The 72,089-nt window shown below is 40.1% G+C and overlaps 1 protein-coding gene across 3 annotated transcripts; it reads right to left on the bottom strand.

Annotated features, from left to right (window-relative positions):
* Positions 1 to 20,613: 20,613 nt before the first annotated feature.
* On the bottom strand, positions 20,614 to 45,134 carry LOC121589255 (neural-cadherin-like). 3 transcript variants are annotated; one of them, XM_041908015.1, is made up of 9 exons: positions 45,030 to 45,134; positions 44,716 to 44,880; positions 30,046 to 30,183; positions 25,638 to 29,248; positions 25,393 to 25,563; positions 25,057 to 25,298; positions 24,749 to 24,958; positions 24,318 to 24,491; positions 20,614 to 24,207 (listed from the first exon to the last, which is right to left on the bottom strand). In XM_041908015.1, exons 1-9 carry the CDS (start codon positions 45,054 to 45,056, stop codon positions 24,089 to 24,091), a joined length of 4,857 nt encoding a protein of 1,618 aa, XP_041763949.1. In that variant the 5' UTR covers positions 45,057 to 45,134; the 3' UTR covers positions 20,614 to 24,088. The 3 variants fall into 3 exon arrangements, with proteins under 3 accessions (XP_041763949.1, XP_041763950.1, XP_041763951.1); XM_041908017.1 differs by having other exon boundaries at positions 24,117 to 24,207; positions 24,753 to 24,958; XM_041908016.1 differs by having other exon boundaries at positions 24,112 to 24,491.
* Between the last annotated feature and the right edge of the window lie 26,955 nt (positions 45,135 to 72,089).

Below are 72,089 nucleotides of genomic sequence, written 5' to 3'. Positions count from 1 at the left end.
TAAATGTTGAAAGCCTATTTATGTAGATATGACCAGGCAGGTCATTACGCAAAATAGAAAGATGCCATAGGTAAAGTAGCTTAATCACAATGTTTGAAAGCTAACATTCACTTGCTGGCACTTATCGCCTTACCGAAGGTTAATTTTTGGAGAAGCGAAAATGATTCGAGAGATTTTGCAGGCAATTTGAGTTTGGTTGAAGTATTTCAATTTCAAATAAAATCAATTTTACTAAACTAAACACATCTCTCTGTGTGAAATTTCAGTTTTGGTTAATAAGATCGTAGTTGTTAATTGGAATGTACATCCTTATGATCCTTGCTCATGTTTGGAAATGTTAGAATGTATCTAAAAATGTATCTAAATGAAAATATTGCCAAAAATCCTTTGATAACGTAAACCATCATACTTCTAACTTGTATCATTCAGTTATATCCAATAAATCTCAACTAACTTTTTTTTCAGATATTCTTCCAAATAATTCAATGTAATTAGTGGCTTATGTCCTTCGTTAGTGTTAAATTTAAATAATTATTGTTCGAGCGTTATAATCAAGCATCTTATGCCTTACTGAACAGTTCTCAGTTTAAACAGAATACTTGTCTTTTTTGTTGCTGTTTTCCCAAGCCCTATCACCATGTAATCAGTTGCAGTTGTGGTCATCTCTCCGCGGCAAGCTGAACACGACAACCCAAATAATCCACACTTGCATAATTTATTATTATTTATTATTATTATTTATTCCGAAAGTTATCCAGCTGGCATAAGCTTACATAACATACTTATTTCTATAGTTAATGCTAAAGAACAGTGCTAACAAAAACGCATCAAAAAACATAACAAGTTTAACTGTCAATCAACCAAATAAAAATAAAAAACAACATAAACTGTGGAAGCGTCATATTAAGCTATGTAAAAAGGTCCGTAAATTGTTTAAGTTTGAGTTCAAGTCGACATTGTTTCCTAGCGAGTTATAGGCACCTATCATTTTTAATAAAGGATCGTTAGATCCAAAATTAATCGATCTGAATTCTGTGTTAAATAATGTCCTGGTTCTTAACATTCTACTGGGGGCCTGAAAGTTCAATTTACTCAGAATTGACGGGGCGTCTAAAGATCCGCTAACAAGTTTGTGTATAAATAAGCACTGTGCCGTCTTTCTTCTATGTTGCAGAGGTTCTAGTCCAAATAACAGGCACCTTGTACGGTAAGAGGGACAAACAGAATTACGAGACCACGGGAGACGGTAAAACAATGAACGAGTGAGCTTGCGTTGAACCAATTCTAGCCTATCTATTAAATATTGCTGTGTCGGAGTCCAAATAATACTAGCGAATTCTAAGGTAGGACGGACAATTGCACAATACAGAGCTTTAATACTGAATGGATCTTTGAAGTCTTTCGCAACACGTAAAATGAATCCTAACAAACGGAAGGCTTTTGAAAGTATTGCTTCATAGTGGTTCTGTAACGTTAGTCTGCTATCTAAATGAACGCCCAAATCGCGAATCACATTTTTACGCGGCACTGATCTATCATCAATTTTATAATCGTAAACAATTGGGGTTCTTTTTCTAGTATAGGATATAACAGAGCATTTAGATATGTTGAGACGCATACAATTTGAATTACACCATGAGTTAAATCGAGTTAAGCAGTTTTGAAGAGTAAAACAATCGGTTTGATCTGATATCGGTAGAAACATTATCAAATCATCTGCATAAAACAATTTTTCGCAATCTGGTATAACATAAATAACATCGTTTATGAAAATGTTAAAAAGAATAGGTCCGAGAATACTGCCTTGTGGAACCCCGGACGTGTTGGTGAATGGTGCAGATATAGAGGAGGAAATATTCACTGTTATATGCCTATCACTTAAATAACACGAGAGCCAATGGACTAACGCCCCATTTACTCCGTAGCTTGATAGTTTTGAAATTAGCATTGAGTGATTTACGGAGTCAAAGGCAGCACTGAAGTCGGTGTAGATTACGTCTACCTGTTTACCATTGTCCATTGCAGGATAGCAGGTGCTCAATAAAGAGAGAAGGTTTGTTTCAATTGAGCGGTTGGGTAGAAAGCCGTGCTGATCATTGGAGATTATATTTTTAAAACCACTTGATAGGTGTTTCGAAATGGTGATCTCAAAAATTTTGCTGACTGCACATAACATATAAATACCACGGTAATTACATATGTCATTTCTATTTCCATTTTTGTAAACCGGGAACATGAATGAAGATTTCCATGCTTGAGGGAAGCGTTTCTGCTGCAAAGACTTGTTGAACAATGTGGTCAAGACAGGAGTTAAAGCATCTCTGCAGCGTTTGAAAATAGCACTGGGTATAGCGTCAGGCCCAGTAGCGTATGAAAGCTTCAACTCGTTGATAGCCGAGGCAATGTCAGCTTCAGACAGAACAGGAAGAGGAATGTCGGCAGCATCAGGTATATGGTTGGACGTAACAGCATTAGTGACTGGTGGCGAGTTACTCACGTATGTTGATGAAAAGTAATCAGCAAATGCTTGACTGATTTCAACATTACCGGTGTACGATCTTCCGTTCAGAAGCATCATTGATGGGAGTCTGTTACTATCACGTTTTTGTCGAGCAAAACTAAAAAACGTTCTTGGATCCCTTTTAATTTAGCAGCTCTTGATGGCGAGCTTTGTGCCATAATTCATTTCAAACAAGCAGCTGTAATTGCTCTGGGCACGGCACTCAAGACAAAGTGCACAAAACCGTTGCAATAGGCCACGAGGGACACAAGTATCAAGCAGGGGAAGCATCAAATTGAAACGCGGATGCAAAACTGTTGTTTAATAAACTTTTCATCCACGAAAAAGCTAGCATGTTTCGCTGGATGCAAGCACAACGCATCACCCGCCAATCAGTCAGTGGTGTATCATTTAGTACCGGATGTACCCTAAAATCGGCTACCGAAATTATCTGTAATTTCCAGGCGTGGTGTGAAGAGCGAACTTTTGCACTGTTTTAGTTTGGAGGTGTTGCATCTGAAAAACAAATTCCTCATACCCCAACCCACCAAATATTTTCCTGTGGAAGGAAGAGCATGATGACCGTTATTTAAAGACTGCTGAGCCTACTTGAAATGGTGGCCGGTACTGCTAACGCCTTGAAGGAGTTAAAAGTTCATATTCCCTATGTTTGTCTTGGGCTATTATTTACACGGGCTGCGTTTGCAGATACAACGTGAATAGCAACAGTAAACCATCGCTAGCTTATGGCAAACCCCAAGAAGAAAACATACAACACACAAAAAAGAAAATAAAAACGCACATCCACTAGAATTCCATCCACAAAACCGCCAGGCAACGAGGTGTAATTGGTATTCCTACCGTAATTGCTCTACTTTATGAATGCTTTTTTACTTCACACTATGAACCATGAAAAGAGGAATCTGCCCTCGCAAATGGACGTCATTTGCTAGAAGCAAGAAGTAACACAGGGTAGAGGCATAGGTATCCTTGAAGCACCTACATTTCTACTCCGCTTTGAGTGTAAAGAGTCTTCCAATGCTTGCTAAGCGACGTACGCTCTTGGTAGTCATAGCAGACTTGAGCAGTTCATAATTTATTCATAAGCTTCACTGAATTAGTCTTCCACGGACAGAAGAATATGGCAACACCACGCCCGTCCCTTCCAACCGGATGTTCACCTAGTGTGTGCACTTTTCTGTCTCCGTCTTTGCTGCACTGTTTATTTTTCTCACTATCCCTCGCCAAGGTAAAAGTGAGATGCAATAGTGGACGCGAACTGTTACCTTTTGATCGCGAGTCACCAAACTATGCATCTACACAATTTAGCGAGGGAACTTGGGCCAAGACTTCAAGATCCAAAGAATTTAAACAGATCGCTTGAAAAAAGTCGCTCTTGTTTTCGACTCTTTACTCTAGGCAGGTAAATAGGTTCGTCATAGGTTCAAGCCCCGAATAGACCGTGCCCCCATACGTAGGACTGACTATCCTGCTATGGTAACAATAAGTCACTGAAAGCCTAGCTCACTTCACCAGTGGGGCAGGCAGGCCTTGACCGACAACGGTTGTTGTGCCAATGAAGAAGAAGAAGACTCTAGGCTGGAACACAGTCAAGTAGATGAAATTAAATTATTTTCCATTTTGGTTTGTTGATGTTTATATATTTATCTTTTTTTTCTTTGTGCATAAATGAGAACATCTTAACAACCTTTTACTCCACAATGCCTTCATCCGTGGTCGTACACTCTCACAAGGATAGAATTTTTTCATCATGAGCGTGCCCTACGATCGATGTTCCGACAGGGAGCTACAACCTTGCTCAGACCCTAGTATCAAAGCAACGTAGCGGTATCTCCTGGAAAACACTGTATTCCACCCTCGTGGGATATAAATTATACACTTTAAGTACAAGAAACAATAAATTTCTACCCCTGCAATTACACCCACTCTGACCAATTTACTGGCGCATTTCTTTTGCTATATCTGCTTTTACCCAGCGTTAACAGCGACTTTCTGTTTAAGTCATGAACAGATAAAAAACACTTTCTTTTGCAGATAAAACACTGTATAAGGTAGTGAAAACTATAGCCATTTCGGTTGGGGAACGAAATCGAAATCAACAATAAATATCAATTGTCACATGAGCGTTCAGCTCTACAATGAATGAATGCTTTAATTCAGTTCCACAAAATGAGGGATAGTTTGAGGGTTCATCGAGGGTACATGTATACGTGCGTTGGATTTCCAATCGAGACTCATAAATTACTTTCACCATTGACGAAATAAGAATAAATGGAGTGGAATTAATTTGAATCACACCTAAGAATAAAATGAATGTACGCGCTCTGTTTAAGCCTAGAGCGAAAGTAAATTTTAAATGTGACTTGAACATTTACTGCATAGTATAGCCCGCTCGGCATATTTTGTGCAACGCAAGGCAACTGCTCATCTACATTGAACAATTCTTAAAATATAGTGAAAGACAGAATAAGCGCTAAAATACTAAGGCAACTGAGCGATCTTCAACCGACTGTCAACTGTTTTAGTTTTTAGATGTATTTTAGACTTTTTTTTTCTAAAGTTCAACCTATTCTAAAAAGAGGGTGTAATTGACATGTAAAGATCGTAAAATAGCTTCTACGAAGACAAAATATGATAACAGGTTGGCTGATAAGTCCCCGGACTAACAAAGACAAACACATTTTTTTGTCAAAATTCGTTTTTATTATTCAACATAGTTCCCTTCAAGAGCGATACAATGATTATAACGACCATCAAATTTTTTGATACCATTTTAGTAGTACTCCTTCGGTTTTGCCTCAAAATAGAACTCAGTTTCGAACCCACCTCTTCATTGTAGGCAATTTTTTCCCTGCGAGCATCCTTTTGAGGTCTGAGAACAAGAAAAAGTCGCTGGGGGCCAGATCTGGAGAAAACGGTGGGTGGGGAAGCAATTCGAGGCCCAATTCATGAATTTTTGCCATCGTTCTCAATGACTTGTGGCTCGGTGCGTTGTCTTGATGGAACAACAAAATAACAAAAGTTGCTTGACAAAAGACGCTCTGTCTCACAAACTAATTGACATACAGACGTCAAATTTTGACACGAATCATTTGAAGGTTGGTACTATATAAAAAAAATGCATTTAATACTAGCGGCGCCATCAATGTGTCAGACCGGGAACTTATCAGTCAACCTGTTATATCATGCGATTTTTTAGAGAACAGTCTAAAAACAAAATTCGGCGGATGTACCAAACACGTCGAGAAATTATGCATTTCTTGGCATTCTTTCTGATTATTTTGAATTTCCGATATTTTGAAAATCAGAACAGTGCATAAACAGCAATTTTAAGAAATAATCCTTTTAAACATTTCCTTAATATTGCTCTAAGTCGAGACGGCAAAAACTTATCATTTATAATTTTTCAATATTTTCTTGAACATGTTCTCTCTAGTGGATAAAACGGAAATAAAACCTTCGCTATACTCAAAATACGATCAGTATTTAATTGTTTAATTTTCAAGACACAAGTGTATTCAGGCAGGAAACATGATCAGCCGGATTAAGTTATACATTGAACGAGATAATAACAACTGTAGCATATCTCCTTAACAGTGCTTCTTGTAATACACACTATCAGCTATAGACATATTGTAACCATCGCAGGTCAGATTCGTGAGTACTGTCAGGATAGGACGTTATACTTCCTATAAACCTCGTCTAAGACTTTTCATTTCATGAGCTTGGAAATGCTCGCCTACCTAAAATAAGGCGTCTAAGCTCCATCGTTTCCAGTAAGAGAAACCCGTTCCGGGTTTCTATGATCGCCACTACGATCAACTGTTAGGTTCAATCAGTTCGCTTTGAACAGTTCGTTCCACCTCGGCTTATGACAGTACAAACTGGTCTGAAACCTTGAAATCCTCGCAAATATTTAAAGTTGTGACAGCTTACAACGATATCACGGTGATTAAGGCTGTCGCTACTGTAACCTATTATCATTCGCTGTGCATAAGCGTCAAAAGGGCTGTCTTGTTTATCCCTCTGCTGTCTCAGCACCAACTCACGATATTATGTTGTTTTATTTAGTGTCCTTGAGAGAGGACTTTCGTTTTACATTTTCTACACCTTTCTGACTCTCGTCGCGTTTGACAACTAGCATTTCAATGTAGGGGGTGTCTCTCTACATCCAAGCGTACACCCTTCGTCCTAAGGCTGAAGGCAAAGTTTTGCCTCAATGATGCTTAAATCCCAGCTATTACTTTGTGCTGCAGAGTACACCAAAGACGAAGAGGCATTCCCCCTTTGCGATCATACTTACTGTTGAGTGCTTTACAAAGACGACCCTAAAGTAGATCTCGCGCTTCTTAAATATGAATACAATACGCATAAAGGTACAACTGTGCTGTTAACTTCGATATTGCAACAACTTGTAGTTTTGGCAGGAGCACACTTACTCTTGAACCACTCTTGAACCGCATCTGTGAGCAGGAAAACTTGTACATAAAATCGGCGTCTTGAATTTCGGAGTTTGTTATGAACACGTAAAAAACATTAGCCAAATCAGACTGGGAGAGATAGTATATCTTATAGTCGGGGTGTTTTTAGAACGACGACATACTTTAGAAAACTTACTATTTTGTTACATTTTAAGCTATTAGGAGGGAATTGTTTTTCGTTTCTGAACACCGGTAGTCATACAGGTTTATTGAACATCTGAAAAGTGTCCCTAGCTGGTATAAAAAAACGGCGATAGCAAGAAGTCCAAGGACACAATAAGCGTCGATGGAATCTATGCAAAATTTCACCTCCTAAATTATTTTGGAATCAAAAACAGCACATTACTACTGCGTACACGTAGTTCGAGTGCACACTTGTAATTAGTCTGCAAAAGTATACTCCTCAGCGAAACAGCAGCAGAGTGTAATGTAAAAGCTCTTCATTTATGGAATGCAGTAAATTTATGGAGCAATAGAAACAGAGCGATCTTAAAACCTTTACAAACAGAGCGATTGTAGCAAATCTGCTAAACATAACTTATTATAAACCACACTATCAGCTATAGACACATTTTAACACACCTCAGAAAGCCAAACCACACTATTGCAACACATTCATTCTAACACACTCAGCAAATCAGATCATAACATAACAAAGCAACCGGAAGAATTCAGGCCCTACCGTTCATATAAAAACAATTGTGACACACTTCTTGAAAACACTTGCAAGACGCATATTAAGCAAATCAGGCGTTACTGCAGGCAAACTAGGTGAACCGAGAACGCAAAGCAACTTATTGCTAAAAGCGCAGTGTAGGCAAATATCGACGAACGCACCCGTTCTTTAGCTAGAAACGTTTATACTATCCAGAACCTTTGTAAAAACACTAAAAGCGCAGCATAGGCACAAATTGACAGACACCTCACTCCGATACAATGTATACATTCTACCTCATATCAATAACCTTTAATTAGGACAAAAATACATTCCAAACCCAAATTTTCGAAAACCCCGAGTATAAATAAAACCAATTCCGACCATGGCAAGTCAGATTCGTTCGGACTGTCAGGATAGTACTATTCCTATCCAACATCTATCGACTTCTCATTTAAAGAGTTTAATTATGTCCCCCTACCTAAGGTAAGGTTTCCAAACTCCAATGTTTCCAATGTTACAGTAAGGAAAACCTCCTAAAGGTTTCTATGATTGCCTTGACGATCAAGTGTCGAAAAGTACGATCGAACAAAGTGTTATTCTACCTCGATACATGTCAGCGAAACCGACCTACCGCAATGGTATGCGTTGATCAGTTGTACCGTATGTACGCTCATCAGATTATATGGCGACCGCACCTAAAACCGAACATACTACATGGCGACCGTAGCTACCTTCCTAACCTATTACATGGCCACCGTAACTATCTCCAAACATGGCCTATTACGCCTATTAACCTTCTACATAAGACATTCATGATTTTGAATAAGCTTAAAGCTAAAACGTTGTTTCTGTTAAGAATTGTACATCAAATATTTGTTGCCAACGAATTAATCAGAAAGGGCATAAAATCATTTTCATTGTTTTTTTTTATTATTTTACTAAAATTGTGCCGAAGAGAAAGCTCAGTTTCATTAAAATAACTATGTTTGATTTTCTTTCTAAGACTACAAAAGTTTTGGCCTTCTTCTATGAACCACCATCACCATCGTCCAACCCTTGTGATGGTCGCTGGTATGGGAACATACTCTCTTGCTTGGACAATGAAACAGGAAGAACAAGTTTAAGGTGAATATAATAGAATTGAAAAACTAAAACCACTACAAAAAATGGAACAAACCTATCTTAAAAGCTCTTCCTAAAAGTATCCAACAATAAAAGCGCCTGGTAGGAGCTAATCGTGTGCAAAGGAGAGTCGGGTTTGTATGTGTGTGGTTTTTTTTTCGTCCGCTCCTTGCAGCTGTTACCTATTGAATGGGAAAGGATTTTGTGGCAGTGTTTTGTATGCACTATTGTTGCAAGATCTGCCACAGAGACCATTCTGCTTTGGAAGGGGCGAGGGGAGCTTAGTGCAGAGGATTGCAAATCTGGGGCGTAAAAGTTACGACCAGAATTTTTGCTTTTCACAGGCAAAGTTAGACGGCGCCGCTAAAGAGAAAACGAGAATGTGGGCAATTCCTCGTGGTCGTTTTGATCGTTGCTCATTTGCACTGTTATTGAGGGACGCGAAAAAGCAAAAACTAACAAATGGGCAAACGTGCACTGTTAGCAAACATGGACCTCAACCAGCCGTCCTGCCTTCATTGGTAGCAAGTTTGGTGACAAATGTTGTCAAATAAAACCAACAATCAGCCGGTGCGAATAAAATTAGCGTGCGACTTTTGAAAAAGTTAAATTAGCTCACCGTTCATTATATGCGATTGCGGATCGTTTTGATAATTGAAGTTTGCGACAATGGTTTGGCCGCCATACGGTAGAAAAACTATTTTACCGTGTGGTGTATACCAGTAGAACGCACGTAGAGACACTGACGCTACCGTAGCACTAATTCATACTATAAAAAGGAGGACACAGGCACTGACTTAAGTTTCTTCGTAACAGGGACACATTTTCTTGAAGATTGCAGTTTCAGTGCACATTCTTACATGCCTACATACAAACACACATATACAAACAACACCTGTCTTGCGATGTGCTGCATTGTTCAGGGAGAACATACCATTTGCAGCCGGGACAGAGCATACAGTGCAGTCCTCCTTATGCTGTTTACGTTTTCGGTAAAGGAAATTAAATGCATTGGTGCACAGCATAAACTATTACACCGCTTTTCACACATGATAAGCAACCGTACGTAGACGTAAAATAAATTGCTAGGGTTGACTAAAAAGTGTGTGATGCATTCAAATTATGTGAAAAGTCCTTTAACTCACACGGAACTAAAAACTCAATAGTTAAAAAGGGTTGCAATGAGTTAAACGATTATTGTTAAATTATTTCATTAAAAAAATATACTTACTTACTTATCAGGGGCTACCACCGCTTTGCGGTCTTGCCAGTGCGTTGTTCTGGCCTTAATGGCGGACGCCTCCACGCCATCTTGCCACCTCCATTTGGGCCTACCACGCCTCCTCTGTCCTTGTCGACGGCCTAAAAAGACTTTACGGGCTGGGTCGTCCGTTTCCATGTGTACAACATGGCCAGCCTACCGGAGCCTGGCGAGCTTGATACGCTGCACGACAATGAGGTCGCCGTACATCTCGTTTAGCTCGTCATTATAGCGGCTTCTCCATTGTCCTTCCACACGTACGGAGTCAAGTATCCTTGTGAGCATCTTCCTCTCGAACGCAGATAAGAGGGTTTCGTTAGATTTGGACAGTGTCCATGTCTCAGAGGCGTATGTGAGTACCGGTACTATGAAGATACTATATAGTCCCAGCTTCGTCCGTCGTGACAGGTTCTTTGAGGTGAACTGAGTTTTCAGATTGTAGAATGACCGGTTCGTAGCCAGCATCCTTGCGCGCAACTCAGCTTCCATGCTATTGTCGTTGCTGACATTTGACCCCATATAGGTGAATTCTGGAACGACTTGTGCGTTCACCTATCTGCATTGCGTAGGGTCGGTATCGTTGGTTTTGTTTCGACTAGTTAATTTGGCCCGGTTACAGGGTTTCGCAACAGAATCTAAGACGTGTATTTAAATGTCATAACGTGCAGTGCACATTTAAATGTTTTCATGCAAACATGTAGATAAGCATTTTTTACGAAAATATATTTTTTTACTAGTTTATTTGGCCCGGTTGCAGGGTTTCGCAACAGAACCTAAGATGTGTGTAGTGACTGCAGGGCATATTTTAATGTTTTCATGCAAACATGTAGTTCAGCAACCCTTCTCTCTTTTGATGTCTTTTTACTGATACTTTTTATGACCGTTTTGCTATATTGGTACAGGTTTCCATTCAATTCTTATCCCAGTTTATAGCCCTTCCATATTTTTGCCTTATTTACAAATGTTAGTGTTTCCATTACATTAGCAATCTTGGCCCACTTTCTTTTTAAGTATGTTTGACTATCAGCTGGACTCGTGGTACAGTCGTGCATTGTGGGTTCACACAAGATGACTGACTATTATCCAATACGCATTGTGGGTTCAAGTTCAAGATGACTGACTATTATCCTGCTATGGGTTATCAAAAAGTCACTAAAAACCAAGCCCCGATGTGGCGCACGCTGGCCTTGGCCAACAACGGTTGTTTTGGCAAAGAAGAAGATGTTTGACTATTCCGCTATCATTGACCATTTTCAGAACCATATAGGACATACGAAAATTGAATTTAGTCATTCTGAACTTATGGAAAGCTACTATTAAATGACATGTTCATATGACATATGGGTCCGAGTCTTCCATCCACAGGGCTCACTGTCACGGCTTATTATTGACCCGTGCCCCATTTTCTTCAGGACTATTTGTGTACCAAGCAACCATGGATATTCAAAAGTGCTAAATGCTAATAAAAACAATTAAACTAACTTCATTTAACTTCGTAGCTTCATCATGTGCTCATATAAAAAAGAACCCCTGACCCAGGAATGTCCTTATTCCGTGTATATTATTATCCCATTACTTTTCCCAATAGGATTTGGTGTTCATTTCAGTTTTACAGTGCAGTTCAATTGTAATTCCACTGCTGAACCATACAATTGTTTTTCCCGCAAGATATACTTTCGATGCATGAATAAATATTAAAATTCATTTATTCAATTTTTGTTTTTTTTTTAATGCTTAACACAACTCGTACTGAGCCTTATCCTACAATCTCCGTATGGAGACCCGATCCATGGGAAATATAAACCCGTTATATGCATTGAAAAATGATGAATGATGCATGATGAATGCATGAAACATTGTAATTGTTCAACGTTCATAGCGTACGATTTGGCAATCCTTTCAAGCAAGCATTTGACTGCATTTGGATGATGGTACAGGAAGCAAGTACATGATAGTTCGAAGCAAGTCTTTTTATTGAAACGTTTTGAACTACACAAAAAACACTACTACGCATGATAAAATGGATGGAGCGAGGTAGAATCTCCACCACAGAATTATTTAGAATCAATGGGAATATTTTGATAATTATTGATACATTTTCAACACGTGTGTAGAAGAAAACAATGATGTCTTTTGATCTGAATATATCAATGATTCAGTCACTCTACCATTGCTTGTTGCCTCGGAGAATGGAAACACCGCAAAGAAATAAAAATCATCCAAGCACCCATAGTTGGTTAGCAAAACCGTTCTATAGTGAGTAACTTTTTCGTACAGGAAGATCCTATAGTGAGCAATCGTTTCACCTATGAGCGTGACGTGAGCGTAACGTGAGCGTCACCTCTTACTTCGTTTTGTATAGGGAGATATATTTATATATTTATATATATTTTTTATATATTTTATATATTTTTATAATATATAAGTCTTTTTACTGATTCTTTTTATGACCGTGTTGCTATCTTGGTACAGGTTTCCATCCAATTCTTATCCCAGTTACATGTAGATAAGCAATCCTGTTCTCTTTTGATTTCTTTTTACTAATACTCTTTAAGTCTGTGTTGCTATCTTGGTACAGGTTTCTATCCAATTCTTATCCCAGTTATTCATAGCCCATCCATATTTTGTCGTATCTACAATATGTGGTAAATGTTACTATTTCCATTACATTAGCAATCGTGGTCCACTTTCTTTCTCAGTATGTTGACTATCGGTTGACCTCACTGTGGTACAGGCAGACCTTGACCGACAATGGTTGTTGTTGCTAAGAAGAAAATGTTTGACTATTCCGCTATCATTTACCATTTTTACAACCACATACTACATACAAAAATTTAATTTAGTCGTTCTTTTTTTATAGAGACTTTGAGCCGATTGGCCACATTCGCCTCTTTTAATAATGTTATCTATACCTAAAATTTAACAATCTGCTTTGCAAGCCATTTGTGGCTTGCAAATTATCTTATACCGGGTAGTCTCAGTTTACTTAAAACTATCTGTTGATTTTATTGTCTGTAACAATTTTGGTTTTGGTTAAAGTTGTTTATAAAAGTTAGTATTATGAAGGAATTTTAAAAGGCGAATAAAGGAATGAAATATGAAGGATTTTTTTTAATATTGGCAATCGCTGTCTGGTGAGAGAATGTTTTCGATGCTGTGGTCCAATTGGCAGGTGATGCGTTCTGCTGTATAACCATGGCATTCGGTTAAGATGTGACGGATGGTAATGCCGACGCCACAGAAAATTTAGTCGTTCTAAACTTATGGAATAGCTACTATAAAATGTCATGACATGTTCATATGATATATGGATCCGAGTCTCCCATCCACAGGGGTCACTGTCACGGCTTATTATTGACCCGTGCCCCACCTTCTTTAAGAATATTTGAGCACCAAGCAACCATGTATGTGCCAAATGCTAATAAAAACAATAGCACTAACTTCGTTCAACTTTGTTACTTTATCATTTTCCCATATATAAAAGAAACCCTGACCTAGGAATGTCCTTATTCCGTGTATATTATTGTCCCATTACTTTTTCCTATAAGAGTTGCTGTTCATTTCAGGTTTTCAGTTCAGTTTAGTTGTAATGCCACTGCTGAACCATAAGATAATTTTTCCCGCAAGATATACTTTCAATGGATTATTCAAATTCAATTATTTATAATTTGCTTTTTTCAACTGTTTAACACAACTCGTACAAAGCCTTATCCACGCATCTACGTATGAAGGCCCGATCCATGGGAAATATAAACCCGTTATATGCATGTTTTTAAGATCTTCATTTGGACCTTATTTTTCAGCTCCAATGTGTTCACTATATTGCATTGTACCCGAATTGTTGGATTAATATTTAATGAAAAATTGTATTTGTTCAACGTTCATAGTGTACGATTTTGCATTCCTTTCTAGCGAGCATTTGATTTCACTTGGATGGTAGTTCGAAGCAAGTATTTATTTGTATTACTTTTTGTTCAAATGTTTTGTACCACACAACACTACTACGCATGATAAAATGGATGGAACGGGGTAGAATCTCTACCACAGAATTATTTAGAATCACTGGAAATAATTTGATGATTGTTGATACACTTACAACACGTTGGTTGAAGAAAACAATGATATCTTTCGATTTGAATACCTCAATGATTCAATCAATCTACCATTGCTTGTTGCCTCAAAGAAAGGCATCCCCTTTATGAAATAAAAATCATCCAAGTACCCATAGTTGGTTAGCAACACTGTTCTATAGTGAGTAACTTTTTGGTACACAGAGTTTCTATAGTGAGCAAGCGTCACCTATGAGCGTGACGTGAGCGTAACGTGAGCGTCACCTCTTACTTCGTTTTGTATAGGGAGATGATTCATTTGGATTTCCGTATTCTGGTATAACATGAGACTGGGTGACTGGCTCCGCGCCCTCGTGACCGTTCTGCTTAGCGTCGGGTTCCCCCCCCCCCCCCCCCCGACGTTTAGGCACCCAGTTTCCCGGGATACTCACCCCCTCTTGGTTCGCCATATGCCACCATCCGCCCAAGGGGTTGGGCCAAGCCCGTGTACCCATGCTTGGATAAGTGATGGCACACGTTGCCACTCTTCACTACGAGGACGTGTCGGAATAGGAGTTGGATGAGAGAGCCTGTATTATCCCTCGAGGGGCTTCGGATCGCAGCCCATTACAGAGCATAACTAATTGAGAGCATAAAAAGTGATAATTTATTTTAAATCTAGATCTTGATGAATGATCTAAGATTTAATCAAGGTACATATTTTTGGGATTCTAAATAAAATTTTAATAAACATGAATAGATTCAAGAATATCAGGAAAATCCAATGCGCATGACATGACAGAAACATACTACAATTAACACAGTAAAAACTTAAATAAAACACCAAAATCTGCCCTTTAAAATGTTTTACAGAACTTTAAGAAGAATTATGATAGCTTTCGTTCAAAGTGTGACACACTGAATTAGGAACGTAGCTGAGGAATATAACTATTAAAATACAGTATAAAATGAACACGTTTGTTAACTTTTAGATGATGCATTAAAACTTAAATTACTAAATGTATCACTAAATCTGTAATGATGCGTCTGTAACGCCCTGTGGTGCATACATCGAGCGATAGGAGCAAACAACATGGTAACCGACTAGATTTAGAAGGACTATGAGTAGGCATAGCAGCTTAATACCTAATTATAAAGAAGTATTATTCTATCGATAACGTTTTCCTCTCATTTGGGGGCTCATTTGGTCTGTCATTTATAGATAATTTAAAGGATGTCTTCATTCTTCTTTTGAATCTCTTATGATGTAGAAAAGGGTATCGAAAGATACAGCAGATATGGTATAGCACAAATTCATTCTTAGGCGAAAGATTTTGACTCATATGGTGAAGAATTTTTTGCTACTTTAGATGGAGTGACGACGATTAATGATTGATTGAATGAATGATTGTGTTCTTGTGATTGAACAAGTTAATAGAAACATAAAAATATTGAAACAGATTACACAAAGCATATTGTTTTCTTTGTTATTCAGTTTTCTGACAATTCCAAATATCAAAATACATTATTAAATTTTTTTAAATTACTATAATGTATTAGATTATGGGTTTTGTTTAGGATTTGATAAGTTAAATCGTGCAATTGATATACACTATTGTGACATGTTAGAACAACTTATAATGTAACTTTACTCTAAAGATTTGTTAACTTACTGTTAAGACTTCTTTTTAATTTACTAATCTTAGCTTTTAATTTACTGCTTGGAAAGCGTGTGTAATTACCTAAAAGCTGAACGACATTCCTCCTTAAGATGGTAAGCATATTAAACAGTAATGCTATAGAACCTCTCTGTCATACCAACGTGAATAATTCACCTGTTTCCAAAATTATTTGCGCATTTACGCTACGGTGAATATTATGTGGGGATGCAAGCACTCGGAAGTAAAATCTGTTATGCCCGCTGAGTTTTATTTTAAATTTTCAACAAAACGGGAAAAAAGTTTCATGAATCGTGTTCAATGTTCCCTTTCGCGTATACTGCTGTTGTAGTTGCAGCTTCATAAATAAGTAGTCTTCTTCTTCTTCTTTGGCTCAACAACCGATGCCGGTCAAGGCCTGCCAACACACTTGTGGGGTTGGCTTTCAGTGACTTATTGATTTCCCCCCATAGCAGGATAGTCAGTCCTACCGTATGGCGGCACGGTCTATTTGGGGCTTGAACCCATGACGGGCATGTTGTTAAGTCGTACGAGTTGACGACTGTACCATGAGACCGGCTAAGTAGACTGTACCATGAGACCGGGAAATAAGTAGTGCTTTAATAAAATACCTCCCCTTCCCAGCCGTCATCATCAGGATTCAGTGAAAAATTGTGCAAATGCTTGCCAGACAACAAATGAAACACGTGACAAAATCAGACATTGAGCTCATACACTGTTCTGAGCTAGCTCTGATCTATACCATTTGGTTTGTTGGAGGATATTAAAACGATAATCCCTAGTATTCCATTAGATGAGTCAGGCACGTGATTTATTTGTAAAAAAAAAACAGTTACTTTTAATACTCATCTGCTAGGTGGTAACGCGGTGCATGATAATGCTTGATATTTGAATACGCAAAACATAAAAGCAGAATAACGAAAACATATAATTAAAAGCTCTTCAAGAGAGATTTTTATCGAGATTAATTTTTTTCCAACTAAATAAACATCGATGCAAGTGTGTGTGTAAGTGTAAGTGAGCAAATGGTACTCCACGAATCGTCAGTACATGGTTCCTGTGGCTGTACAGGAGGCACCTTGCCAAAATGATGAAGAGGCTATAAGATGACGCTTTAGCCTGCAATTGTTTGCTTTATTTCACTTTTATTTCGACTGTTGGTGGTAAGTGTTATGAGTAAGTCGGGTAAATTTGAGCTTAGATAATCGTTTACTTTTGTGAAAATACTTTTGACTAACAATATAACTGCTTATCTTGAACGAGAAAAATAAAATGTTATAAGTGATACACCTAAGAATGGTCCAGTTTAATATTACGGTTGGGATAGTTCTGTGTTATTTCTTATGTCGATCGGAACAGATAACTTGTGTGGAAAAGGCTTGTGGAAATTAATATAAATATTAGAAGAACGAATGCTTCTGTTTTGATTAGTAGGAGATAATTCTTTTTATCGCTTGTTTTACTTCATTTTCGCTGAAGTATTTTCCTTCATTTTCTTCATTTTCCTGGAAGTCGTCAAATTCACCTTCAAAGTAAGTTTAGATCGTATTTAAAAAGGTGAAAGATAAAAACATTATCCAAAATGAAAAAGAAAAGAAAAGTTAAACTTTGCGTCGGTAATATGGTAGTCGTTAAATCAAACGATACTTATGGGTGGGGTGGGAGTGGGTTCAAGTCCCGTTACTTAATAATACGTCCCGTTACACTTAATACGTAAGAACTATGAACTAAGCACTTAATACGTAGGATTGCACACTTTTTTTTACAATTTATAGTACGTAATCATATAAATTACTGTTAATCACGTCCGATAGAAGCCAATATGGCCGGTGTTCTGGCGGGTGGGCCGGTGATACAGTCGTCAACTTGTACTATTTAACAACAGCGCCCTTCATGGGTTCATGTCCCAAAAGGACCGTGCCTTTATACCTAGGACTAACTATCCTGCTATGTGCCATCAATAAGTCACTTAAACCAAAAACTGGGTGGGCACAGGGAGACTTTGTTGTAGTTGCGCAAAAAAAAAGATATGTTGACGATTGTTGTATGAAATATAAAGAATAAGAAATATTATGAGTTTTCTGGGAACTCTGATGGCACCAATTTCTTCAGAGATGATCACATTAGAACTGTACTGAAACTGTAAAAAATAATTGAAGCTTACTCACTATTCCACAAATTTTAAAAGTAGATTAACCAATTAATTTCCAAATTGTAAACTTAATGAATTGCAATTTTCCTCTACTAGATGCAAACGTTTATGCATTCGCACTATACTGTTGGTTTATTTTGTGGGTTTAACAAAAACATCATTTGAGACAAAATCATCTAACAAACATATAACATATGGTATACCATGTCCAGTGGCGTATTTAACGGTAAGCAAAGTAAGCAATTGCGGGGGGCCCCGGAATCTTTAGTCCATTATCCATAACAGTCGATAGAATATGGAACTGTATTAGCAAAGAGGGCCCCGTGGGTGATGGGCGTTGGGGCCCCGCGCTAGACGAACCATAAGCACCCCCCCCCCCCCGCAGCAACAAAATTTAAGTTGAAATGTAACATAATCAAAGACGGATGCTGAGTACCCCCTGGTAATCATGTACAAAGGGGCCTCAACAATTCTTACTGCTTAGGGCCCCCGACACTGTAAACCCGCTACTGACCATGTCACGTCATTGGAAGAAACTGTTTTGAATGCGCATTTGTTCTTTTAAATATAATTTTTACTTAAAAAAGGCCAAATGGCTTCCATTCCCTTATGGCGAACTTGCATCCATTTTTACATCTTACATGCGCTGGTAAAACATATACAGCAGAGCAACAAATAATAGCGATAACCATCACATAGTCCAGTCGACTGTAGGGATTCAGATGAGATCGAAATCAAGCTAATCGAAATCGATCTAAATTTCAGCTTATCTAGAGCTAAACTTATCTGGAGCTAAGATAGATGTAATTAGAGTTAAGTTAGGAAGTAAGGAAGAATAAACTGTCCCTTTGATCGACAAACCACCGAGTAGTACGGTTGACTGTGTGAAGCTCCCATACGACCATTACAAATTATGCTCTGAATGGCGAAACTAATATTGGGGTAGTAATTATTCGTGATTTTGGTGTTTTTCTAGATTATGCTCTAACTTGTCATCTGCACAATGAGGATATTATAAATCGCACAATTAGAATTTTAGGAATAATGTTTTGGATAACATGGGATTTTAATGATATTACTGCTTGAACCTCATTTATGCTATTGCAGCTTGATGTATTTAAAAAATGCGTATTTGTGGTGTCCTGACGAGAACGATTGAATGGTTAGGATAGAATCCTTACAACGGAAGCTCTCTCGTTATGCTTTCCGGGTGTTTCGCTGAACGACCGTTCTCCACCGCCACCCGCGTCATCGCGTGGTTTGCTACTAGGTGTCAAGACGTTAAACAACCACAGAAAAATCCCCAGGCTCTGTTTGCAGCAGGAGTTCTCATTAGAACGATAGACGTACCGCGTATTCTAGAGCAAATTGATACTGACGTACCAGATCACGTAAACGGCATCACTGTGTATTTGTCTCGCTCGATCGAGGTAACACGCATTAAAGGGAAAATAGTCCTAAATAGTCCATGTTTGAGAATATTCAACTTCACCGCTGATTTGTAAGACTTTGACATAGCTCAGACCGTCTATTTCATTTAAGGGCCACGTAAAACATGTCAATCATATCTTATGAATATACATGCACGCGAAAAATTAAATTGTTGCACCCGTTTAAACCGGTTAGTTTCGATTGCGAAAACTAGTCTAGAAACCCTCAGTAAACGTTTCTTATAGCCAACGAAGAAGGAACACTTTCTGTTAAAGTTTAGCCGGTCGAGGATTTACCACTAACGAAGGATGATTGGTTGAATGGGAACACGGTTGCGTAACCATCCAAGCGGACATGGCTGGGAAAGTTGATTCAGTCGAACTAACAAACAAAACGGTACCATGCTAGCGACCCCCACTTCTTGACATCCCTTTCCTTTCTAGTTCTGAAGATTGTTTGAAAATTCTCTTAACCAAGTGTCCGGTAATGTCCGGCTTCGGGCATGAACAAAAACTTGTCGTTCCCGTTGTAGATATTGCTCGGCGGTGAGTTGTCTGCAGTGCTTCACCGGAGAGCGGTATTTTTGAAAGGAAAATTTATGCTAAATTGTTGTATATCGTTTTCTTGGCTAGTCCTGCTATAGCTCGATGAAGGTAAAAGATTACAACGATGAACCACAGAATATTGTAGAAACGGTAATACGAATGATGCACAATTTCTTGGAACGTTCGTTCAACGTTTTTTGACACTAACGGGCTAAAAATTATTTCGTTCAGGACAAAAATCAAACACCGAAAAATGAATGCTTCCTGTTCATTGTGTGAATTGTAAAGTTAAAATGGTTGCAAGGAAGAGCCATTTTGTGAGGCATTTATAATCCATTGGTGTTTGATCAATGTTGCGTCAAACCGTAAGAGGTCAAATTCAAGTTTAACATTTAATAAAACTACAAAAAAATAATTCAGTTACTAATGATGGAGCATCTTAGTGGTTTTAAAAATACTGTAAGCATCGTTTGATGAAGTCATACATCCATTTGGAATTTTACTACCTGGTTTCAACGTACTCAATCATTGGACTCGTTTATTTTTTGTTCATGTGTACAGGGATTTTTTTAACCTTTTTTGAATTTCACATTGATACCATATTACCTGCTACCTGTTATTTATCGTAACAATTTTTTCTTTCATTCTTAGAAATATTTAAAAAACGCACATGTGGGCAGATTTGTTTGTATTATTTTTTTTTATTACACCATTATTTCATACAAATTACGTTGTTCTCCAATGTTTTTGTTTTTTTGTCTTTGTGAGTTTTTGTTTTTTTTTTCTTTTTGTCTGTCGCTGTACCACTTGTACCACAATATATATAAAAAACCTATAATCAAAACATGGCTCACAAACCAATTCTTAGTTGAGAGTGCGTCTTTTTCCTTCCAATAAAAAATCACGCAGTGTTTTAAATTACTTGATCAGTTGGTAAGTTTTGGTTGTCTTCTGTAACTTTTATTTTCTCTGTGTATCATTTTATGATTCTTCTATAGTTCGTTTATAGCCTGTTGTAATATTTGCTTTCTTTTGGACACGCCACCAAATTGTTCGTATGTCCTACCGTGCTTTAGAACGTACTCGTTTGTTCATTTGTGTATCCATCATTCAAGCACAAAAATGATCGATTGAAAATGCACCTCTTATCGTTTGTCAATTACCATTGGAGTATGTAAATGTAGTTGGCTTTTTGATTTATTTTTGTGTTCGTTTTTGGTGGGAGACGGGGGGGGGGGGGGAATAAACTTACCGTTTATTTTTGTTATGTTATGTTAGTATTCCATTCATCTCGTTTACATAAACACACACATACACAATTGGACGAATTAACTGTATTTGCGCTTCGATCAAGCATCGTACAAATTGTTTGAGCTGGATTTCCTTTTTTATCAACGCTACGAGTCGTTCACGTTTCATTATTTCTCTTACTACAACCTCGTTCGCCGTTAAAAAAATTTAAACCATTGCTGGAAGAATGATGCATAACAACTTGAAAATAAACAATTCGTTCATATTTCGATAGTCAAAGTTGCCACACCCGACAAACACTATGCAAGAAGCTGTATAAATCTACTACTCGTTCTAACCAATATACCACCTCAAATGTATTGCAAATCAATAAAGTAAACACGACTGATCCTTGAAGCGTACTGCGGCGGTACCTTGTGTGTCCAATAATCTTATAAAATATTTAAATGCATGCTCAAACAGAACATAGATGAAAGAAATCGATATCGAAAGGAAGTCTTTTTATTGGCGTACCAAACATTATCAACCATCTTTTCAGTGTGCTATTTGTTCAACGAAACTTCACTGCAAAGTCTGGATACATTTTCGCCTTGGAGACTCTTAGGGTTGCTGAGCGAAAGGAAAATGCTACAAATTGCACTTCACTAACGTTCATTCATTGCAACGCTTGAAGTTGTGTTGTGCAGCACTTCGAACAATTCTCAAATTTGTTCTTTTGATCAACTTTTAAAATGCCCTGCTCCTCCTCCCGCCCCTTGTTCATCACTATCATCCTTATCATGCATTTTATTTACCGCATCATCGTTCAAAGTGATAGAAACATTCATCGTAATTGATTGAAAACACAAATTACTCATTACCCTGCACAAGTGAGTGGCTTCATTAATCTTACATTAAAATGGAGCTATTTCCATTGATCCTTCCGAGAAAAAATGGGTGTAATTAAGCTGTTGTGCAAAACACAATGGATTTTTTCAGTTGTAAGGTTTCTCAATAATCAGAGGAGAATATTGTAAGAGACGTTTCATTCGAAAACCAAACCATCGACCTCAAATCGACCAATATGTGGCATTTTAGAATTAAGCATTATGTGGCTTTTTTCATTCTTAAAGCAAGCTCTAAAAATATTAAGAACCAAAATCGACCCATGTCCTATCGAAGTTTGACCGAACTACGCTTTCTTGTTATAAGCTTGTGCGGGTGGATTTGTAGATATCTTTGCTTTCATTCGTGCATAAAACTTTTTATTCCGGTCAAAAAAGTAGGTTGTCTGGTAGTTTGGGAGGCTGGTGAGCACGTGTTTGCTTTGTAATCTGTACCGGTCCCCGGTTTTTGTTTCTTTTGTTAGAACTTTTGATTGATTTCGAGTTTTGTTCGTAAGTTTTGTCCACTTGCAGTCCATTTGCAGGTGAGGTTATTGTGCGCTTATTGGTTCGTTTGATTATTTGTTTCTGCTTTGATTTTCTTGGGATTTTGTTTCGTGCTTTAGAAATATTTGGAGTTTTCCTATTTGTGACAAGTTCATCATACGGATGAAAAATAATGAAGAGTACGGAATTTTACCTTGTCAAGGTTTCTTGAGACCAATAGAGGATTCTATTGAGCAGAGTTTTTGTCTCTCACTATCTCACCGGAAACAACGTTAACGATTTTATGGATGGGCTACTTCTACCAGTTACTGCATGGGTTTCCTTTCACAGGATCATCGTCCATCGATAACAGGGGTCTCCAAACTACGGCCTGCGGGCCGCATGCGGCCCTCAAGAGCTTATAATTCGGCCTACGATGACTTTGCCAGAGTTAATATAAATATTACGTTATTATGACTTTTTCAAATAAAATTGTATTTTTTACTTTTCTTAGACAAAAATCAAGCTTTAGTAACAAGAAGCTGTACAAGTAACGTTAGTATTTTGTTATAAAAACGAGATTTAAACGTTCAATCATCAGTTAACGGTAGCGTCAAATGGCCCTCAACATTGTTATTTTAGAAGCAATGCGGCCCGCGAACTGAAAAGTTTGGAGGCCCCTGATCTATAACGTTGACGATGCTTTTACCAACATGGCAATATCGTTTCACTCGCTCCGTGAGGCTTTTGAAGGAACACGTGTACATTATTAGTGTACTCGTGTACATAAGTTATTTTCATAAAAATGATAATTCGTTTAATATTTTGACCACAAAAGCTAATAATTCTTGTGTCATTTTCTGCCCTGGGAGATCGTTTTTTTTTGCTCGTTTTTCCTTTCTGAAAGAACTGTCCAGTGTTTTTACAGTGTCTTCCTTCGCACTAAACTATTACGTGTCTGTACGCAACGTGTAGATTGTAGATTTGATTTTATATTCATTATTTACAGTATACCGACCTATCATAACCGAAATAGTTACAATGATGCGCTTTTTGTTACGCAATCATAGCGAGCATGTGATGCTCTCGTTTTCTGAGCTATCCAACTCTGCGTGTTGCACCGTTTGGCTGTTTGAAGCTTCACGGTACCATCTATTGGAAGTTAATAGAATCGATTTAAACTGCATCTGCTCCAATATACTTCCATTTTCGCAACTTCTTCACTTCTTGCGAACTGATGCACTGCTGAAAAACAGTGTTTCAGTCCCGCTTCGGCTCGAACGACTGTGTCCACATCGTAAACGGGGATTTCTATGAGTTTATGGATTTTAGTGACTATTTTACAAAGAATATCTTCCGGTTAGCTCAAACACCGGCAAGAAAACCCCTAAATCGTATGTCTTATACGACGAATTTGTTCTTTAATCTCCTTGGGGGGTTGAAGGTTTTGAACGCAATTATTTATCTACAAGTCCGTGCGCATCATTCAGCTTCGTCTGACGGTATTTCGTGATAAACTAAACGAGCGCGCACGAACGTTGATCTCAGGAACAAAAGACTTACAGCATCTGCGACAGCTACAGTTACTCTTAACTAACATCGTCATCTTCGATCTGCGCTTTGCTTGGTTCGTAAATATTGACTAACTTATCGAAACGGGGACCCCATATTGTTAAAAAGCTATACTCATGGGGTTCATCGTCCGTACCTGTGGTGGAACGGTAGGAACAGGGAGGACAGTTTAGGTGTTTATCGTCGTGTGCAGTTCGAGGCAGGGTTGAAAGATTATTATGGGTTTGGGCGATTTTTTTGATTTACCTGACTGTAAGGAACTTAGCGAACCCGAGGTACTCCCACAACCTTCGTAGGCGTAGTTACGCAGATCGTCGAATGGCCCGGAGGCTGAGTCGATGTCGACGCGTCGCTTCCGGTCGTCCAGGAACACGTCCACCTTGCCGACGACTTGGTCGGACACGACGGCAATATCTGGACCTGTTGGTGTGTTCGTGGAATGGACAGAACATGATAAAACATTGTTAGGAAAGCGTTGTTGGCCCACGGATATAAATGAGCTTCCCTTTAGATTACAAACAAAGAACTGACGCACACAAACAACACGTAACACTGAATCAGCAAATAATAGCAATTAATAGCAAATAAATAGAGGGCAATGCTGGAGAGGGCAAAACGTGCAGGTGCTTGGCGCATAACTACCAAAATGGCACATGCAAACGAAACACGCTACTTACGTACTGGCGGTGCCTTATGTTGAACGAGCTCTGGCAGCGGACCAATCGGGATCTTGAGTGTCTTCATGTCAAACGCGGTCATGTCGTTCTCGCCACCACCTTCGTCGCAGTAGTTGATGATGTTTTCGCGAATGTCGTCCTTGGTGGCCGGCTTCTTGTTGAAGTTAGCCGAACGACGTCGGGAGCAGGAAAAATAAACAAACAGCAAAACTGTTGCGTGTGGAAAGGAGGAAACAAAATAACAACTAGTCTTTAGACAAGATCTGCAAAATAATGTTTAAAGCACATCCAAACTCTACTCCACTTACTAATGATCAGTAATAGACAGGCTATAACGGCGGCCAAGGCACTGGTGCTGAATTTAAGCGCTTGTCGTTCCTTCAGAAACTCACAACTCTCGCCCCAGTACGAGTCTGGACAGATGCACTTGTACTTTTGGCGCGGCTCCTGGTTGATGCAAGTGCCTCCATTAAAACACGGATAGTCCAGACACTCGTTCCGATCGATACAGGTCTTGCCTTCCGGTGAGATGATCATACCATCGCCACAGCTGTAACGAAAAAGATTCAATCCAAACACAAGCTGTTAACTGTGTGACCAAAAAGAGTCAGGAACTCTCACAAACGATCGATCGAGGTACTTACGCGCACTCGTACTTGTTCCATAGGTCGACACACTCGAACGGATCCGGACAGTACGCGTTCTGGCAAGGATTGTTGGAGGAACAGTAGCGGTCGATGTTTTTGGCCATCGTGGCCTGACCCCACTGGGTACCGTTGGTGGCTGGCGGAAGTGGCAAGCTTTTACCGTCCAATCTGCAGAGGAACGGGAAGAGATTATCAAAAACGAAAACTCAGAAAAGCTTTACGATCATACCCGCTAGACTTACCTGATATCGTCGATGCAACTCTTCTGATAGTCCGACATGATATCGTACGTCTGCACGTCGGTAAACTCTGGCTTGCCGCCCGCATACACATCCTCCTGTTTGTCCACTGACAGCCACTGATGCCCGTCGAACGAGAAGCTTTGGTTGAAGTTGGCACCCTCACCCCCGTCCAGTTCCAGGATAGCCACTGAGCCGTATCTTTGCACCTTCACCACGTGCCACTGTCCGTCGTCCACCTCGACCGCCGTCAACGCTAACTCCTGCTCCTCCACATGACCCGTGTTTAAGCTGTACCGGAAGTACACCTTGGAACCCTTTAGCTCAATGATGCCGTACTCGCGCATATGCTGATCGCTGATGCGGAACAGCTCGCCGTACGTTTCGCGCGTGCGGAACCGCAGCTGAATCTGCGTCGTGAACTTATCCGGCTCGAAGCTGAGCGCGTACTTCACGTAACTGTGCGTCTTGAACGTGGTTGGAGTGGTGGGCAAGCTGCAGTACGTGCCCGTCCAACCGGGATTGCATTCACACTTGGCCTCGACATAGCTACCGACACACTTGCCGTGCTCGAGACACCGTGGATTCAGATCACACACCTCCTGCGTGTACAAACAACCGGGTGCACTACCCTTATACAGTCCCGGGTGGGACAGGTCGTACAGAATTCCGTTGTGCTTAAAATTGCGTATGCACCCTTTCAAACCGACCCCAACCGGCATGTACTGCCAGCGGCTGTACGTGTAGTCAAACTTTTCCCTAAACACACCGCCAATCTGGAGCGGCGTGTTGAGATTCAGATATTCGTTGAACTGCGGCACCTTGCCCAGCGCCTGGCAGGTGTGGTCAATAAAGTCGACCAGGTTACCGTCGTCAGTTTCGGTGATTTCGGCCGTCTTGCAGAAATCGACCACCATCTTCACCTGCTCAGTGTCCCAGAACAGATCGATCCGGTGCCATTCGCCATCGTTGAGCGGATGTTTGGTCGCGATGCGTAACTCTAGCGTACCCGAGCCGTAATCAATGAGAAACCGAGGATAGCCCTGCTCCAGCTCGAGTGCAATAAAATCGGACAACTGCTTGAACGTGTCGTCCTCCTTCGGTGGTGTGATAGGTCCGTTGTAGAAAATTAAACCATCCGGCTTCGTTGTGATGATCTCGACGCTGATATGCGACTTGTCGCACATGTCGAGCGGTGGGTACCAGGTCCAGCCACTGCCACGGAAGCTACGTACGACCTGCTGACAGCGGGGCCCCGTGTAGCCTGGTGGACACGAGCACTTGATGCCCGACTTGGAATCGGTGCAGCGACCACCGTTCAGACAGGGATGGGATTTGCAGGTCTGCTGCTGCTTGTACTCTCGCGAGCTGCACACACACTCCGCCGTGGAGTTGATCTGCACCCCAACCAGGGCGGTTTTGTTCGCATTAACTAGGCAGGGGTTCGTCTGGACCTCGATGATGCTGGTGCACGACCCGGCACAGTCCGCATTCTCCAGCAGACACTCATCCACGTTTACCATCGTGATGTTGATGCCCACCTCCTGCTCGATGTCCTCCTTGTGCAGCAGTATCACGCCGTTCAGCTGCACCGCCTTGTAGAAGTACGCGCCATGCACGGCGAACCGCACATCGGTCAGCGGCACCAACAGGTCCTTCATCTGAACACTGAACACGTCCACATTCTTCACGTCCACGTTCAGCAGCTCCGCCAGCTTGTCCCGGAACCGCTCCAGCTTGCTACGGAAGATGTTCTGGGTGCGATAGTTCCAGATGCGTATGAAATCCTCATCCGTAATGCCGATCAGCCGGATCGAGCCGGAGTTGACGATCGCCTCGTAGGAGATTTGCTTCACCACTACCGACATGTTGGCGTACGATTCATGTGCGTGCTTGCGGTCGTAGATCTTGAAGCGCAGCTTGTAGCGTCCCTCGCGTGCACCGCGCCGCATCGTCACCATACCGGATGTGTCGTCTATCTTGAAGCGTGGATTCTCGGCCTCATCCCAATAGAACAGCTTGTCCGAGGTGTCCCAATCGTCGAGATCGTTAACGAACACACGCCCGATCGGTGTGTCCGGCGCCTGGCCTTGGTAGTTGTACACGATCACCTCCTTGGAGCCGGGCTGCATGATGTTATCGTTCAGATCACCGATGGTGATCGTCAGCGTGCTGGTGCCGGTTAGCGGTGGAGTGCCCGAGTCCTTGATAACGATCGGAATGGTGTATCGCTTTTGGTACTCGCGATCAAACGAGCCGAGAGATGAAATGATCGCCATACCGTCACCCTCGTTACTCTGTTCCACCTTGAAGGACGTGCGAATCACATCGTCTGCGTCCGGGTCCATGCGGAACTGGAACGGTGCCCCGTTGCCCTTCAGTCGGTCATCTCTGTCAACGGCGGAGATTTCGATAACCTTCGACGGTGGTGAGTTTTCGAGCAGAATGGGCCGATAATCTTCCGCGAATACCGGCGCATTGTCGTTGATGTCCTTCACCAACACGGTCAAGATGGCAGAGGCCGTGCGCGGCGGTACACCGTCATCGGTGGCCAGAATTTCAAGTGAGTGTTTCGTCATCGCTTCCCGATCCAGTTCACGTTGAATCGTCACCGTACCTTCCTGGTCGATGGCAAACTGGCGCTTCCGGTCTGTAGCACGGTTAATGTTGTAGGTAATTTTGCTCTTACCGCCCTTGTCAATGTCGAACGCATTGAAGGTGCCCAAGTTTTTCCCCACGTCCGCGTTCTCATACACAGCCGCCTTGATGTGCGGCTTCTTGAAGCGAGGCGTATTATCGTTAATATCCTTCAACTTCACAATCACCCACGAATGGTCAACGTGGTTCTTGTCGCTCTCGTCAATCTCATCGTTATCGATCACCTGTATCCGAAAGCGAAAGCCATTTATCTGCATCGGATCCTCGTAGTCTAGCGGCTGGGCCACCTTCAAACTTCCCGTACCGTCCGCGTTCTTTACCATCGCGAACTTATTTGCCCCGTAACCGCTGCTTTCAATGATTTTATATTGGAAATTGTTTATCTCATCATCATCATTCACCGTCACGGTCAGTATCGGTGCCTCGGGCAGCACACTACCGTCGGTTTCCTCCACCTCAACGAACCACTCGTCCTTGGTGAACCGAGGCGGCATATCATTCAGATCCTTCACCTTGATGGAAGCTGTTCCCGTACCCTTCAAACCTCCGCCATCGGTGGCCACTATCTGCACCGAGTAGTCGGGCGTCTTCTCCCGATCGAGACAGCATACCGCCGTCGTGATGAGTCCTGTGTTCGGATTGATGTCGAAGATCGGCAAACCAGTATTCTCCTCGATCGCGTTCTTCTCGATCGAGTAAATGATCTTCGCGTTAGTGCCTTCGTTGATATCGTCATGGTCTTCGGCCTTTATTGTGATCACGTACATGCCGATGGTGCCATTTTCAATCACGTTTCCATACGCAATGCCGTTCGGGAACTGGGGCGCATTGTCGTTGATGTCTTTCAGGTTGATCTGCACCTCCGTAAAGCCCACCAAACCCTCGCCTCCTTCGTCCTGCGCAAAGACGGTAAACTTCCAAGACGCTCGTCCGTGTGGTGGATCACGGTTCAGAGGCTGAACATTTGGAGGAAATGGTGTGGAAGGCGTACAATAGGCAAAAGAGGAAAGTTATTAGTAATCACCAGCATAGATCTTAACGCTTGGGATGCATTTTTCAATTAAATAATTTCGAAATGAAATTTTGTTTGACTTAATAAAGCACGACTCGGGACATTGCTGTTCCATTGCGTCGGTTTTGTTCGTTGCGGCAAGAGAAGTTTACAAAATTGCTTGATTTAATTAAAATACTGTATTTACTTGAGGTTAAACTAGTGTCCGGGAAACCGAGCTCGAAAGAATGTACTTTTAGTTCCACACGAATCATTTCGAAACCCGGCACATGGAACAAGCGGGAAGTTATTCAAAACTGTAGAGCAGACCAGAATCCAGTTTCGCCATCGAAAAGTTTTTCCATCGGGCCAAGGCTTCATCGAACAGCAGAGGCACATTAAGTCTTGTAGACATGTAAGTTTTTAAACTGGAAACTTAACCTGCTTTAAAAATGGCTTCATAGAGTTCCAACGCTCAAATAATTCTGAAACAAAACGGTCATCACATCCCTTCGGCTTCCGATGGTAAATGGGTTTTGCCATGCACCGCTCTGGTCGAATCTTATCAACCATACGAACATAAAAGGTTTCCTCCATTTCATTTTCATGTTGTCTGCAGTGTTATGTTGCAGGTTTTTTTTAAATTCCTTTACATTTCATACCGCCACGGTTAACTGCAGTGCTTTCGTTTTGTGTGTCGTCACTGACGGACAACGGTGGTTAAATCTTGCGTATGCTTCCAAGCGGATAATGTTGACCTACCTTAAGCACAAATATTTCCCCAGTGGCCTTGTTGATGTCAAAGTAGCTGTCGGAGGGATTTTCGATGTCAATACCGGGCCCAGTCAGAAAGTAGATGATGTTGTTGGGACGCTCCACGTCGGCATCGGAGGCGGTAACCTGTTCAGGACGAGGGGAAAGACATGAGAGGCAATAAGTGGCAAGTGGATGCAAAAAACCGTATAAAGGCGAAACACAAAAATTCAGAAAAGTAAACAAAAGGGAACGATTGTTTCTACGAACTACCGAAATCGCTCAACAAAGGAAAATTGGCTCAATGAAAATCAGAAATTTCAAGGCCGCAAGGCGTACGATAGCCTTTCTCAGGTTTGCTCTGCGCCCTGTCAAGCTCAATCATCATCGTAGAAATTGTGAACGGAAAATATAAATTCTTTGTAACCAGATGATTGGCATGACCATTTTCTCGTTCGGATCGGTGAGATTGGGCAGAAAACATCAACGTACACCTGGCGTGTTTGGGTAGGTCGGTTGGGCTTGGCACGGCCCCGGACAGCTAAGTCAATTCCATCGTCTGTAAGTTGGAAAATTAGTTTTTCATTTATTACTGCAAATTGCACTGCTCGATGATGTTGTATACTGAGTAGTAGTTCGTTTGGTTGGAAGTGAAATCGTTCAAAATATTTTCCATTATCACACCAGTCCAACGTGACGTTCAAGTCCAGCTCGAACCTAGCATGTGTATAGCAGCTCAGTAGCAGAGACAGTTATGCCTTCATTAGCTCAATAATGTTGCTACAGCCAGTCTGATTAAGTTGTTGTGATTGCAACGTAGCTTACTTGGTCGCTGAAGCTTGTGATTGATTGCTGTTTGTTTTATTGTCTTCAATACAAACAATAGGAAGAGAAACATAGAAAAAGGAAAATAATGATGTGTTGATTGATCGTTTCCGAACGGCATGTACAATTGCTTGGGCCTCATATGAGCTAAGTGTTTGTAACTGTTACCGGAATGGACTTGAAGCGGTAATGTTTTCATGTGCTTTCCCATAGGTTAGTCTCTTCCGTAAATCCTTCATACGTATTACATTCTATTCTAAGCATTAATTCCTCTTCCGTAAGAAAACAAAGAGTCATACGTGATTGGAGTGCATTGGCACTGCACATTTCTTTCCAATGGAGCAATCGTACAACAGTTTCCCGATTTGCATACAGCACCGCTGCTTTAGGACACCGTAGGCACCACTCTGCTTCTATACAAGTGGTTCAATAGAAAAAAAGCAGACATAATTCCTCTCCTTTGAACACGACAGAAAGCGTTCTTATCGTTCTGTTTTATGTTTAATTATTTTCTCTCCATTCTCACAAGACAGGAAAAGATCTATGTTGAGCTGCGCATTTGAAAAGTTCAGCTTTTGCTGCATGTGTGTCTTGCAATACACCTCGTTCTAAAAAAAAGATCAGAGCATTAAGGGGGAAATTGGCATCGAGTAAATAAAACAGAAAATTTGTCTTCTTCTGTAAGGAGCTGTATGTCTGTGTTGTAACCGCAAGTGTTTAGAGTAGAGGAATGAATAGAAAAGCAACCAGCACGACTCAACCAGTGCCGGTGGTTATGTTTATTTTAATCAAATTTTAATCAATTGATAACTGCACAGATTTTTATCCTCTATCTCTACGCATCGACATTTTCCTTCTTCAATATATTTGTTATTTTCTTGACCTCCACGCAGGATATTCTTTTCCAAAAGTTTGTACGGATCTTTGCGTTTTGTTTGTGTTGTCGCCGTCGGTACAGCTTTGAGTGAATTAGATGAAGTGACCAAATTTATGTTAACAGCTAGAGCATGTTCATGTTTATTCGATCCTATTTCTAGTGCAAACTTTGTGTATGTTTGTGTGTATCACTCAGAGTCGGATCGTCGAAAGGGCGGTTCTGGGAACGCATCTGTGTCAAGGATACGATTGTGGAGGTCACTTTAAATGAGCTTTCGGGAAGGGTGAGTGCAAGATACCGACGCCAACCGGAAAGAATGTGTTACGGGTGTGTATTTATATTCATTAAAAAGTTTCCTTCTCCGATTTTACGCTCATACTATTCAATGTTAGTAACGTACACAAGCCTAGCGACGCAATCAGAAGCCAGTTGGCGATGCGTTAATTTTTGGTGCCTAAATAGCTCATAATTAAGTGGAAAGCATTTCACCCGACGAGCGGGCCTAATGTAGCTGAGCTACCGGATGTGCACAGCGCCTGTGGCATTAAATAGCGGTCTGGTTTTGCGAAATCGCTTTGCCAACAACTCGCTTTGTTGCTTGTCTGGAGGGAGGTTTTTATTGAAGCATACTTCGTGCGAGCAGTTGGGGCGCTTTAAATGTGTGTCTGCTGTGAACCATCAATCATCACCAGCCACGCGAGAATGTGTGAAGGATTTGGCTAACAGTGTAGTAGCGTTAGCATCCCCCCTCCAAATCACCCACACATACACAACACACACACAAAAGCAAATAGGTTGCAGGAAGTTAGTTAAACAACATACAGCCACAATCTCAGCACAGAAACACAGATGACGACAGTGGCAGCCGATGTGTCTGGGAGCATGACAAAGTGTGATGCACACTAGGCTAGAGCATGCTATAGGAGAAGGTACTCGGTAACATACTCAGAACAGGACGCTCGGAGCAGGATGCGTCTTGTATGCGTAGGAACGTCAGGCCAAGGTGTCTAGCGACAGTGGCATGGTACTGTTATGAAAATATCAACGGGCATCTACCCACAAATAATGATCGCTTGAGACGTACGACAGCGAAATAGAAAAACGTCGAAAAAAAGAAGGAATAAAGAGGATAGAGTAAAAAGATAGAGAGTGAACGCAGAAAAGCATTTTTCAGGATAGAATTTTTATAATGACATCTTTACCACGTCATAAGCTTGTTAAGATTTATCTTTCACCTTGTTAGTATGTGCTCCAGAGCGAAGGGGTCCCGTTGACGTGTAGTGAAGCAACCGATGGCAGTACGTGCCTTTCGATTACTGACTTTCACCATCATCAACTAGTGGTTGCAATGGGGACATAGTTATGGACAACAGGACAAACCAGATATTGGATTGGGGGAATCGATCGCATCGTGGCTTTGGTTGAGCGCTCGTTGACGTTGTTAAGGTCGTTATCGTTTTCCCATCACATTGCAAATGCTGCCATAAAATATTGTCCAGCGTGCGATAAGAGAGGCACGGCACGATGCTCGGTAACTAAGATTATTTAAGACAAGATTTTGCCTCACTCAAAGTTCTTTTACTTACGTGTACGGAAGCGAAACAGACTGAAGACGGCTCAGTTCTTATGTAAAAGGGGGAAAGTTGCTTGATTGTTTGTCATTCATCGGTACGGGCGGTAACATTTTTTTATTATTTCTGTTACGTTGATTCTGCACGATGTAATGCGTAATAATTCTTTGTAGCGCAAAGAGAGGTGACATAATTGAAAATAATATTAAAAACATAAATTTCCCAATGGATTTTGTGATTAAAAAAATGTTCCTTATGTTTGGAAAATCCAACACTAAGAAAAACACTCATAACAGCAATAACTCTGTACGAAGTAAACGAAGAGAGGCTAGCTGGAATACACGAAATTGCCGATTTATTTGTGAATGATTCGAAACACAAACAAATGCTTTAAGGTTTACTTATATTTGCTTTAAGCAGAAAAGCTACCCTCATAGGCTTGACCGATGTAAACTATTAAAAGTATGTTTATTTCCATCAGCCTCCTCATCAGCATCACCATTTCCTTCACCATCTCCTCATTAACTGACCAACAATTTTGTGATCGTTCAGTAAACTATCTCATAAATTAAATACATGATTTTCAAAGACATGCTCTTCGAACGAGTGTGTGCGTCTCCGCTCTGAGCTTGTGCAATGGCATACAGCTTCATACGAGTCCAGATAAACCGGCACATCCCTGTGTCCATCGGAAGCGTTTGCGTTTTGGCCCAGTAGATGTGTGAGGCTGGTGTCATAAAGCACCTCGTTTTACGATCAAGTACCACCGACCAAGAGAAGCAATGTATCGGTCAGAGCCATAATTGAACGTTCGAAAGCAATAAAATTGACAAGTGTCTTCCATCGTATGGAGGTCATGTATTTCACTTCACCCCCGGAAATTGCTGCCAAAAGGCTGCTACCATCACACATGCACGTTCTTGCAGCAGATAGTGTCTATTCTAATTCTTTATAAAGCTAATGAAAAATACAAATTATCTTCTCAGTGTCCAATGGTCTTTGGACTGATGGGGATAGTTAAAACCATCTACCGATGATCACCGGGCTTTATCCGCAGTGGCACACTATGCCACGTACGCATCGTCGTTGTGCTTTTGGGGATGACAAGTGCCCTGTTTCTCTTAAAAGGACACCTTTTCCTTTGATCACAGCGCATGTCATGTGAAAAGATGCATACGAGCGGGCTAGATAAAAAATAAGACGAGATCTATCGGTATTTAGTGAAGCATTTTTTTGTTTCGAGCACTTGTGAGATAAAAAATTGGTATAGAGTAATGGTTACCAAGGTTGTATAAATGGTTTGGTAACGGTTTTTTGCTATTTCTGTAAGCGCTAGCTATCCTCGTTGCACAATTTCCTTAATGTGAAAGTGAAAGTTACAGTATTTGGCAGCATGTAACATCGGTACGTATATGCAACCTAAGAAAGTTAGCTCCTTCGATCATCCACCTTGTCCTCTCTCCATTCTCACGATTATTTTTCTCTCACCTTCTCTCCTACTTCACGGTTCGTGTTCTTTAGCCGCCTGTACGCATCCGGCCGCCGTTATCAGCTGTCGTCGACGGCCTCTATCGTAGCGGCCAAAGTCGCTTCAAAAGTCTCCAGCATCGTGCTAAAACAACTCGACATTTGGTTTGCCGAAATTAAATAGAATACTTCCCCCGATTGTGTAGTAATCTAACATTGTACCTTGGAAAGTACCTTTGTTTTAGAGTTCCTGCATTCATTCATCTTCCAGCCAACTGCGGTCAAATGTCAACCGAGGCAAGATGAAGCTGCCTTTCGCTGCTGGTGTGATTTATCAGCTGAGTAGTCGCGTTACGCCTTTCTCTAGTTTTGTAACATGCTTTTCTAAGTCGTTTCTTGTTACTATGGGACAACCAATCCAAATGGAGGACCACTGGAAATTGACCGTATTAGGGCTAATACAAGTTACGCTTTTATATAGTTTAGCCGCTACCCCGGTTTTTCGGGATCTTTGTTTGCTTCCTCTACTTCAAAGCTGCGAGCTTTACGATCGATTCGACATGTTTGCAGTTCATGTGTTGCGATCCGCAAATGAGGGTGCCAAATGGAGATGACATGTGTGGCATAGGAGGCCCGCGTGGATACAGTGTTTAGCTTTGGTGTAGCATTTTACAGCCACGTAGCTCTGACCGTGTTCTTTCTTATTTTATGGAACAATTTGTTTTCTTAGATTCGTTTGGTTCACTGCTTTTTTATCGTAGTGTGTCTTCTGTTTCAGACGATTCTAAGACTTTTCTTTCTTTTACTTATTTTTAGAGAGACTTTGAGGTCTAGCTCATTCGCCTCTAAGACTATTATTGCCACCGTTCCATAGACGGTTTGATAAATGAACTTGGGTTCGTTCGTGGGCCCTTTCTTCGGTTTATAAGAGGACACGTTTGTGAAGTCTACAATTCCGTCGAAGGTGAAACCGAATGCTCTTTTCATGGATCGAGCAGATCCAGAATGAAAGTGTGTGAGTTTGTGGGACGGGAGTAAATTTGTCGTAAAGGAGTAGAGATGTTTTGACGTTTTCACGCCATTCACGGCGATCTTACGTGCGCATATTTCCACCCTGCCGTAAGCAGTGTGGTATGGCAGAAACACTTCGCCTTTGGCTCAAACGCAAGAAAAACGATTTATGGGTGAAATAATAGAACCAATAGCCATATGCCACCGCCTCTACATGACCTAGGGCAAAGCGAACCAAATGATACTTGCTGGATGATAGCACCGAACCGGTGCTCAGGCAAAATATTGTACGAGAAAGATTGGAATCTAACTTTAACGATCCAAAAGTCGTGTAAGGGAGTGCATGTATGTTTTACGGAATGTACAGTCACCCACCGTCGATTGCATGCTACGTTTCGTAAGATAGAGTACGACCAACTTTACGACACCATTTGGTGCCTCAGCACGATCCAGACTTTCTAGTTGGGATAGGCTACAGTGAGTTAATATTAGTGAAGCTAAACAGTCTTCGTCATTTACCTTTTGCAAACATTTTCCATTAGGTGAAGGAAATAATAGGAAAGGAGTTGTGGAGGGGAGACAGGAGGAAACTGTTGGCATTGTTTCGAGTGTTTGATTGCATGGAGAGGATGTTCCATTCCGTTGATTAATAATTGGTAGAATCGAAAAGCTCGTGCGAAGCGCAGATAGCAAGGGAGCAAGTTTGATCAAAGTGAAATTAGTAACTATGACAAGCTTTTGTGAGTAGGAAAATGGAGTATGTTCGAATCGGGTAGATAGGACAATCGTATTTGGGTTGCTGAGAGTTTTCAGTTTAAGAGCCATAATTCGATAACTTTATGAGCTAAGGGATGTCGAGTATTAAGAACGATTATAAACAAGAAATCCAAAAAGATCTAATGAGTCATAATTGCATAATTTTATTAGTATTACTTTTAGAACAGCTGAACTTCTTTTTAAGGTATTTAAAATCTTTAAAGGTCATATTTGGTACAGTAAATTTGATAATTGCGATAGAATAATAGCTCCCCAATAATTACGATCAGCATATTGAAAATTTTACGAAACAACATAGCATCATTACGAATTCTAAGCTTATATAAACCAAGCTCTCATGTTGGTATTTATTGATTTGATTTATTGATCATTTATTAATTGATATTGATTTTGTATTATTGTCTTCAAATCAACAACTTAGTTTGTTAAACAGTAATTTTGATTGCACTTGTGTGATCCGCATTAAAGTGTTATATTTACTTTAATATCGCTCGAGTTGGTGTTATTAGACAAGTTAGTTAGACAAGACACTAGCATGTAACGTCTTCAACCATAATTTTCAGCCTTTAAAAGGTTATACTTGACAATATTACGGTAAAAGCAACAGTTGTATACACTTTTTTCTACACAAACAATGCGCGGCAGTTTGCTGCCTTGTAATTAAATAAATATACAAATAAAGCATAAGCACAACAAGTCCAAACAATGCGCCGTGCAGAAAAATGCTACGCACCGCTCACAAAGAGATGCTGCCTGCTCAAGAAAAAATAAACAAATGATGAATCCTGTTGTGTTGCACTACAGGCCGGATCGAGCGGACAGTACGCCCGTGGCAGTCTTCCAATATACGTTTGCAGTGCAACTGCACTGAGCAAGATATGTTACTGTGTTACCAGAATGTGTGCAATTTTTGTACATGTTGATAGATATAAACATTGTATATTTTCCGTAAAGCACAACATTTCATTTCGACAAAGAATGTTGTTTGTTTAGCGTTTGCCGTTGTTTCTCTATTGAAACATTCCCTAACCGAATGCATTGCCGCTTGATTTCTTTTAGCTGACGCCTCACTGACTAGCCTTATATGGAATTCTGTATACTCGGTTGTGTTGTAACTTAGTATGCTGTACTTTTTACGGATGCGTAGTTTTTTAAGCTTCTACCCGACCAAAACAGCAAAATAAAGAGACGTTTGTGCTGTTTGTTTTACTGTGTCACTTGCAGACGATAAGCACAGTCAAACAAGGTGGTATAGTTCAGAGCCGATGAACATTTTTCATTGGTGGAGAAGTGACGTGAGGCAGGCCAAGACCGCAAAGCGGTTGTAGCGCCGGATAAGTAAGTAAGTAAGTAAGGAGAAGTGACGTTACTCGTGGTGAGGAAAGTGCAGTACGCCAAGTGCAGTTGCAAGATATAAATTGCACATGTAGTTGGGATGGCAGCAAAAAAAAAAAAATAACCTTTTTTACTGGATAAACACCTCTGCCATTCTCGAGTTAGCTTCAAGCATGTAAGATGATGGAGAAATGTTTATAAAAAGAACAAAATTTAAATGGATCGCCGTTGTGCAGGGAAACTTTGAGGACAACGGCAGTGAGCATGCAAGCGGTGATTTTGTATGTGTTTTTTCAGAAGATTTAGCATGTTTTTCAGTGCAGCTGGTTGCATGATCAGACGACAGCAACAAGAGTGTCCCACAACGGAACATAATTGAATGTACAAATGTTATTCCCGTGTAGGTATGTAAAAATCTAAACGAAGCGTGAAATGCTGCGGAAATGTAGCTTAAGGGAAAGAGCAGCATGACTTACATTAAACAATTAAAGAGCGATGGAACTAGCAATGGATCAATGTTATTGATATGAATAAAATAACATTTTTGCTGCGCAACAGCACCTGATTCCAGCGGAGCAAAAATACTTTTGAAAACGCGCTAACGGTTTTGATTGATTTTGTACCCTTGCTAAACAAAACAATCTCAATACTTTGGTTTATCACCTTGCCATCGAAGTTTTATAATTGCTTACGATCAATCATTATAATTAAATCGTTAGCAGTTCTTCCTATCACGATGTTATGGCTTCGTATTTATTGTCGTAATGGTAACTTTACTTTCGGTGGCCCATTAGCAAACCATCCCAAGCGCCTCGATAACGGCCATTAAAGCTGGTCATTTTCCATTCAAAGCCAATAGCGTCCGCGTGGTTCACCTTCACTGGAGTGACAATAACCATTACCGCCATCGGACAGGTAGGAGTTATCTTAACTATCTGCTCACATTGCAGTTAAGATGCGATAGCAGGATAGTAGAATATTCCCTTTTTCCGGAATGTTTCTCCCTGCCCAAGGGTCTCATGGGACATTCATTGGTCGTGGAGGATGGTTCACCCCCAGAGAAACCCCCAGGAAGGAGACAAAATAAAAGCGTAACGAATCTTATCAAATTGCACTATTGCTTCGACCAACACCGCAGGCAGACGAAAAAAGGTTTCAGGCCCGGTTTGTGGTTTCATTTTTACTGAAATGGTGAGTTAAACCTCGTTTCCCTGACCGAGTGTCATGGGGTTCCGTTTCGTTTCGAACTTCCGTTTCTGGTTTGTTGGGCAAATGAAACGAATCAAAAGAGGTGGTGCGATGGTTTCGGCTACTACGACTTCCTGTGATGTTTCTTTCATTAGCCGTATCGGTAAATGAAAGAGCCGGAAATTGTGTCGACGGTTTGTTTCGAACCCAGTCAGCGTCACCTCACAAATATGCGACAAAAGCCAGGCACACAGAAGACGTAGATGAAACTCGTTGAACATTGATTCGAAAGGGGTATTCTTCCGGATGTTTCCTTGTGGTAGGCGACGGCGTTCTACATCGAAGTTGAGTCAACGGGGGATGGAGGCTTAGTTGTCATGTGTTTTTCATCGCGTTTTCAAAGACCGGAAAACGATGTTAAGATTTTCAGTCGACATCTTTCAAAAGCTCCGTTACCGCTCTGTGGCCTTTGTTACAGATTAATATCAACGCCCCGATGGCGTGCAAAAGCGAACGTGACGGAGTCTTTCGCTTTGCGATAAAAGATAAAACATCAACCGAACAGGCCGTAGTTTTGTGATCATTGTCCACAACGCGCTGGATGGAATATGTCTTTCTCGGGTGACACAAACGGACCGTATCGGGTTGGGGAGAGACGTACTGTCTAGCTGACTGGACACACTCGCCAGCTAGGCCCAAACGTCTTGTGTACGTAAAACTTTTCTTACCAAAGTATTACGCTGTGGTCTTAAGGAGGTGAACTTTTCCCAGAACACTGTCCCTGTCCCAATAGCCGGCCGACAGTAGTTGAACAGAAAGTTTTACAGCAAGAATTCTAAGCGAACGGAGTATTATTTCGGTGGCGCTTGATTGTTCTTTTCCGAGAACCAGACTCGGTATTCATGATGGCTTTAGAACATTCCTTCCGTGCGGTTAGATTCTTTGGTCAACCATGTTCTCAAGGCTGGTGATAAGGGGCCTGAGAAGAAGCGTAAAGTTGAAATAAATTATTCATTGTTTGGCAAAGATCGATCCGAGAGGAAACTAGTGTACGCCAGTAGTTGTGATGACACAGAGAGCAAAGCTTATGTGAAATTAAATTGATATACTAGTTAGACAGTTTATACGACTAGTGGCTCCTGCGAGTTACAATAGGGATAATTGGTGTGCATTCATCCATTTTTCGTTTAAGTGCTGCACTGATTATTTTTTGTTGGACCGCTTTAACCGATTTGAATGTTTTATGTTGATTTTAAAAAAGTTATCCTCCAACTTGTGATATCAGGTATTAGGAATAAAACGAGGTGCCCAACCTACCGTTCAAAGCCTTATGCTAATCAAGCCACAGAGCCAGGTTAACCCAACTTTCTATAATTGTTGTGGTTTAATTAATATTCGACCCTCCGGGCTCTACAACGGGCGCCGGCTACCGAAGTTGTTGAACGATCGAGCGTTATTTATGACGTGGAATACATTAAAGTGGCTACATAAAATTTCTTCAAACCCATTATTCCCAGTCCGGCTCTCGTCCTTATGAAATAGTCGGGCGAAATCAGGATGAAACGAATAAAGAAGAGAAATCCAATTTCCAAAGCATTTACTTTGGACCTTTGGCTTTTACCTCACATGCAGGTTTCGCGATTTTAGAAGGGTGGACAGGGTTTTTTCCACACACACTCTCTCTCTCTCCATAGTGAGTGAGTATGAGAGATCCTGTACTCGACTAGATAGAGAGATTTATACCATCCAATGAATTATCGTCTTCTACTACCCAAAATCAAACATAAGTACACATAATTCTTCACACTATTCTGACTCTATTTCGGCAAACAGCCTGGTCACCGAAATTGCACGTAGAATAGAAAACTTGTGCTCAGCTTTACGGGAGTGAAAATCAGTGGAAAATATCAACAATCTAAAAAAATCAACCCTCAACCTTACGGCAGCTCCTGACACGAGTTGGTGATTGAGATGCATGGTGCCTTGCATCCCAATTCCACCAAAACCAGCTTTTTGGAGATAACGTTTTTCAACATTTATTGCTTCAAACCGTTAGGGTGTAGCCATTTGCAAGTACTTTATCCAGTCACTATGTTGAAAGTCACAGATGACAGCAAGTTAATTAAAGCTACTTTTGAATGGAATTGCTTTTTTGCCACGGCAGCAATTGTGAATCGACCAACAGCAATGGTTAGATGAAGCGCAATTGGATCGACCTTTCAATCGTTTCCTGATTGCCGGAAATCGTATTAGTTTGGGTTGAACTGATTAATTATCGCAAACACTCTCTCCTTTGCGACGACCCGTTGGCAATTGTAAAGATTGGAACGTCAATGATGATGATCACTATTGCATAAACGCACAAATATTGATGAGGAGGAATAGATTGACTCGGTGTTTGACTCGGGCATTACCCAGATACCCACAAATCATACGGGGTTACAATCTGGTGGATAATTGCATTTGATTGTAATGGGAAATGAACGTCATTTGCAATGAAAGCTAAGCGCATTACTGGCAATTCTATTCTCGATTCTGTGCCCAAAGCGATTCGGGTGTTAGGTGGCCTAACAATCGCGTGGAATGGCGCTTATGTGCAAAATTATGTGTCTGTAAACGCACTCATTGCGACAGTTGGGTGGTTTTAATTACACCGAATTGGCTATTGGTTGTTTCAGCGGATTGTTTGCTAACGGGTTCATCATTTATATGCAGCTTCAAATCGACTTATGTATAAATTCAACCTGTGTAACTTTTTGTTTACTTTCGTGCTATGTTTGGATTGTAAAGTAATTATCTCACACGGTAATCAGAAGCTTCAAAACATGATGATTATTCATTGTATTAGCTATGCCTGCGGGGATTTCTTTTCTATTTTATGTACTGCAATATAATGGTGATACTTAGCGCGGCTGTACGCGCTTTTTGTCACTCGAAAAAGGTAAATCTTGTTTTTCGAGGCGATGGACATAACTAAAATCTTCATCAACTCATTTGCCACATCCATTCTTCATAAGCGGACGACCGCAAAGTAACCGCCGGTGACAATTATTAATTATCACAATGCTTTTAACCAGAATTTCATGTTATGTTCCGGTCCTCACTATCCTTCCTGACACATTGCACTCGGCGCTGCGCACAGAATCGCTCTAACGGCTCATGATCAGGCACGAGCCATTGTTTTTTGAAGTTTATTGTTCTTATACATATTTTACATATATTATTATTTTTCAGGATTTCTCTCCTTTCGTTTAGACTGATCCAAACGTAAGCTTTTACGTGCCCTGGCCGTGGTATTCCTTTGCACAGATTTAATCAGCATCGCTTATTGGTTGCAAATTGCTGCTAGTGGTTGGTGCCCATCCTGACCACCACAACAAACATAAATGAGGATCCGAGGGTGTGCGTCAAAGTTCATGGTGCCTCAAAGCAACTCGTTTGCAGCTTATCTCTCGTTCTCCGCACTGCTATACGCGAAACTTTCCCAACAGGCGGGTAATGGGTGATCGCTTTTAGCTAAATTATTAATTGGCAGAGCAGAGAGACAGTGCACGAGGGTGAGAGAGATGTGAGGGTACGGGTAAAGTGTCGCACTGTGTTGGGCGTGGGTGGCTGTCGATTGGAATGTCAAAATTATTGATAACGGGTCGAAAAATCGTACTGAATTCATCCCTTCACCGCTATCCCTTGAACTTCATAGTCAACACACGATCCCGGTAGGGAATTACTAGGGTGTTTCGAGTTCGCCCTTTGCTTACTGACTGACTGACTAAACTTTAGGTTGTCCGTCTCGTTACACTGATATGCCATCCCAAGAAACATTTTAAATCTTATCATAGTTTTAACGATGTTACTGCGGTTATTTAATTAAGCCTTCCTTTTTCATTTGAATGTCGTGTATGACATAATAAGACTAAAATACAACAAACTTAAGACTGAAAGGGCCCATCTTCAGAACTCTGTTAAGACTACTAATTGAATTGACTAATTGAAATGATGATCTCGCTCGCGTACGAGCAGAAATCCATGCCAAGAAAATTGCACTGTTGAAATACATTATAATAATTTGAAACATATCAAAGCGCTTCAATAATATGCATCTTTTTAGTTTAAAAATAAATAATTAAAAAATACAGATTCGTTTTAAACGCTCTCAATTTGCACCGAAAAGAGTGTCATAAAAACATGAGGTGAAGGTCGTTTAGGAAATTGACATTTTTTTTTTTATTTGTCATGTAAACTATGAATTTGTTTATCAAAATATCAACATGGCTGACACATTTTGATCACACAAATGAACAATCTTATTAATAAAAATGGATTCCATTGGCTTAAGATCAGAAGGACTTTCCTGATCACAAGTTCAGTAGATTTGTAGTACAATATGTGTGGCTAAGATCTTTTTAAACAGCACATAGCTTTAGGATGCGCTTCTGGAGACTAATTAGTTTTAAGAATCTCCTCATACAGGCAGTGTCAGAGATACGCGGAATCTGGTGGTAAATATACGTTTGCATAATCGCGATTTTCTCAGTTTTATTCATTTTTATTTATTAATAAATTTATACATATATCGAATCATCTTTGCAGGGGATGAATCCACCCACAAAAAGCAAAAGGAAAATAAAATTAAATATTGTTTGGCTGAAAATCCCGAAATACAATTTACGCAGACGTTAGAAATACTCGGCTCATCAACGGTTTTTCGTTTAAAGCTTATTTCAGGTACAACCTGTACAACCTGTTTCAAGTTCCCTTCGTCCAAGACTTAGTATGTATTTAATAAGATCAATTGATATTGATAACTTAGTATCAAATTACAAGTTTTGAAAGTGCTTAAGAAAACATTTACAGGTTGATTAAAGTCAGCAATCAATACTCCAATTTTAGTTTTAACAGACACTCTTATAAGCAACTTCAGAACGTTTTAAAGGTTTAACAACTTTAAAGACTGTTAGTTGAGCGTGTTGAGCACACCAGACTGGCATTTATCACGGGAATCTTAAACGGAACCATTGACTGTCCCGAGCTACTTTCAAGGATCCACCTCTATGTTCCTGCCAGAATACTTCGTCGCCGACCAATGCTGGCAGTCGCTGAAACCCGAACAACATTTGGCTCTCGCAACCCCCTTCTTTGTATGTGCCGTCTTTTAAATTCAGCTGACGATATTTACGAGCCTGGAATGACGATAACTTTTTGACGATAACTTGACTTTCTCAGAGCAAACCGGATGTGTGAAGGATCACCCCGAAGAACGGATAGTTTGAAATTTGTTCAGGAGAAAGAAGCACACTCGTATTGTCCGCATTTGAGCAAAGGTACTGAACAATTTTTAACGCCTTGGTAAACTGGTGAAAAGGCAGGAACAGCCCATATTTACCCTCAAATCAAGAGTTTGTGTTGGGCATCCTAGTTGCCAGATACGGGATGATATTGAGAAAGATAAGCATGAAACAAAATCCTACATTCGGTACGAATGGATCAACAATTCCGGTCCCTGGATATCCCGGACTTATCGTTGCAAGAATGCTAGCTCGCTCATCTAGTCCCTCAAACATAAGTCGCCTCCAGCCGAACTGTCTCGAACGCAAGGGTCAGATGGTCCCATCACTAGCATACACTTACCCGCAGCACACGCTTTGGCAAGCCTCGGTCGTCTTCCTCGGTGATTTGTGTGCGATAGGACGATTTCTCAAATACCGGCGGATTGTCGTTTACATCGTGTACGTTGATCAGAACGGTGGTGTAGTTTTCCTTAAAATTATCCGATGCCGTCAACCGTAGCTCATACTGATTGGAGAATCACGGGCAAAGGGAAAAAAGACATGGAGACTCATTATTGTACCCATGTATCGGAGGATGGCGAAGAAATGGGTAGGATTATAAGTGGGAGCACGCATAATCCGAAGCATTAGCATCTCATGTGGTAGAGTAGCTACCCCTGTGGACTTTTTTGATCTTCTCATAATCCAACGCCTTGGCTACGTACAGGGCGCCGGTTGCGTTGCTTATTGCAAACACATTGTCTATGTTACCGCTCGAGATCTTGTATCGTACACCGGACGCTGTAATGAAAAGAGCAAGAGAAGGAAAAGAATGATTATTAGTCCGGATGTGTCGCTTTAAATATGCTTAAATGTTTCCCTTAAATATGCGTGCTGAATCTGAGCGTTGAGGTGTTTCAAATCGTGTATGATAATTAGCTCCCATCGCAATCACATAATAGGTGGTTACATTCTTCAATCGAACCACCAATCACAATTTGTGCGCTCCCGCGCTTCATCAGTGTGCAAGGTAAACCCCTGCACGTTCTTGTACGTGTAGCCATTTTAATTGCTCTGGGGGGCTGAAGCCTCTCCTCTAGTGTCCATCGTCTCGTTAGACTAGTTAGAAGGTTAATTTCAAAGTTGGTATACGGACATCACAGCAAACGGTACACAGTTTCATTTTAGATTCCGAATTTATCCGGGCCAGCTGGAAAGGAAGAAGCACAGAATTATGCTAATTTCCAAAAACCACATCACGCACCAATTGGTTCTAGCCATGAGTAAACCATTAAGTGAAGCTGCGTTATAATGTTGAAGTCTGCGGTGTATTCCTATCACCACGCTAGGGAATGGATTGGGGGTGTGGGTCGATGCTAGTGCGTGTGGTGTGCGTTGCCGAAAGCATACAAACCAAACACTTCTTCACTTCAAATCATGAAAATATTATTAGTATCATCCATTTTTATTTGGAATAGGTTAAGTTTTAAACATTTATTATTTAAAACATGAATTGTTCTTGAAATTATTAAAAAGAATGCTCGCAGAAAAGCTTGTATGTTTGCGTATGCTTCTTGTAGTGTTTCCATCGTCTGCCTTGCTGAAAACATTTTTGATTCGAACTTGTGACGCGACCCAACGGTGATCAACGAGCTCGCGCTACCACAATCGGCGGTTGTGTTGCATCGTTTCAAACTGCACAAAGCAGGACGGAACATCGGGTCACATTCATTTTTCATGCTCAATATGGTAAATCCTTGCTCAGCTTCCAGTTAGTCCATGAAGTGCGTTAGCTCGAACTCCTTGGAGCTGTGTGGTTGGATTTATTATGTAGCTAATTCATGTAGCAGAAGTGAGGGTAGTTCAACACGGTGAGTATGATCACTTTATTTATTTTAATTATTTCAAGTATTTGAGTCACCCTGTACTGATCACAACCCCGTCGATTGCCAAAATAAACAACAAAACAAACACTTGGTGCTTCTAATAGGCAGTCAATGAAACGTTTTAGTTTTTGGACTTATGGAATTGTGGCGTTTATTCAACAAAATTGCTGTTTCCGTGTTAAAGGTATTGATTTATAAACACTTTTGATTAGTTCTGTATCAAAAAGCGAAGTTTTTATATTCCACTGCAAAGTGTATAATATCACCAAAACTATTGTGGTCAGCGGGAGCAAAATCGACACCATACTTGACAGTAGCTTGATGCCTATTTGAAGTATGAAAACATCATATTTATTGGGTAGTTTGAAAAAGTCCATATTTTTACACTTGTCCCGTAGCTATGTATGAATAACACCACGTTCACGCTGGACGCACGCTTTACAAGCTTAAAGACTCGGGATGTCAACACAAAAAACAGCTTATAACTGTTATTTGTTTTGCTATTATCTTATAAAATGTCAGACCGACTGGGACACAAACCATGTATTAAGTATCAGGTTTAGGCTGAACAGAAGAAAAATAGTCCAACGTCTACACGAACTAGAGCACCGCTTGTATGGGATCACAATGACCGATGTTTGACTTTTGGCATTCGAGTTAGCAGAAAAAAATTAAATTAACAAGTGTCCTCTTCAATGAGAAAAAGACGATTGCTGAAAGAGACTGGTTGCACTGTTAAATAAACCAAACACACAGCTTACTTTCACAGCTTCAACAATCCGGAACCTGGTCCAATGCTATCTGTAATGGGGAATACTTGGTATCATTGTATCTTACTGCAACAGGAAACACCCTTTTTATTTTTTATCAAAATATTATCTAAGATAAGATAGTACATTCATAAAACAATAGTACATGATGAGTCGATGTTTATTAGTAAGTTTACAATGGCAACAATATTGTAATCAGGAGAAAATGTTAAGGTGTCGGAACTACCCCCATTTCCCCTACATATCGCGGTACGTGGTACAACTCACGCAAGTTGGCAATGCAATGTTTCGTACTCCCGTTTTGTGGAGGTCTAGTTTTTGTGGTAGCCAAAGTGATGGGGAAGGGGATAAAAAATGACAGCGTCGGGCAGATGGAGACGTCGTCGATCTTCAGAGTTAGCATCGTGGAAGCCATGAGAGAAGGTTTTTGGGATTCATAATACAAAAGTAAATTAAACGATTGCCGCCAAGTATTCCCCCGTCTGTAGAACACTTTGCTTTGGTCGCTCAACTACCTCCTCTGGTTGCCTTTTTCTGCTTCACACTTAGCCGTAAAATGTAACAATAGTTTAGTTTGAGAGCTTTGCGTACTAGTTTTACAAAGTAAGCGCTTTAAGTTGATTAGAACCAGTCGTGTAATATTAGATAACCCCCTGGAGGGAACCATGTAGTGGGGACTGGCCAGGCGCACACTGAAAGCACTGTGGTGTACCTTCTGGCGACACATTTTCCTCCCAAACTTTACAAACTCGATGGTAAGCTCGCCGGGGGCGCTGATTACCATCGCCTTCGTTGAGTTGTCGAATTAGACTACATTTATATTCCAGTCAGCATCATGCTGGTGTGTGAAAGCGTATCTTTGATTGAATTAACATCGTTTTGTACCACTTTCTTAGCACTGCACAATAGCTGCTTTTTGGAGGTGGCTGATGTTGCAATGTTTAAGACAATAAGTTTCAAAAATGCAATAATAACAATAATTGTTTTTCCGACTAGACCACTGAAAGACGAGGCATTTAATGATCGCCATAATCAGTCAAGAAGTTGGTTTAAGGTTAAAGCGTGAAAAATCAAGATGGAATGTAATGCACAGTAATGCATTTCGTTTCAAATGTTTGAAATATTTTTTTTATTGTGTGAAGTTACAAGCGATTAATACATCGGACAGTCATGTAATAACGCAGTGCATTTGCCCCAAAAAAATTTTATCCAAATCATTACATGTGAAGCACAATACCACATCCCATAAACGTTTCGTGTTTTACTCCTCTTTCCTTGAAATTCGAATGATTTGGTAATTGAATTCCTTGAAGAAAAATTTGTCTGCGAATTTTACTTATTCCCTTGAGACATTTTGAGGGATGGCAACAGTGTTTTCGGCTGTAAATAAACTCTTAAGCCACAGGTAGCAAGCATCCTTAACTAAAAAAAGGGGACACCTTTGAATCGACTAGACGCCCGTTTCCCGGCCTTGGTCGACACATGGGTCGAAGAAGTTTTTACAACCTAATTGAACCGTAACAGTTTATAATTTTGGCCGTTCTTCATTCGGGCTTTACTTCACGCAACTGGTAAGTAATTCCGGGATATGTAATGGAATCTTATCGTCCTTTTCCTCACACCCTATCCAATACATTTCTCTTCAAGCGAAGCCTCTTTTTTCAGTATACTTTACCGTCCGAGCGAATTAATAACAATGTGACCGTCATAAGCTGATTCTCGCTGTTTCAGTGGTTCATTGTTGTCCATCCGGTACCTTACGTGTTTCGAGCTTATAAATAAAATAAGCTTTCACAAAAACAGAATCAAATTCTATAGCTACTAGTGATGTGTTGGACTGTTGCGAGAAATCAATAAAAATACGGAAAGGATCATTATTGTTCGAGTCAACCTGCCACATGCCAACGAAATTAAGTTGTGGTTGCCATCCACAGCTTGATGATTTAATCTCACTCCAAAGATAGTGCTTCACCGCTCGAATACAATGACAGGCGAACCTTTGATGCTTGAACTACGAGTTCGTCCGAGCAGAGCGGTTCAGTGCTACAGCCGGCATAATTGTAAATATCACCTCCGATCATCCGGTGATGGAGCTTTTCAGTGACACAAAAATCTATTTCACCAATTCGGGGTCAAGAACGTGAACACAGTTGAATAGCGAGGAGAAGAGAATCCTTAATGTGTTTGCACACAATTCTTTGAAAGTTTTTTAAACCCAATACAGTTAGTTGAATTTTGCTAACATCGTCATCGTGGAAAATGTAATTGTCTTCAAAAATGTAGGGGAAGGTAGGTAAAGACGGACACGTTAAGGTAAATGGTAAAAATCTAAGGATATATTGGTGCAACGACCATGAAAATGTGCATACATTATCTTACAGTCATGTTTTATCAAAAAATGAGTTGAAACTTTTCAGTTTCCATCGATTTTTGCGTTTTTTCATGAACGAAAAACATGATTTTTTTCGTGCAGTTTTGAAATGTTCTGGTAAGACGGACACCTGATATGGGAAAGATGGACATCATGAAGGCTAAGATGAACACCTTTAGAAAACGTTGGAAATTTATGAGTTTTACAGTATTTTAACAAATTCTATCGCTTTTCACGTCCTGGTACGTTTATAAACCAATTCTTAGCCAATTGCAACGATGATTCATTCAGCCGTGAGTTTAGGTATTGTAAGCGGCGCTCCTAATAGAACGTAGAATGCAGAATCTAAGGCCTCTTTTTTTAATATCGGGCACTAACAGTGGACGTTGCACCAGCTTACAGAACACCAATTTAACACTTTGATCGCCGGCCTGACGTCACAGTTTTTGAGTGAGCACGTAGCGCATGGCAAGAGAGCGATGAGAGCGACAGTTTCTCGTGCGATTGTTATCACTCTTTTGTTTCATTGCGATAAGCGGCGTACCACATGTCGTTCTCGTTCTCTCTTTCCTACCTCAATCGTTCTCAAGAGAATCACTGAGCGTCAGATGCAAAGCTGAACGGTGGGCAAAACCGTCATGTGAATTTGTATGACACGGCGCTTAAACTGTTAAAACTTCGCTTTAGGAAATTATTCCGTGGAAAGTCCGCGACCACAACATATTTGAGGGACTTGTTAATAGGTCCAGCTATTTCTTACACTGAAGATTAAACTTTTTGATATCTGTAAACCCATAGAATCTTTCATCTATTCCTGAACGATTTGATATCAGTACTTTATCTTTTTTTATTAAAGTTTTCCAAGTCTTTAATACGTGACAAAATATTGGATTTCGTGAAGAACCTCATCAGCGTTGAGCGAGTAATATCATAACGTATGACTGCTATTTTGACCGGTGTTTCATTTCTCGCTTATTTATTACTTTTTCTAGTTGCGTAATGATATATATTTTCGAAAAACCCTTATTGAAGGTGTTTGAAGAAATATATTCATCACCAATTGATATCAGAAGTAAATTAACTCTACAAATTCGGTGTCCATCTTTCCCAAAGACAAAATGTCCGTCTTTCCCGCTTTGGTGTCAGGATGTTTAAACCAGCAGAAAACAAGAATTTTTAATACTTTCATTCTCGTTCTTTCGCCAGTTTTGTCGGAGGGCGTTGTCGGAGATGGAAGCTAATCTGCTCCATGAAGAGCAGCACGAGAAAATAACATCTTTCATTTATTTAAAGGAGATAGTTTAGATTCTGAAGTGTCGATCTGAAAATTGTACTAGTGAATTTAACCCAACAAATGATTGGGACACTCTAGCAGCAATTGAACGCGACATCGAACATGAAAAATATATGGGATTTTGCATGTTCGATGTAATAACCCACAAATCGAACATGTGAAGTCCTATACATTTTTCATGTTCGATGTCGTGTTCTATTGTTGCTAGAGCGCCAGGTTACATTTTCTATCAAATTGCATATAAAATGTTATCAACGCGTTCGACTTCATGAAGCGCAGACACCGGCCTTCGTTGTCTCTGTTGAACTTCTAGTTCTGGTTGCTAGTGATTTCAATATAGAGTTTAAAACATTAAGTGATTTGGGAAATGGTTATATGACTTTTTGGTCAGTATTACGAAAAAATCTGTGATTTTCGGTAGGATAAATGAAAAATCGGTAGTTTTAACGGGCTCATCTGTGAATCGGTAGGCATATCAAAAATCGGTAGGAATACAGATAAATCGGTATTACTGGTCACTCTGCCCGCAGTGTCCGTCTTTACCTACATTCTGCTATAAAAGTGGAAAAAATCAAACAAGTGACACTGGGTGCGTTGGTACGATGGACTCCTTTTTGTTCGCAACGTTTGTTAGTGCTCCCTTCAACTTGGGTGAAGTCGGTTTTGATGAAAGACCTGTCCCGCGGCGAGGAGAAAACTTGTATCACCAAATCGATCGAATACAGTAATGGCCTCACGCACCACGTGCGTTGTTTGTGCATGTTTTGCTCGTAAGGCCGTGGTATTTGTAATTCTTGAATAAGTTTATGTAGACATTCTCTTAAGAATGTGTGCTGTAGTTTTCCCGTTATTTGATAACCAACATACACAAAAGACTGGTTTCAGGCATGATTAAAGCATGTTTCTTCTTCTTTTGCTCAACAACCGTTGTCGGTCAAGGCCTGCCTGTACCACTGGTGGGCTTGGCTTTCAGTGACTAATTGATTTCCCCCGATAGCAGGATAGTCAGTCCTACGTATGGAGCCACGGTCCATTTAGGGATTGAACCCATGACGGCCATGTTGTTAAGTCGTACGAGTTGACGACTGTACTACGAGACCGGCTAACATGTTTACCTACTGATAAGGATTCCACCACTTTCGATTATCTGAATTATTTATAAACAATTGACAGGTAAATTATAATGATTTGTTAAGAAATGTTTTTTTGTTGGTATAATAGGTACTTTATACTATAAACACTCCAGAAATAAACACACTAAAAAATATAGATATTATTAAACAAGATTATATACTTTTCTGTATATTACTACCTCTGCAAACGCATGTTTGGTATCTCATGTAACTTATTAGCGATTTTCAAGTGCTGGGTGTAAGTTTTGACTTCAAGAAAGGATGATAATTTTTTAAAGTTATTCTCAATTGTCAATTTTCGAAGTATCACATAGACTACAAAATTATACTGTGTGTTACTGAACATATGCAAGCATTTAACAACCGCATGTCACTAAAAAAATGCGTCTGAACAATAAATAAATCTAATGAAATGGGTGTGAATTAATTTGTTGGTAGAGGACAATTTTAAGAACTCAGAAACCCTCACAGGCAACAAATATTTGTTGTATTATTTTGAAATTCCTGAATGAGAGGAGATGGTTTGATGCATAAGTAAACACACACTTACGTATAAAACGTTCACCATCTTCTCTGGTTGCAACAACGTCCATGTGATTTCTCTAATTTCAATTATTGGGTTTCTCCAGCTGCCGCTGCGCGGTATCTCTTGAAAACCATGAAGAAACCACAAAAGCTCTTACTCTCAAGATGATTTGAGAAGATTTTGCGATTTGTTATTGCCGATGATCTACTGTTCGCTACAGTACATTAGAGAAACGCTTCTCTTAAAGCTCTTGAAAAGCTCTAGGAGGCTGTATCGTGCAGTGAGCTTTTCCATCCAAGTTCGATGCGGTTTAAAAATACGCCATCTACTTGATGCATGGAAATTGGTTCCAATCACACTGGCTCTAGCTCACGCAAAATACACATACATAATCGCACAGTTTGGATCTGGTTTCCCTGTCCTGCCATTTTCCTGCGATGCACTCGCAGCAAGGACAACGATTTGGTCATCTCTAGATGCTTGAGCAAGTACATTCCTATCCGGCTCACGGATTTCCAATGGGGCGAATGGTTTGTACAGAAAATGTCCCTTTCCCTCATAAAAATCAGCCTTCTAAATTCATACACCTTGGGATAAGCCCACCTGTATATTGTAGTCACTTAGATAGCTGCTCGAAAATTGCTATACAATGCAAACAGCTGACAGGCTGAAATTTCAGCCTACGAGCTTCAAACGGAAAGGGACCCAATATCAGTTGATTAGATTTAAACTTTAAGTATCTAGACTGGCTGCAAAGGAACGATAAATTACTGTAAAAGACCATATTGGAGAAAAAAATAACATTGCATGTGCTGCCATCAAACAAGACTGCGTTTTTTTCATTTATTGAAACTTAAACTGAGATCGACGTCACTTTCTAAAGCGCAATAAACATTGACCATTTCAATCAAAAGATCATTCGTTAAAAAGTTGTTGTTTTGAAGTCCTTGTTCAGAAGAGCCCTGGGTCTTAGTAAGTTGGTACATACAACGTCACGAACAAATTAATTTTTGTGGCTCTTCAAAACGCAAACCATTCGTTCAAGAAGTAAGTGTTTTAGTGAGGAAGGAGAGGTTTTTGTTAATAACATTACATTCAACTGCTTTTGTTGTAATTGGCTGCTTTCTCGTCTTTCCCAATCGAAACGTACCGTTCATCAAAGCTTCATAGATCAGTATGACGGTTCTGTTATATTCAAAAGTAGCAGCAACCATTTCATGCTCTTCAGCACAGTGAAACGTGTCCCTAGGATTATGGGATGAAAACTTGGTAAAAATCTATGCAAAAGAATATGTAACATTTGCAAGCAAGGAAAGCAATGGTATAACAGTTGTAAATAAAAAAACAACTGTTCATCAACCAGTTGAAGGGAGTTTTTTTTTTTTAATATGTTGCCGTATCCTTTTGATTGCAATAAATTCTTTTGTGATTTTTTGTAATATCTATCGAGGTCTATTGAGCTGGACTAAAATCACTTGCGATATTGTTGGCACTTTATCTCACTATGATGCAAGCGGAGCAATGAAATTATCGTGATTCTTTTCCAAGTCGTAATTAGTCGTATTTAACGATACGCTAAATGAATCTTTTTGAGCTTTTTAAACAATGTAAATGAATGAAAAAAAAACTCAATTATCCTGCACAATCGATCCATATTTCAATGAAGTACAACACTGTTTTTAATTTTGAATAGAATCTATACGTCCGATACGTCCTACGAATGCTATGGAAACATTTGAATCAGCCGGGAGGAGCCATTTGTTAGAGCATCCCGGAAACATTAGACAGAATTTATGATATTATTTTGAATGATCTTCATGTACACATGCAATCCAATCCGTGCCGTTGTATCGCTTCCACAAGCACAACAACAGGCACACAAGCAGCACGACAAATAGAGCAAGATTTTGCAGAGGGATGTTTCGGGACTCGAGAGATGCTACAGCAGCTTCAGCTTCACTGGAATTGCATCAGTGCCACAACTCGCACGGTTCTACACCATGGGACAACGAAAACAAGCACTGAGCAACTTTGTATTTTGTCATTAACAGTTGCTTTGCTCTAGTGTTCAATTGATGGATAAGCTTTGAAAGAAGTCGTTAGGAATGTAGAACTGCATGGCACTATAATGGTGGTGAAGAGAAGATTTTTCATTGTTGAAAAGTTTTACAGATTTTTTTTTCATTTCCGTTACACTAGCATAACATTCCAGTTTTCCTTTTGTGTTCTTTTGCAACCAGTATGTGTGATTGTTCGTGCAATTTAAGTGACTTTCTGCAAACTTTTCATGTTGGTTTTGTGTAGGGCCGAACAAATTAATGCGAACTGATTTTTGGTTATTTGGCAGTTTACTCTCCCCTGGTTAGAAGTTGTCTATGTGCATCTTGGTGGCTGTTGCGCTGATCTTGATATTGCTCACAACATTTGTTTGCCAACAGTACAATGGCTGCAATCGGAAATGTGAAAGAAAACAATGCTATCTAGAGGATTTTTGCAACAAGTCCAGGTTTGCGTTGGCAAATCGTGTTGTTAAAATTTGCTAAGGAAAAAGTTTTACATGGAAAGATGGTTGAAGAAGAAGCAGAACGGCAGGCTTAAACCTGAATTTAAAATAAATATATCTTGAATAAAGGGTTTAATTTCTTAAATAAAAAGTTTTGTTTCAATACTGCTTTGTATGTTTGAGTAGCTCTTTTCTGTTTTTGTGTTTGAGAAGCACTGAGTCAAATTAAAGATAAAAAATCAGCATCTATTTCCTTTTAATCTCCAATCATGTTCTGTTTTATTTCCTAGGAATAACCTAAAATATAACATTTCTTCACAAATTTCCAAGCCATCCCCTTGCGCTAGTCACATTTTGCTCGTTGAGAACGTGTTATCATTAGTGCGAAGCGTGACAATGATGATGTCATTTAATTTAATTGTGGTTCCTCATTACCGGACTCAAATTTACTTTCGCTGCGCATAGCCAAATCATCCTAACTGCCAGTGTGAAACGTTTCATGGGGGATAGGATCAACATTAAACGAAACCAAAATTAAGCTCATCGTTGGGGTCACTGAAGCAATGAGGCGAAACGAAAGCAACATCATCCTGTGCGGTCCACAATTCCGTGCCAATGGTGGTCAAATGGCAGGAAGTTTCTGTCATGTCACTCTTAAACTCTTTCAGTTGCATAACTTTAGTGTGTTTAATGGACGGAATGTGCTATTCAATAAACGATGTCAAAGATTCACAGGATATGATAATTATCCAGAAGCCCACGACATTAAATGAGAGTTGTTGTTTGGGGGCATTTGCTGTGGTTTGTAGTTTTAAAAGTGTTTAAGAAAACTCCCCAAGAAGGTTGACCAATCGTAAATTGTTAACTGTTAACGTAAAAATAGATTACACTGCGATAGGACCAATAATAACTTCAATGATCATTGTGTGTATTATGCAATTTCCATTTTTGAGCCATTTGTTTTGAGATTTTTGATCCATTTGTTGAAATATCAACTTTTTGCAATTCAAATTCAACTTTTTGCAATTCCAAAAATTGGCTATTCGTACCACCGTTTGCAACACTCGCTGTGTTTCTTCTGCATAATTAAATTGATTGAAAAAACCTATAGTTTCTAAACTTCTGAAAATTACTTTTAGATTAATTAAGTGAAGAGATCATTATAACTGCAATGATGCCAAGGAATCTGTTTGATGAGCTGACAACAAGGACTTATTCACCGAGCAGAGGAGATAGCAAATCCCCATCGACTCATCATGACAATAAAATACGCTTCATTCATCACTTTTTCCATCGGGTTGCGTAGAAGACATAAAAAATAAGCAAACAATGAGATACAGCCGTAGTATGTGTGTACCGGATTCTGCAAAGTTGGTTGGTTTGAGGCATACTTCCATGTTAATTAATTATCATAAAGATGAAGTGGGCCCGGAATTGGACAAAGAAAAGCTAACAAGCCTAGACCAGGAAAGGTCTTAAGCTTTGTCCATCTTGCTGACCAGTTGTAAGGTGTCATTAATCATCATCGCTCAGCCTGGTCTGGGGTTGGCCACAGGAATAGATCAGTGTATCGGCAAACAGAATTGTGGTTATACAGAAGTAGTATGCATTCGTGCAATACATGGAAGGATATCAATTTAGTCCAAAACCAGAATGTAGCAGCACCGAATTTCAAACATTTATATTGATTCACCGAAAGCACACAAAGGTAGATTTTCCTGTGCATTAGACCAATAAATTTTCCTCTGGCAAAGGTTTATTTGCAATTGGTTAAACCCTACAATTGATTATAACGGAAGCATGAATCTTCCATCACTGTCGAGGGCAAATAGTGAAAGCCCCGAAATGGACCGTGGATTTGAAATACTACCCCGGACCAATCCGCCCCACCCCGGACCCATCCGCCCATAAAACGTGATACAACCTAAGATAAGCTTTGTTCCCACGGCATAGTGGGTAGAAGCTTTAAAGTTTATCCATTCGGTGCCATTCCGCCTGAGGTTGGAGGTATTTGAATTAAAAAGGGATGAAAAAATTTCTTTTTTCATTGCTCGTTATTATGGATAGGAAAACATTTGGCAATGCTATTTTGGCCCGAGGTGAAAACATGTCAAAATAACTTTACTTTTCTTGGGAAGTCAGAGCCGAATAAGTGGAAAGGTCGCTGCACAACTTTTCGATCTTTTCAGCAGTGGGCTCGGTTGGTTGGTTTTCCATTTTTGCCTCTCACCAGCATCCCTAGCCATGGCCATTTTGCGCCCCACCATTGTGGTTTAGAGGGGAGAAAAACACCCATGGGTAGACAGATGATAAAGGTGACTTATCGATGAATCGTCTGACTACTACCCAATACCCAACCAAACGAGTGTTACGTTGGATAAATTGAATGATTAATGAGCGAACATAGGTATCCGCAGGATGGACGAGTAATCCCATCGCCCTCTCTTTCAACAGTAGGTCCTCCTCAAAAAGGTACAAAAATACTTATATCGTACAGTTTCCAAGCGGCTGCAATCCAGTTGACAGGTCTAAAAAAGGGGAAAAAAATGACGGAGAGGATAAGAGCCATACCAAAGAGCAGAAGTTATACAACAATTCCTTCCTGCCATTAAAATAGGAGAGCAAGAGGCAATTCATTCAACAATATTTAATGAGATTTAATCATTAGGCCCGATTATTAAACACAAATTGTAAAGACAAGTTGTCAAAATCGGAAGATTTGTATTATGACATCCGTTTGTGTTGTGTGTTGGAATTTTTTTTTGACGAAACACAAACTCACAAGCATACTGCCAAGATATGTATTATGAAACACAAACGGAAATCCAAAATTGTCAAACTGCTTTCCGTCAGCTTTTTGTCACGGAAAGGCGCCAATCTCAGATTGTTTCACCGACAAAACACAACAACAGAGTTGTTTCTGTTGCTTTCACGACAAAATATAAGTATTTTATTTCATAAATAATCAAATTTTATCATTTTAAATAAAAATATGTGTACTGCCATATCCATACAAATGGCGATAAGCTGGAGATACTGGTAACGTGCTGCTGTTTTGGGTTAAGAAGCTGCTGGTATTTCCTTCCTCTGTTGTTCTTCGATGGTAGTCGAAAGATGAAGGGCTCACGCACCTGGTTTGCGTTCAACAGCATAGGATTCCAGCAACTTCTTCAGTGAGTGGCTGCTTCAACAACCAACAGCATACGCACATGAAATTATCACATCTAACTGCATACACTTTTAGTTATAACAAATATTCGGAGGGCTCGATCTCCGCCAGAATGTCAAGGAAAATTTCCTTTGACACTCGATGTTTTTTTCTTAAATCTGAAATTAACAACCACGAAATGAAACATGTATAACATGGTTTGCACAAATGATCCGTATGCTTAACTCACGCTTGGTTATAAAGCTGTAACGGGTCGAAAACACTTCGAAGCAGTCGGCGCTGTTTTGCCAAATCTACCGTTGTTTCTTCTTCACTGCCGCTATCGTCACTTACGAAGTGGGATAAAATCATTTCGATGTTTTAAACAAGGATTGTTAGCTTGAAAAACGATCGTGTCTTAAATAAACTTGTTTACGTTTTTTGTTTTGATTTTGAACATTTTGACACATCGACACAGCTTTAACGAAAGAAAAAATTTAACGAAACTTGTCTGTCACAAGAACGGTTTCAAAATGCATACCTATTTTCCGTTTGTCTTGACGCACTTGTCTTGTGTCATTTCCGTTTGTGTTTAATAATCGGGCCTATTATCAGCAGCAGCAGTAGCGGAGACAGCGTTTCGATTCCTAAGAGATAGGTGGTCACCGTAATGGTTGGTGCGGTATCGTAAAATTTAACTTTTACTGACTTTTAATAAGAGTAGCTTTAGAGGAACCACTTGAAACTTTCGTTTGATAAGAAGACTACTGGAGCATCGTCCAGGGACCTGTGAGCTGATGTGTGGGTGTGCTTATAAAAGTACCATTTAAAACGGACATAATCGTAAAATAAGGATCCGTTAAACAGTGCTCACTGTGTGTAGAGAAACAAAATGAGGCGATGAAAATTTAATGTTTTTGTCCAATGTTGCAGGATTCAAAGGAGCTATATATAAACTAGAAATAAAAATTTAATTGAAAATAAATTATTGGAAAAATTATCTCGTAGGTAATGTTGACACTTGCTACAGGTTTTCGTACTAGTGAGGGTTTTAACCATATTCTTTAACGAGCAAATCTCGGAATAACCCATAAAACATGTTAGCCATAAGTATGCAGTTTGAGCAACAAACGAGAATAACGATCCCCAAAACAGCATATGAAGCATCTAGGAAAATAATCACGTATCCGGTAAAGGTAAAAAAGAAACATCACAAGTTAGGATAAATACCAACATAGAAAAATCTGTGGTGGTCACGCAGTTGAATTAACTTTAATCAGGGCAAGAATTAAATTTATAACACACTGAAGCATAGGATCCGGTCTTTTAGCCAGTCTCTTGGTACAGTCGTCAACTTGTACAACTTAACAACTTGCCAGTCATGGGTTGAAGACCGGAATGGACCGTGGCGCCATACGTAGGACTGACTATCCTGCTAAATAGGGAAATCAATAAGTCACTAAATTCCAATCCCACAAGTGGTACAGGCAGGCATTGATCGACTACGCTTGTTGAGCCAAAATAGCATAGGAGATTCTTTAAATTTTAAAATTCAAAATGCAATACCTAAACTAATAATTAAAATACGTGTTTGGTGAAAGCAAACGCTAGGAACGAGTTTGCAAACGGTGAACGTCAAAAGGTGTTGGAAAAAGGACACCTGCGAAGTAAAGAACCAGCCAATCATATTGGTACTCGCGTACAAAAAAAAGAGACGAGCAATGCAGGAAAGATTAGGAAAAACTATCCCGGAAATTCAAGTTCGTGCAGAAAATAAGACAAAATAAAAGAAAAGTTTTGAATTATAATAAACACTTGCTATTTAGATCTCAAAACATACAAATCAAGTGTGTCAGTGTTTATAACTCTTTCTTCCTCAACTTTAAAAATGTGATACTGCGAGCATTCTCGTTCAGTGGTCTGATCTCTGATTACAAGAGCCAAAACGGTCTTGTGAATGCATAAACCAAAAACAGCTAGCATAAAATAACCAGATAAATAGAAAATTTTCCTTAAAATTTAAGCACAAAATAATTTGTTTAGATTGTCCTTAAAATTGTTTGCTTTGATTATATTAGTTTTTGTTTTACTTTTCTTAGCCAGTTTGTTTGAATGGAAATCATCCGAAGTATATAATAAAATAAAGTAAGTAAATATTTATATAATTACCTACAGCCGTGAGTGATCCACAAAATACTAATTCTATTGTGGCTTTGCGTGTGTTTAAATAAGAGTTTTGTTTGAAATACTTTTAAAATGTGACTATTCACAATTTTAATCATATAATGAAGACATGAAAATTAATGCAATGGAAACCGATTTTGTGTGTGTTTATTTTTCGTGAAAAATAATATTACTTACAATCTTCATCGCTTAAAACTTAACTAATGTAACTTACAAAATAACTAATATAAAAATTGAGTTGTTAAGGCTGATCAAGCTTTTTAAATTCCTAGCTCAAAACACGGTTACAGTTAATCCTCAATAAAATCAATCAAATCAATCAATCAACCAAATAAAAAAAAATGTGTTCGAACACGCAACGAAAAAATAATTTAAAGACGAACACTTTGATAGTGTTGGTAAGATGGTACTCGTTAGATGTTGTATTTGAGGCAAATTATTTTTGAAGCCGTTTAATGCTGGTTTGTTGCATTTTCCCTCTCTTTTTGACTATATTTTCAAATTTTCTCTCATTTGAATGATAATGTTGACAGGTCGTTTAAACCATACTTCTTCTTCTTCTTTGGCACAACAACCGCTGTCGGTCAAGGCCTGTCTGTACCCACTAGTGAAGTGAGCTTGGTTTTCAGTGACTTATTGTTACCATAGCAGGATAGCTTTTCCTACGTATGGGGACACGGTCTATTCGGGACTTGAAACCATACTTAGCTGCTGTTATAATGTGACAGGTACCAACAGTATGAGCGTAAAGCTCTAAGTAAAAAATCAGAGCTGAAAAAAATCGCAATTAATGACTAGCGTGCTAAAATAAATTTGCTCAAAGCTATCCCACTCACGTTCAACAAAATAAATTTTAAATTGATAATAGAATTTCATGCACAGTAATGATATTACCTCTTCAATTGAGTATCATTGTCGCCTTGTTCAGGTTGATTCAGTGTTTCATTGCGATCGACAACGTAAATGTTCGACATTTAATGCAATTTATAGTTTCAACCCGTATTGCGTTCGATTACAGTAATGTGTACCGTAGCTTTTTCGGCGGCTGTATGGGTACCTGTTTTATGTATGGAGGAGCAATGCTGTTAATGCACTTAAAAGGGTGAAATGCATTGTTGGATACTCTCATATACTCATAGCCAAAACATGTGAACTTCAGTAAACTGATTCATTGAAATAAAATTGAGTGAAAGCAACGCATAAAAAGGGATTGTTTTACAAATGATTGATTGGTTATGGGGAGGACCCGAATGTCAAATATAACAGCCAAGCGATTGAACATACACACAAATACACACAAACCGAGTTGATTGGATGGTTGATTCTTATAATCTGAGCCAAATATTGCTGCCTGAATGGGTTGATAAATTGCGATCCTGTTCAATTCGCTGGGTATGAAATTAAAAATTTGATTGCATGCAGTACATTACTCCTGCACTCCATGGACTCCTCATCGCCACTCTGGTTGAGATGACTTTTATTTTTAATCGATGTAATTAATGTTAGCGTGGAAATGAATTGGTATTGTTAGTGTCCATTGCCAGAATTAAACAGTTCAATGCTTAATTTGATAGGATTAATTGTTTATTTTTATTTATTTTATTTTATACGTGAAGTGCCACTAGCATCGTTAAAAGAGTAAACATATATATAAGAAAAGGAGAAGACGAGAGCGGAATGGATGGAGGGAAGGCGACCAATACTTCAACACTCGAGAACCATGAACCAACACAACCGTATCACGACGACCGAAAACCGACCGAGGGGTGGAGGAGGTGGACCGAATGAGGGAGAACGTTGACACAGACTTTTTTCTGTTCTGACGGTGTTGCTTTATTTAGTTCTGATCAACGACTGTCCGCTCAGCCAAAATTCTCTTCTTTATAGATTCATTCCGATTGCATCAGGCAATACTAACTTTCAACTCTACATACAATTCTACATATATCAATAGAACTTTCGCCATACGTTATAAAAAATATTTTATTATCATTTCATAAAACATATCACCCAAAATAACACTCTCTGCTTCAATTATAATTTAAAAAAAACTTCCCTATTGAGGGTTACATACAATGCTTGATTTATTCCATATAACTTCGTCAACTGCACAATAAAAACACAAAAAAGGAAAAAAGAGGAGAAAATACAATACTTTATTTTTTCCATATATCTTCGTCAACTGCACCATAAAAGCACAAAAAGACATAAGAGGAGAAAATAAAGAAATAAATGTAACAAAACATTATATCATATGCGAAAAGCTACCGGCATTTGCATTTGCTTAAAACGATGCTCAACGAAGAACTATTACTGACATTGAGCGCGTTCCGAGTTGGACCGTTGCCTTGCGCGTCCCTTGATCCACTGGTTTGCGTCGGTTAAAGCTTTTTCTGCATCCGTCGTTTGCAGAACCGAATTTTCTTGCCCGTGAACCGAATAATATGGCATGATGAATTATTCATTCATTGATTTCAATCTCGGTATGGTGACGCTGAAGCCATTTTTTTGCTCTTTTTTCCCGGATGCTGTAGCGTATAAGTTACGGATAGCTCATTGCAACCCTTTTGCATCTACAGCATTTTTGCAAGAATATGTATACGTATATGTATACGAGTGTTTGTGTTCTGTCTGCTGGAGCGGTACTCTTCTAGCATCAAACACCCTAGATCTCTATGCTCAGCAGTAGAAGCTCTGGTCTTGAATCGAAATGTTTTGTGTTAACAATAAATTTGAAAATAATATTCCACGCCAGTGTGTGTTGTAAATTCGAGAATAGTGAGTGCGATAGTACAGGGAAGTGAATAGTGTGTGTATGCAATATAGCGTGAAGAATGATAACAAAGGCATGCAGCGACGCTCTACGAGCACACTCCGTCCGATGCTACCTTTGCATATTTAAACCAAGAAGATTCATAGCTCTTCCAGCTTTTTCTCGTTTTGAAAAATGATTTCGTTGCACTCGTTTCTACACATTACATTTGACCGAGAATATTCTGTTAGCCATAAATTTCTATCTATTTCTTACAATCATGTGCCGAATGAGAGTTTTGAGGATGTTGAGTTGCCAAAAAAATATTTAAAAGATTTGTACGATTAGCGGTTTTCTCAGACATAGGTTGCCTCGTGGTACAGTCGTCAACTCGTACGACTTAACAACATTGCAGTCATGGGTTCAAGCCCCGGATGGGACGTGCCATGTGGGGGATGGAACGTGGGGGATCAATAAGTCACTGAAAACCAATCCCAGGCCTTGACCGACAGCGGTAGCTGACTCAATATAGAAGAAGTTTGCATGTAGTGTACATAAAGTAAGTGAAACTTTTGCGCCATTTTTAACAGAAATATGTGCATATTTTGAGGATTTATTTGCAAGCACACTTTTTTGAAACTGTGTTCGTGTTTCACAATTATTCATTTTGTGTTAGGAGTGAATGAGAAAAACAATGTAGCTTAAAAAAATATAAATTATACAAACTTGCATTATGACCTGTTTCAGTATCTAAACTTCTGTTGGAATAAAATAATTTTAGTTATCTTACTCATTTATATGGATATTTAAATATTTAAAATTCACCGGATTTAATTTCTATTAAAAAAAAGGATGCCTTAATGTTCTGTTACTAACATAAAATAAGTTATCTAAGCATCGCCAAAAAAACAACAATGCTGTCCCCAGTTAACTGCTTTATAGTAATACTAGATTCCTAGCATAAATTTCCCTCTTTTGATTGTTTGACAATAATTAATGCCATTATTTACGCTTCAGCCAATTCTAAAGCTCATTTTTCATTTGCTTTAGAAAGTTACTATTGGATTGTCCCTGCATAAATAGGATCACAATTTGTTCAGTCGCGGAAGTTGTGTGTTATTTTTCAATGTGGTTCGATCAAAAGCGAAAACAGTTTCTAGCGCTATGAATCATATCAAAACCAAGTGCTCCATTGGTTGCGGATGGCTACGTTATTTTGAGCTGACAGCCCCACAGTAGGCAAGGGTCGTTAAAAATATAATGGAAAATTACATCAACGGATCCACTTACAGCGAAAAGATTTGGCTCCCTGACTCTTGAGTCAACAGAAACTCTACTATTGGGGCCCTTCACGATTCTAGTCAGTTTTTTGTATGGAGTTTGACAGTTGGAGGCTGAAATCATGTAAACACTCCATACAAAACCACACAAAAAACTAGCCTGCAATTTTCAGTCTAGAAATTTTTAGCCTAAAAGCTAGAATTAGATTCGAGTACCTGCTGGAAAACACGGGTTTGTTTACATTTATCCCAAGGTGCATTAAAGAAATCGTGTGGTCGAATCTAGAATCAAAGTGTATGTAGTCCAGGTGGTCTCATAGCATGTGTTTTGTAACCAAATTTGAATATCTCTTTTTGACAGAATGGGTGAAATCCTTTGCTCAAACAAGCTTTCTGGAGGCTTGAAGAATACACAAAACACTCTTTAAATCTTCATTCAGAAAAAGAAGCGATCAAAATAAGTATTACAAACGTGTAATGGCCCTTTAGCGCTGTCTGCTGCATGGGCCTATGTCGACTCCAATTGACATTTACGAAGTCAACCACGAGGCGCGCGAAAGGGAACGATCGAAGACGACGGCGGCCATCGCGAATTGTATATTATAAATAGAGGCGAGAGATGCGCTCTCGTCCTTGTTTCCTGCTACCGCGAATAAAGACACGCTCTTTATAGTTCGTTAAAACAAAGTTTTATAAAACGTGTCTAGTTTATTCCATGCGATTAGGAAAGAAGTTGCATTTGCAACATTCTATAAAGAACGTGTAATACTGCGTATTAGGTGAACTTCTACCGCGTTTGAACTCTAGTTGTCCTTAACAATAAAAACTATCACACGTGAAAATCATTCTACTAGGTCGCCGGTGTGTATTGTTGTGTAAGTCTCGGGAGTGAACCGCGAGTTCGCTAGTAAAACGCGGTACAGCTCACTTCGTCAAGAATAATAACGCCGAAAGGTTTGCTGAAAAGTTCCCGTGTGCCGTCCATTGTATCAAATACGAGCACTATGTGGACGATATGCTCGCCAGCGCAGAAACGAGCGAAGAAGCGGCGCAGCTTGCTGAGACAGTGCGGCACATCCATGCGGAAGGAGGATTTGAAATACGCAACTGGGTGTCAAATTCTAATGAAGTGTTGGAGCGGCTACGATGGGGAGTCAGCCAGGAGGATGGTCGAGGTGTGGTCATGGACTCGTCGGCGGAAAAATTTAAATTTTTTTTAAATTATTTTTAATTATTTTTTTTAAATTTAATATAATTTAAAATACGATAAAGGTCTTCTATCTGGTACGCGAATGCCAACGAAGCGGGAAGTACTGCGCACATTGATGCTTGTATACGATCCATTGGGTCTTGTTGGAAATTTTCTAATGTTTATGAATATTCTACTTCAGGAAATGTGGCGTGCAGGCTACAGCTGGGACCAACAGATCGATCAGGACTGTGCGGAGAAATGGCTTAAATGGATTAGCGCTTTACCATCACTTCAGTCCGTCCGGATTCCACGTTGCTACCGTGTAAAAACATCCGCCGCGATGCGAAATGTACAGTTGCACATCTTATGTGATGCCAGTGAAAATGGGATGGCAGCAGTAGCATACTTTCGTTTCGAAGAGGACAACACAATTGAATGCTCGCTAATAGGGTCGAAAACGCGCGTGAGCTCGTTGAAGTTCTTGTCGATACCGCGACTAGAGCTACAAGCAACAGTGATCGGGGTTCGACTAGCGACGAGCATTGCAACATATCATCGAATGAAGATCACGCGGAGGATTTTCTGGACAGATTCTAGAAACGTAATGAGCTGGCTGAAATCTGATCATCGCAGATATAGTCCGTTTGTCGCGTTCCGGGTCAGCGAGCTCCTAGAGTCAACAGAGGTAAAGGAGTGGAGGTGGCTTCCTACTAAGGCAAACGTCGCAGACGAAGGAACCAAGTGGCAGAGGATCCCTGATATGAATCCGTCGAGCAGATGGTTTCGAGGGCCCAGTTTTTTTATGGAGTCCCGAGGATGAATGGCCCGTTGACAACCATATCTCTAGCGATACACCGGAGGAATTACGCCGTAACGTACTCCATCATTCCGTGACTGATCCACTAATCACGTTTGATAGATTTTCCAGATGGACGAAGCTTGAAAGATCGATAGGCTACGTGGTCCGGTTCGTTAACAATGCTCGACATCGGCTGACCGAAACGCCAGTAACCCGAGGACCGCTGACACAGGAGGAACTCTTGGCATCCGAACGCATTATATTTGCTCAAGTTCAGCTGGAAGCGTTCCCAGAAGAAGTAAAGTTGCTGAAGCAGCAAGCAAGGGAAGGAAGAGAAGTGAACAGAGCACTACAGAAAAGCAGCGCCCTTTACAAATTGTCGCCAGAGCTGGACGATTGTGGGTTAATAAGGATGCGAGGACGTCTGGATACCTGCTCAATAGCTAGTGAACCGTTGAGAAAGCTGGTGATCCTGCCACGCCGACATCACGTTACCGGGCTGATCCTTCTGGCATATCACGTGAAATATCGTCACTGCAACCATCGTACAGCTGTAAACGAGCTTCGAGCAAGGTACTACATACCACGAGTCTTGGCCGAGTATAACCGAATACGGCATTCTTGTCAGTACTGTAAAAATGCGAATGCAGCACCGAAACCACCAATGATGGGTAGTATACCGAGATGCCGAACGGCGGTTGGACAACGTGCATTTACTTATACTGAGCTGGACTATTTCGGACCGATGTTAGTGGTCGTGGGACGTAGAACAGAAAAACGATGGGGAGTTATCTTTACGTGCCTCACAACCCGGGCAATCCACTTGGAACTGGCGCATTCTCTCAATACGACATCGTGCATCTTGGCCATACGTCGCTTCGTGACACGGCGCGGGCCTCCGAGAGAAATCATAAGCGACCGTGGGACAAACTTCATCGGAGCGTCAAGGGAACTGAAGGAGGCAGTATCAGAGGTAAACGAAGATGAATTAATTTGTGAGTTCTCTACTTCAACTTTTAGATGGACATTTAACCCCCCTGCAGCACCCCACTTTGGTGGATGCTGGGAGCGCCTGGTACGATCTGTGAAGCAAATCTTGTGCAAATTCAACCTGCCACGACTCCCATCGGATGAAGTGCTCCAGTCTACCTTAGCCGAAGTGGAGATGATTATAAACTCGCGGCCGCTAACATATATACCACTAAACGATGAGATGGACATGCCTATAACGCCTAATCACCTTCTATTAGGCAGCTCCGACGGTACCAAGCGCTCTGTGCCGTTTGATGATTCACCAGCGGCGGTATCAGCAACGTGGAGAACAACGCAGCGGAACGCTGACATCTTCTGGAAGAGGTGGGTCGCGGATTACCTGCCCACACTCACCCGCCGCTCAAAATGGTTCCAGTCGGTACGGCCCATCAAAGAAGGAGATGTCGTGATCATCGTGGACGCAAACCTGCCCCGCAATACCTGGCCAAAGGGGCGCGTGCTAGCAGTAGTGCGATCTGGAGATGGACAGGTCAGACGAGCCACGGTGCAAACAGCGAACGGAATTTTAGAGCGACCAGCTACAAAACTCGCAGTGCTGGACGTGAAACCCATGGAAGACGAAGAAAGTGGCAAGGTTTCCGATGTACCTAAGGTTTGTGAGGGATAGGAGCCCTGGGGCACCAAACAGCGATACGGGTTTTAAAGTGATAACGAGCGGTTTTCACTGATGGGGAGAATATTACAAACGTGTAATGGCCCTTTAGCGCTGTCTGCTGCATGGGCCTATGTCGACTCCAATTGACATTTACGAAGTCAACCACGAGGCGCGCGAAAGGGAACGATCGAAGACGACGGCGGCCATCGCGAATTGTATATTATAAATAGAGGCGAGAGATGCGCTCTCGTCCTTTTTTCCTGCTACCGCGAATAAAGACACGTTCTTTATAGTTCGTTAAAACAAAGTTTTATAAAACGTGTCTAGTTTATTCCATGCGATTAGGAAAGAAGTTGCATTTGCAACAATAAGTCTTCTAAATTCATACACCTTGGGATAAGCCCACCTGTATATTATACCTACTTAGAAAGCTGCTCGAAAACTGCTATACAATGAAAACAGCTGACAGGCTGAAATTTCAGCCTAATAACTTACAACGGAAAGGGCCCCCTTGTGGATTTTGTTTCTGGTTTCTTTGATTTATTATCATTTGATTAATAGTATTGTGAAAGAGACACTCGAAAATTCTCTTTGCTCTACATTCTATAGCAATAATGCCGAGTGCCAAGATGCTTGGAATGATGAGAAATGATTCGCGGGAGGATGATCAATGTGCTTACTCTTATTCATATCTATCAATATAATGCTATCAACTTCTTGTTTATTAAGAAAATTTAAAATTGATTGTATGAAGCATCATCCCTACCGGCACGAAAATCCTCTTTTCCAATTTGAACTGTTGCTTTCCTTTAAAATAAAAATTCAATCTTTAACAAGCTCCCAGCACGCGACTCCATGAAAGCACTTGCTCATACATAAAACATGTACCCATTTTGGTTTTTCAAGTGGTCAGGTGGCCCTTTCTCGTTTCGGTAAATGTTTGCATATGTTAGATATAGCGCATTTCAAACAAGGCGATGTGATATCAAATAGCATGTTTTAGCTATGAAGAGGAGACTAAACAGTAAGTTAAACATGGAAGGAAGAGGAATGAATTTAATTAGATGGTTGTCACATCACGATGATCGTTGATTGGAATCAGAAGCGAGTACCATTTCCCTTGCAATGTGTATTTTCTACCAGCTTTGCTTTTTTATAGTGTTTATAATTTATAGGTTATGGTGAGTTTTTTTAATTTGTGGTAAAACAACTCAAAAGAGTTTCATTGGTGCCTCATTGCTATAGCAATTGGCGAATCAATCTTCGAGCATAGATGTAAGAATTGTGGCAGGATAGTTTTGCCTGATGCACGCAAGTTAACTATCATAAAGGAGAGAACTTCGTCAGTAGTTGAGCAGATCGCAAAAAAGAAACATCTTTTCGGAATAAAAGAAATCTGGTGTCAACGGTCTTCCTCACTTGGTCCATCTCCCCTACCCCCTCAGACGGTGTCGGTCGTCGTTATACAGTTGTGTTGTCCAGTATTGTTTGCCGTTCGCCTGTTGTTGTCCATCCCTCTTTCTTGCTCGTCTAAAAAAACGCTGGCTAAACTTATCGATCTGCTGAAGCTGTAAACGGAATTTCGATGTTGAAGAAGGAAAAAAGAACACGTTGACCTGAGATTGATTGTATGATTTTTGTGAGCCAGGAAGCTGTTCTGATATCGCGAAAGAGGCATAAACTTAATTAAAGGATTTAAGTTTAACCTTTGGCCAATGTATACGGCTTGGACGATGGGATGGAGAATTGTGCAGAATTTAACGAACGGCGTGAATTAAATCAAGAGGTAACTAAAGGTAATTTCTTCAAGCCCACATATTGTTGTGTACTGAAGTCTGAAATTCAAGGACAAGCATTTTTTTTTTAATACTTTAATAGTTTAATAGTTTAATACTTTCAGCGATTTTTGTTTGCCTGGATTTATATTTGTATTTGAAAGATTTCATTTCATAATTTCCTGTGTTCTAGAGTTTCTGGGTATGGTTCAACCATTTCAGGCGTAGAAAAACGCAATTTGAACTAAATTGAGCCATTTCGGACAGAACATTGTTCTAATGAACCATTAATAATATCGTGCGGACAACATGCATGACGCGTCGAAAAATCGTTAACATCGCCTGATTGACGGATTGTACGATAAGTTTCGGCATCGTATCATCTCAATCTCTTTGCCAAACCAACTTTTTGGCTGGCAATCGTTATGGTCACAAGCAGCCACTAGGTATGGCAAACCTCACCAACCCTGATTATCGCTTTTCAAGTTCACCGAAACACATACACTCGGATGCTCGCCGAGCGATTGTGGTTGATAATTAACTCCCGGCGACGACGAAGCTTTCAAGAGGCGAAAGTGACTTAAAGTCAATTGCTCCAGCCTAAACGCTCGTTCTGGTCAGCTTGAAATCTGTTTCCGGTCACTGGTAATTAGGTGCGTAAATGATGACCACGAGCAATTTGGTGGGTGATTTCTTGTTTGCTATGCGCGAATTTCCGTGCTTCCGTTCGTTTAGCTTGGTAGTAGATCGTTAATAATGAAGCGCCTTCTAAACGTCCTTTCACAGAACATGGCCCAGCAGAGGAAACAAATGGAAATATGTTCGTACGTGTCTGCCGTGCCGGGGAGTAATGTTGAATTTAGCGTTTGCAGAAAATGTAAACAGGAAATATGGCTCGTTGGTTTCAGCGTTTCACTTACACGGTTGCTTTCAGCAGCAAATTTATTATTTATTCATCAGAAATCATTATTTATGGTATGGTATGAGTAGGATGCTTGATTCATTGCACACCGTGGGAGTTCTTTAAACGTATAAAAAACAACATATTAAAAATCGAGGAAGTGTTATTAAAACGAGCGAGGAAATAAAATGCCCAAAACAGACAAAATGTAGCGTTATGCCATCGTTTTATTTGATTTTGCGTCAACAGTAATTGTATTTATGCTTTATATTTGGGTTTGAACAAAATTGTCAGCTTCATTGTGAGCAATCAATTGTCACCATACACGTTTAGTCCATTCGTTTTTCATCCAGTTGATTATTTTTGGCTTTTTACAATACGTGTGCTAATAAATCAGAGCACAATTCCTTTTTTCTCTTTCTGAAGGCTGTAGGCATATCAGGAAATGGAAACCATAACCGCAAAAGTGTCGTTGTGGTTTAAATTTTTTATTTTCATTTTCCTTGTCCCTCTTATTTTATTTTTTTCCTCACTGTCTTTCTGTATTTCCTGTCCTGCTTTAGTATATCTGTCTTCCACATCAAAACTTCGCTGAGTAATATTTCCCCATACTTCATCGTCTTCTGTCTTGGTTTTGATGTGGCAACAAAATTGGACACCGGAATCCGGAAAGCTCAAGCCGAAAAGCGTTAAGCCTCCTTTATCATACTACTTTCAGTCATCCATCTGAAAAATTCATTTTTCTTTTCCCTCTACACCCGCTGCAATCATGCGTTGGAACAAATGGTAGGTGTGTTCGGTTTGCTACCCCAGCCCACCAAATGGTATCGTTAGCAGTTTTTGACAGTAAACAGCAATATTAAATGCGCTGTGATCAATAATGAATGATTTTTGTCTGTTTTTGGGAGCGAGCGGAAAAGATTAAATACATTGCTCGGTGACTTGGCTAGGTGTCACACGATCTCGAACCATCGTTTCCTTTCATAAGGCCCCTGTCTATTTTGTTTTTTCTTTGTCATGTTTTGAGACAATCAACACAATGTTGGTACATATTGGAAGTAAGTTTAAGGTTACGCTTACGAGTGACAAAATTACCATTAGTCTTGCGCGTTGTCAGAAACGATAATCAAGGCAGCGACAGGGCGTTTGGTGTCATATCAATTTTCGTTTGATATTGTCAGAGATTCCCATATGCGGAGAGATAATAAAATCCCTTGCTTTGCATATTGAAGAACGGCAGGAAATTAAAGAAAGTAAATGTAGGAAGATTAAACAAGGAATTTAATATGTACTTGATGTATTTGTATCAATCCAAAAAAGAATTGCATTTGGTCTATTCCAGTGGTCGGCAAACTTTGCTACCGAAAGAGCCACATTCTACAATAATGTTCGTAGAGTTTCACGTTAAGAGCCAAAATGTTTAACCAAGAGCAAAAATGTATGAATGTTCTATGAAATGCATGAACTGTTAAGAGCCGCCATATCAATACCAAAGAGCCGCGCTTTCCCGATCGCTGGTCAATTGCAATAAGTAAATTTTTTGATTTCTACTTTTGATAAATTTAAGCGTGTA

This window comes from Anopheles merus, chromosome 2R, assembly GCF_017562075.2.
Source record: "Anopheles merus strain MAF chromosome 2R, AmerM5.1, whole genome shotgun sequence".
NCBI lineage: Eukaryota > Metazoa > Arthropoda > Insecta > Diptera > Culicidae > Anopheles > Anopheles merus.
Note: the sequence above shows the minus strand (reverse complement) of the source record. Positions and strands in the feature narration are given on the sequence as shown.

Coding starts and splice junctions, on each gene's coding strand:
- LOC121589255 (XM_041908015.1), bottom strand. CDS start 45,056: ATGAGAAGATCAAAAAAGTCCACAGGG. Junction 29,249..30,045: donor GGGAAATATTTGTGCTTAAG/GTAGGTCAACAT, acceptor CCAAATGTTCAG/CCTCTGAACCGTGATCCACC. Junction 24,492..24,748: donor ACATAAGGCACCGCCAGTAC/GTAAGTAGCGTG, acceptor ACACACCAACAG/GTCCAGATATTGCCGTCGTG.